General features: G+C 42.9%; 1 protein-coding gene and 1 long non-coding RNA gene across 10 annotated transcripts; one reads left to right on the top strand and one right to left on the bottom strand.

Moving 5' to 3' along the window:
* Positions 1-1,929: 1,929 nt before the first annotated feature.
* On the bottom strand, positions 1,930-44,735 carry Gpr160 (G protein-coupled receptor 160). Of its 9 annotated transcripts, XM_040754572.1 has the most exons (5): positions 44,643-44,701; positions 37,617-37,693; positions 20,675-20,771; positions 13,713-13,816; positions 1,930-3,350 (listed from the first exon to the last, which is right to left on the bottom strand). In XM_040754572.1, the coding sequence occupies exon 5, from the start codon at positions 3,275-3,277 to the stop codon at positions 2,267-2,269; it is 1,011 nt and encodes a 336-aa protein (XP_040610506.1). In that variant the 5' UTR covers positions 3,278-3,350; positions 13,713-13,816; positions 20,675-20,771; positions 37,617-37,693; positions 44,643-44,701; the 3' UTR covers positions 1,930-2,266. The 9 variants fall into 9 exon arrangements, with proteins under 9 accessions (XP_040610506.1, XP_040610505.1, XP_040610512.1 ...); XM_040754571.1 differs by lacking the exon at positions 37,617-37,693 and having other exon boundaries at positions 44,643-44,735; XM_040754578.1 differs by lacking the exon at positions 13,713-13,816 and having other exon boundaries at positions 44,643-44,703.
* Positions 44,689-45,335, top strand: LOC121143225. Its single transcript, XR_005880416.1, has 2 exons — positions 44,689-44,775; positions 44,894-45,335. It is a non-coding gene; the product is annotated as an uncharacterized LOC121143225 (long non-coding RNA).
* Positions 45,336-56,769: the final 11,434 nt, after the last annotated feature.

Below are 56,769 nucleotides of genomic sequence, written 5' to 3'. Positions count from 1 at the left end.
AAAACAAAACAAAAAACCCAAAAGCAAACAAACATGGAGAGGAAAGCATAGATCAATTAAAAAGGCTGTCTTCTGCCTTCTGAACTCAAGCACACAGGGATCACAGGGTTAGGTGTGCTGAGCTTTGCTGTGGGTAGAGTGCTTGCCTAGCACATATGAAACCTGGGTTTAATCCCCAGCACCACACAAATCAGGCTTTAGATGTAATTATGTCTATTTGCATTTTAAAATATAACAATGTAATTTTTTATTCCTACTTTCTCTTATGTGTTAATGCCCAATTTTTAAACATGTAAATACTGTAGTATCCTTGCAGCAACACACAGATGAGTGAATGACTTAAATCTGGCTAGTCATTCACTGAGGCTTTACCTGAAAGTAGGTGCTCTAAATTGGACTGATAAAAGCCCAGGTTATTGGCAGCCAGAACTGCCCTCAGCATTAGCAAATTAAACTTGACATCCCAGAAATGGTCTCTTGGTTTATTTTACTACTTCATTGTTTCAGTGCCCCTTTTCTTAGAATGGCTTAGGCTAGTAAGGAATGTATCATAAAGTGTCATCTGGAATGTTCGATACCTTAAATTTTTCAGACATTATTGAATAACCCTTATCCAAAACCATTTTAGACGTCATAGATACTGTATGTTTTATGTAAAAAAAAATCATAAAAAGCCATTGTTTGAGAAGCCATGAGTGGAACCAATGAATGTTGTAACAGTGGGAAAGAGCATGAGGGAAGGAAGCCAGGGTTTGAGTCTCACCTCCCCCATGGCTGAGTGAGCTTGGGTATGCTTCTTAATGTTGATGCTTTAGTTTCCTTCCCTGTAAGAAGAGGATGTCAACAGTGTTGTCAGAGGGATTAGATCAGTGGCTCCCTACAAGTAAGTGCTTGCCCAGCACCAACACACACAAGCCTGGCGGGTTAGAGCTACTGTACAGCACTGTTTTAGGACAGAATCCATTTGTGGATCATGAACTTAACTCCATAGGTCACTACTACTTTTTAAAACATCTTGGGGAGAGGGAGACTGGATGATCTTATGTAGACCAGGCTGACCTTAAGGTAATCAAGGATGACCTTGAATTTCTCGTCTTCCTGCTTACACCTCCCCAGGTGCAGGATTGCAGGTACACACTACTACACTGCTTTGTGCTGCTAGGACTCTTGGCACTGATAAGCAGTCTACTAAGTGAGCCTTGCCTCAACCTAAAAGCCACTCAACTTTAGAAATGCTAGGAGTGGTTCTTGGAACATATATTAGTATTTGTAAACAGCAGCCAAACATCTATGTAACTTAATTCTTTTATTGGTTTTACGAGACAGGGTTTCTCTGTATTGTTTTGGAGGCTATCGGTCCAGCCTGGCCTCGAACTCACAGAGATCCGCCTGCCTCTGCCTCCCGAGTGCTGGGATTAAAGGCGTGCGCCACCACCGCCCGGCGTAACTTAATTTTTAAAGTGATTTCAGCTTATTCTGATTCACGTTGCTTCCCTCCAAGGGTGGTTTCCATAGGGGAGTGGGGGCGGGGAGTTGTGTCCAGGGGGTTTGGGACTATGTGGAGACATTTTTGATTGCTGCTTCTGGGGAAGTTGTCACTGGCATTTATACAATGTGTGGGGTTACCCCTACAAGACAGATCAAGCCCTAAATGTCAAGAGCCCAAGGCTTTTTGTAGCATATGTTGCTAAATGATTATGATCTGATGTGCACATGTTATAAATGAATACATTTTGCATGTCATGGTAAGAGTGCCCATGGTTCCCAGCTTCATAGGCTAAACAGCTGAAACTTTCCAGGAATATTTGTAATAAAATATTTTAGCTATATTTAAAATGAGCTAATCTTCCCCTTAAAGTTTATTTATACCAAATTACTTTAAGTTTTTTTCTCTAAAGCTGATAAAATATTTAAGTTCAGATCTTAAAGTTAGCAGTACAATCTCAAATTTATTTAACATTTTGCATCCAGTAGTTTTTTGAAGTAAAACAGCAAGCTGGACACACATTAATGTGTTTTTTTACTTTTGGATTAGTACCAAATACTTACACAATGTCTAAATACACAGTGTTGCTGAACGGGAATAAAAGCTTGGTTGTGTTACTGTGTCCTTAGCACTATTTAATATCCACCACACCTTAGAGGCTGTGCTGCAAAAAGAAAAGTTAGGGGGCCAAGAGCTTCAGGTACGTGTCCTGAGTCCCCTCTGTCACGCTTGTAAGACTGATCCTTGGTGCTTCTGGAGTTCTCCAAACACAGCAGCATATCAACAGATGATTATGGATACGGGCCTCTCCACTTGCTTAAGTCTATGGATTGGAACAAAACAGCATTTCCAGTTGACAAAAGGATCCACAGGTAATGTGCTGCCTCTTACATAAAGCTTCTGGGAGTTAAACCAATAAACTGCAGCAAGGAGAAAACTGTTGACAAAGTAGAGCCAGGGGACATTCATTTCTACATATGCTGGGATCTCAACTCCGAGCGACAGGGTGAGTACCTGAAGTGCTACAAAGGGAAACCAGGTCCCAAAAAAGCACACGATGAGCCTGGGTAAGAGTGCTTCTCTAGACCTCACAGGGTAACCCAAGTGGGATGGGAAAGGAAAGTAGAGGATGGTCTTGTTCATATACGATGTTATCCTAATTGCCTGCACCAAGGCAACAACTTCTGGCCATGAAATCAGAAAAGCCACCAGTAAAACCATTAGCATAAACAATGATAGCCAGTAACTCTGAGTGCTGACATAGGAAGGGCATTGGTACATAGAAGCCCTGTGTGTCTTCAGGCTTTGTGAGATAGCTGGCTCTACCAAAACGTAAGCAAAGACTGAAGTCCAAATTAAAATGACTGTCAAGAAATAAAATAACTTTTGCCACTTAGATGAATGCTTGGTAGCTCTACATAGATTTAAACAGTGATCTATACAAGCTAGTAAGCAAACTGGATAATGCAAAAAGCCATAAGTGAAGGAAATGATTTGTGTCAGCAGACAGATGTGGTATTTTGTAAACCTAATACCTAGAACCACAAAGTCCCTAAAGTAGGACAGAATGGAAATGTTTACCAACAGCAGAAGGTCAACAAATGCTAGTGAAAAGCAGAAATACTCCATGAAACTCCAAAAGGTGGCTTTCCTTTTCATTCCTAGGATGAGGATATTTAATAGTATTTTCCCAAGTATGATCAAGAACAACAGACAGTTAGCATCTAGGGGCTGCTTTGACTGGTGTAGCAGGTGCTGAAAAGAGCAGTTCTCTGAAGAAAGAGCTGTCATTTTCAGTTAGATTTCAAGACTTTGATCTGGTGAATACACAGGACAAGAAACAGCTCCACTTTATTTTCTTTCCCTGCAAAAAGAAGAAAAACCTTCTTATCATGGTGCTGTCTCTACTATAAGACTTTACATGCGTCTCCATTTGCACAAATTCATGACTTGTGAGTGGAGTGAAGCAGCATTACTAAATGGATGCACAGACGATGATCTCTCCTAACACTATGAATAGAGACCAGGATCAAACATTTTGAACTGTCTTTAAATTTACATAAAAATGTGATTTCTCTATTACGTGTGGTCTTTATCGACTTGTAAAAGAGATACTTGTATTTACCTCAGCCAAAACATTAGAAGAAACACAGGTTCAGGGAATTATCAATTGCTTGAGACAACCTCCCTTTTTGTGCTTTTGACAATGAAATTTAGAGGTTATGTTTAGGCATTATTCTGAATAGCTATTTTCACATTTTTCTATCAAGCTTTTTCTGAAGCTCAAAAATAGCTGGGTTGAGGCCGGGCGGTGGTGGCGCACACCTTTAATCCCAGCACTCGGGAGGCAGAGGCAGGCGGATCTCTGTGAGTTCGAGGCTGGGCTGGACCGATAGCCTCCAAAACAATACAGAGAAACCCTGTCTCGAAAAACCAAAAAAAAAAAAAAAAAATAGCTGGGTTGAGAATAATAGGAACCCACAACATAGCAGGCTTCCTCTTCGGGACATGCTTGTTTAGATATGGCAACTGGATAGAGAACACAGAAAAGAACAGGATGGAGCATGGGCACCTGAGAACATAAATACAAGAGCAAAGGGCAAGAGCTGAAGCTTGAGTGTCAAATGCATGGGCAAGTGGCAAAGAGGCCAGAGAGGAAGAAGTTGAGAAAGGAAGATTCCAGAAACAGCCTTTGAAGAAAAACACATTGGGGGATAAAGTTCATTGCCTAGAATATGCAAAATCCCTCCTGGGTTTGATCCCTGGCACCCCATCCCCCCTATAAAAACCCTGAACAACAACATATATATCAAATACACACAACAACAACAAGAATAATTAAGTCCTAACAACAATCTGAGGAATGGGTCAAACTAACACACAGTAGGCAAATCATTAAGATGTACTGCATGCAGCCATTAAAAATATCAAGTGGGGTGGGACGTAGCACAGTGGCAGTACATCTGCATTGTGTGCTCAGCCCTAGGGTTGATCCCTTATACAAAGCAACACTTTTGGCTTATTCAACTAGGAAGATTTAGTTTTCTAGTGAAAAGCACTTTTTCTACTTGCTGAAAATTCTCACACACTAAAACAATGATAAATTTCTACAATATTTTAGGTGAAATTCGAGGTATAATATTAAGCAATATATAGGCATAGTGGCATGTATGTTGAGTCCCAGCTCCCAGGAGGCACAGACAAATGGACCTCTTGAGTTCAAGACGATCCAGACCAGCTAGGGCTGCAGATATCTCATATTAATAACAACGATACACTTGAAAGCTTTAGAAAAATAAGAACAAACACCCAAAAAGGGTAGAGAGGAAGAATTAAACTCAGAGGTGAAATTAATGAAATAGAAATAACAAAAATACAAAGAATCAATGAAAAAATGAGTTAGTTCTTTCAAAAAATCAAGTTAGCTAAATTAGCCAAACCTTTAGCCAAATTAACCCAAAGAGAAGGATCCAAATTAATATTAGAGACAAGAGTGACATTACAGCAGACACTGAGGAAATTCACAGAATCATAAGGACATGCTTTCAAAATCTATATTCTACCAAGTTGAAAACAAATGAATTTCTGTATGTGTACAACTTATCAAAGTTAAAAATTGAAATAGTCCCATAATATTTAAAGAGATAAGAGCAGTAATTAAAAAATCTCTCAACTACAAAAAGCCTGGGCCAGATAGAGTTAGTTTTGGAATTTTACCAAACCCTCAAAGAAAAACCTAATATTCCTTAGGTTATTCCATAAAACAGAAACTGAATGGATATATCTGAGCACTTTTTTTTTCATGGAGGTAGAGGAGCTGTAATGTTTCCAATTTGTGTAGCTTCTTTTTTTTTTATTTTCCAGTTTAAATTTAGATAAGAAACAAGGTTGCTTCACAAGTCAGTTCCAGGTCCCTCTCCCTTTCCCTCCCCTCCTCCCGTGCCCTCCCCCCAACCCCCCCCCCATTATCTGCTCATTCCCCCAGGGAGGGTGAGGCCCTCCATGGGGGTGTCCATAGTCTGTCATTTCATATAGGGCAGGGCCTAGACCCTTCCCCAAGAGTTCAGGGTGAGAGTGCACCTCACACTGTTCGATGGGAGTCCAAAGTCCGTGTGTATACTTGGGATGGGTACTGATCTGCTGCCCAAGGCTCAATAGATTACCTAGGCCTCCTCACTGACACTCACATTCAGGGGGTCTTGATCAGTCACATGCTGGATTCCCAGGCTGATGCCTGGGATTCAAGAGTTAACCTTTGTCTGGTCAGCTGTTTCTGGGGGTTAAACTAGCCCAGTCTTAATCCCTTTGATCATCAGTCCTCCCTCTCTGTTACTGGCTTTCTTGAGTTCAGCTCTATCTGAGCACTTTTTATGAAGCCAGGATTTATACCCAAACCAGACAAAGACCAACTAAAGAAAATTAAAGACCACTATTTTCTTAGAAATGTAAAGATTCTCAACAAAATACATGCAAACAGAATCCTAGAACACATCAAAAATATTCACTATAATAAGGTTGGCTTCCTCCCAGCGATGCAAAGGTGGTTCAAAATAGAAGTTAATCAATAAATGTAATCCACCACACAAACAGAATAAAGGACAAAACCACATGGTCATCTTATCAGATGTAGAAAAGGCCTGTGACAAAAACCAACATCCCTTCATGATACATTTTGGAGATGGGAAAAATAGAACAGGAATGATTAAGTGGGGAGGGATTAGGAGGGCATGATAGAGAACAGAATATGGTGAGGGGCAGCTAATACTAAAGGTCTTTTGAGCTAGGCAGTGGTGGTATAGGCCTTTAATTGTGGCATTCAGGAGTCAAGCCAGGAGATTCTGAGTGAGACTAGCCTAGTCTACAAAGTGAGTTTCAGGACATTCAAGGGTTACATAGAGAAACTGTCTTGAAAATCAAAAGCCCCTTTGAAATCACAAGTTTAAATGGAGTTATTCTGGGAATGACAGGCAAAACCCCAACTAGACACCACATACTTCCAAATAAAACCACTATTACCAGGAAGGGTCACCTATTTTTTGAGTTGTTGGTCTATGTATCCATAGATTTGCACTGAAACATTACAGCATATTGGTTGCCCTCTAGAAATTCATGCTAAAAACCCTATTGCTGAAGATACTACATGCTTGAGTCATAGAACATGAAGAAATATATCTGGTATTGGAAGCTTCACCCCTACTGGCTAGCTTTCATACTGTTGGAAGGCACTATGTATATTACCAGAGGAGAAAAAGTAATTGTCTCATCTAGCTATGACCTCTGTGAGCTACAATAACGACCTGCCTGGTAATAGTAGCGCAAATGTTATAGAAGTAACCAATCACATTTTTGTTTGTTTGTTTGTTTTTTGAGACAGGGTTTCTCTGTATTGCTTTGGAGGTTGTCCTGGAACTCCTCTGTAGACCAGGCTGGGCTTGAACTCACAGAGATCTGCCTGCCTCTGCCTCTGCCTCCTGAGTGCTGGCTTAAAGGCGTGCCCCACCAATGCCCAGCCCAATCACTTTTGATTGAAGTTAAATCCTGATCTTCAAGATGGAACCCATATCTCACATCATCAATGAGGTCCAGAACCTGTGGCTAGATGGTCAAGGGCCCTAGTAGGAAACCTACTTAGGGGGAGATCTTACATACCTGTAGTGCTGACCATGCCCGTTTGGGCATGGTCACAGGTACATAGAATGTATGGGAAATAAAAGAGCTGAGGGGAAAGAGACGTGCTCTCTTTGAGTTCTGGTCAAGTCTCGGAGAACAGCAAGTAGACCTTTGATTCTCAGCTTTCTTGGCTTCTCATGTAAGTGACTTCTCCCTCAATAAAGTATCATATGGCATCCAAATCTTGGGTAGCTTAATATTTCCACAATATCTGGTGTCAGGAGTCAGGAAGCAAGTTTACCCAGCCTACATGCGTGGCCTACAGCCCCATGCATCTTGGCAGCCCCGAAGTCCCTCCTAAGTCACCAGGGTTTCCCAACTCAACCCTATTCTCCCACTTGATGCAGTTCTCTTCTGACCCAATGGGGTGCCAGCTCCTTTGTTCTCCAGCTGTGGGATATTCAAGGGATTTGGGGAGGTACACCCAAGCCCCCACACTTGAGCCAAGATAAGACTATTGGTGAGGGTGCTTATGCTGACCCACAAGTTCAGACTGAATATGACAAACACATCTTGTCTTTGTGCCATACAGCAGCTCTGAATGCTTTGGATAAGGTTCATAAACCAGGAGAGAAAATAGAACCCTATTCCAAAGTGGTACAGGGACCGAGAGAAAGGTTCACTGAATTCTTACAAAGATTGTCCAGAGAAGTAGAATTACAGGTAACTGATTCAGAGTCTAGGTGAATACTTACAGAATATCTAGCTCATGAGAATGCAAATCCAGGTACTTTGGCCATTAAAAATCAGATCAGCCCCATTGAAGGAATGGGTCCTCTATACAGCTAACCTTGAATATGAAGATCAAGATACAGGAACTTGGGTAGGAGAGGCACCAAGATGCCAAATGCCTTAACTTGGGTAGGAGAGGCAATCTCCAGAGGTTTAAAAAGACATCAAAATACCAGATGTTTTAACTGTGTTGGAATAGGACATATAAGAAGAAACTGTAGGCAAAGCATTCCTAGAAATAATGCTCCTCCTAGGAATGACTCAAACAGATGGCCTCAACCTTCTGGATTATGGATGAGATGTGGCAAAGGCCGACACTGGACCAATGAATGTAGGTAGACCACAGACAGACAAGGTAACCCTGTAAATCGGGAAACTTATCGGGGGGCCTCTCGAAGGTCCCCATGTCAAAAGTGGTCCAGTCATTCCAGACCACTATGGAGGACAATCTCTCCCAGGATAATTAGAAGATTCACTGTCTATTGTAAAGCATAATACCACTCTGGATGATAGATTAACTACTGAGGATGAATCAAACATAACTGGAGGAAAAAAAATATATTTTGGTAAATTTCCATACAGGATCACAGATCCAAACTAGTAGGTAGGGTAAATAATAAGGTGATTATAGCATTGTAGACACTAGAGATGATGTTACCATCAAAACTCTAAAAACCTGGACTTACAAGAAGTAAATGTTCAATTCTTAGGGATTGGAACCCTATCTCAAGTAAAACAAAGAACAAGATGGGTTGACTGTATAGAGCCAGAAGGACAAAGAGGAAGACTGAGGTCATATGTCACAGATATCACAATAAATCTCTGGGCTCATGATCTATTGCAGTAATGGAATACCCAGATTAACATTCCTCCAGTATCAAATATGAATCATACACAAGCTCTTGGTGGTAGAAAATGTATTGTAGAAAAAAATATTGAAAGGCACTACGGAAAACAGATACTAACCATTCAGGCTGTACATAAACAGAGGAACCAAAAGCCCTACCCTTAAAATGGCTAACAGGGTAGGGCAATGGCCTATGATCTCTGAGAAGCTAGAGGCTTTAGACAAGCTGGTTCAGGAACAGTTAGATGCTGAACATATTGAAGAATCTACCAGTCCATAGAATTCCTCTGTAATTGTTATCAAAAAGAAAAACTGGTAAATAGAGAATGCTCATGGGCCAGACAACCATCAATAAAGTAATTCAGCCTATAGACTCTCTACAGCCTGGGATGCTATTGCCTTCTCTGATACCTAAAGATGGCCTATTATAGTCATTAATTTAAAAAATTGCTTTTTCGCTATACCCTTACAAGAAAGGGAAAATTTTGCCTTCACAGTGCCTACCAATAACAATTCTCAACTAGTTAGAAGATATCAATGGAAGGTTTTGCCACAAGGAATGTTACATAGTCCTACTCTGTGCCAGTATTTTGGGCAAAAACTTTTGGAAGTAATTCACAATTTCCACAATCCATCATTCATATATATATATATATATATATATATCATTAGATCCCATACGGGTCTGCCAGGTCCTCTAGCACTAGGCAATGATGAGATTGATCATTTATTAATAGGAGGCATGCTAGAAGCCTCAGAATTTCATAAGAAACACCATGTGAATAGCAAAGGTTTGAAGAAGAATTTTTGTATTACTTGGCAACAAGCCAAGGAAATAGTAAGAAACTGACTGACCTGATCATTCTATAATCAAACTCCATTACCAGCATGCAGTAATCCCAAAGGTATACATAGAAATGAAATTTAGCAAATTGATGTGTTTCACTTTCCAGAATTTGGCAATTTAAAATAAGTGCACAATATAATAGACACATTTTCGGGGTTTCAATGGGCCACTGCTCTTAGCTCTGAAAAGGCTAATTCTGTTATCACACACCTCTTATAGGTGATGGCCGTTATAGGTATACCTGCATAAATAAAAACTGACAATGCTCCAGCATATGTTTCCAGCAAATTGGAATAGTTTTTCAAATATTATAGCATAAATCATATAACTGGTATACCATACAATCCCACAGGACAAGCAGTGGTTGCAAGATCTAACCACACTTTAAAAGAAATACTCCATAAACAGGTAGGGGAACAAAGACCCCCAAACACAGATTACATAATGCTCTATTAACATTAAACTTTCTTGATGCTAATAAGAAAGGACAAGCAGCTGCTGAAAGACACCGGAGTACAGAAAAAACTTTAGCCAGTGTATTTCAAGAATGTAATGACCTCAGTTTGGAAACCAGGATATGTATTAACGTTGCAGAAGGGGTTTCACCTTTGTTTCTGAAGGAGAAGAAAAGCTTTGGATTCCATCAAAATTGATCAGGAGAAATCTCGGGAGGAGGAAAGATGACAGCTCATCCACAAACTCATATCCCGAGAGGTATATGGAGACCTCACAAAGGAAAGGGAAGTGTTTTGTTCTTGTCTTAACAGGATAACCCATCTCCAAAAGGCAGGACGACACTGAACGTGTAGACACCTAAAGAAGAGAGGATGGCTAGCCAAAAGAACCATGAAACAAAGAAGAATCTGATATTTGGTATCAATGTTTAATTCTCTTAACTTATTATAGTCATATAAAATCTATTTCTCTTTATTTCCTAATACTCTTTTTGTCCCAATTCACTTAAACCAATGCTGACTTTGGAGTTGGATATGACTCTCCTCCTTAAATTCAAGCATGTTGTTAAAATAAAATTTCAGAGTTTCTATATCAAGAAGCCAATTGATGTAAGATAGAAGAAAACAAAAATCTAGGAACTGTCATCTGTTTATACTCGGTTCTTCTCTGAAAGTCTAATTTCCCTCACATACATTTACTGTCTTCCCATTTGTTACATAGAACATACGTGGGATAAAAGAGCTGAGGGGAAGGAGATGTGCTCTCTTTGGTGGAGCCTCAGAGAGCAACGGGTGGACCTTTGGTTCTCAGCTTTCTTGGCTTCTCATGTAAGTGACTTCTCCCTCAATAAAACATCATATGATATGCATACCTTGGGTAGCTTAATATTTCCTCGATACCTACTATTCTGATAAATGGATATATCAATAAAATTACTCCTAATGAATTATTGCTATACTTGTAGAGTAGCACGTCACCCAGCCCTCATCATACAGACCCACAACTGGTCAACATGCAGAGAATGACAGACTGTGAAATTCCTAGCCCTAAATGGACTACCTGTATCTTATCCTTCCTTCCAAGGCTCAGAGAGCCATGTGAAGATGGGACAGAAATATAAGAAGAGCCAGAGGTAGTGAATGAGTTCAAGGAAACGGTTTTCTGGACACAACAGGACAGATGCACATATTAACTCACAGAGCTTGTGATGACATGCACAAGACCTGCACAAACTCAATCCACACTAAATCCTGGGATGGAGGAGGGAATGTCACAAAATCTCATCCCTAGCTGATGAGCTATTGGCATTGTGTTGGTGTCAGGAAAAGGAGAATCCATTTTCTTTCATGATACCTGATATATTGACCAGACTCCAGAGCAAGACCCATGCCCAGAGCTGGTTGGCCAGCATAAACTGGCTTGATATTTTTGTTTGTTTGTTTTTTTGAGGAAGAGTGGGGAGTCCTGGGAGAAAAAGGAAGAATGCAGGAGGGAACAAGTCAGAATATATAAAGTTGGGTGGACAGGGAGATGAAGTAGACAAATGAATGTGATCAAAGCACATTGCATGAGATTCTCAGAGGGAAAAATATCTAAAACATTAATAGCAATATACCAAGTTCATATAAAATTATATATTCGTAAAAGTACTAAAATTATAGACAAAATATAAAAATGGTATGGTAGTTAACACTAGTAGGTGTTTCTGTCTTTTGTAAACTTTACAGAGTAAAGAAAAATGACAGACCTCAGTTGCCTGATGAACAAATAATTTCAAGGGATTAGTGAAGAAACTGAGTGCAAAGAAGCCAGTGTGAGGTGGCTATCAATGTGTTTACAGTGTGGATCATTACTTTCTAGGACTATCACCCTATTGTGCCATAAACTCATGAAGGTATACAGTTTATTTACATAGAATATAAAAACTGTGATAAAATATAGTATTTTATAAATATAGGTATAAAAGAAACTGCAAGTTCTTTTCTTCACTCAAGTTTTTTTTTCCTGTGCTCATTCCAGTTTGACTTGGCCTCTCTGAAAAAGTTCCCTCCCAGAACTAACAAACAAGGACAAAGAAATGTAGCTGTCCACCTGACTGACACTGCATGCTTAATGAGTGGTGGCCCGGATAAGGGAGCCTGGAGGGAAGAACAGACCACACAAAGCCCTCCTTGGACCAAGAGACACTTAACTTAAATCTGAACATGTCAATGTTGGTTTAAAATGGAGGGGAAGGAGGAAAAGGCTGGGGTTCACAAGTATAAAAATCCTGGGCCAGGGTTGGCTCATTGGTAAAGAGCACACTCTCCTGTAGATGAGCTGGCTTGGTTCTCATCCCCCATACTGGGTGACACACAGCTACCTGTTATTCCAGTTTCAGGGGGGAGCCAATGTCTCTGGATTCTATGGGCAGCTGTACTCATGTGCACACAAGCACGCAATTAAAAATAAATCATAAAAATCAGGGCCAATGAGATGGTTCAGCAGATGAAGGCGTCTGCTGCCGAGCTGGGTGACCTGAGCCAAACACAACCCCATGTGACAGAAGGAGAAAAATCAACTCTTTCAAGCTGTCCTCTGCCTCCACACAGGCTGTGGCTCCTCCCAACATACATGAAGATTAACAGTTTCTTTAAAATCCAGCTTTTAAAGTGTATCTTTGGAGAATTCTGTCTTCAGTGATTCTATCGCTTACAACGTCTATCCAGACTGGCTAAGGTCTGGAGTAGCCAGGTTTTCCCAGGGCTCAGAAAGACAAAGAAAGGATTGGCTCTAACAGAGAACTTGTTGGAAGGGTTGGACAGAGAAGAGTCTGAAGCAGAATACATAGGAGAATCACACAACTGGGAGAGAATTCAGGGAATATATGCATCTGGAGGCAGTAAAAGCAATTAACAGGGAGCAGACAAGAAATGAGGGTTTGGGTCCACTTATAGTGCTTCCTGAATATGGCTGTAGAAATCAAAACTTTCAGAGGAGACATTTCTTAGAGAATTTTATATATGTACCCACTTCTCCCATAGTCCACTACAAATATTCACAATTCCAGTATTTTCTCCTTTCAGTAGGTTCCCAGGATGAAGTGAAATCATCTGATACTCTCTGCCTGTCCAAACTTTCCTCTGAGAAGTATCTACAGTGATCCAGAGATATACAGCATAAGTTCCATTCCCACATCTATTCAAGTGCAACCCAGAGAGCACTGCATGGTAGGCCTTTGCCAGATGTCTGTGTCTCTGAGAGCTGCATTGACATCTGGTCCAGCATAGAAGCACTGTCAGACCGGGCTGGCCCCTTCTGTGCTTCCCTATCCACAGCACCTCGTAGTGAGTCCTGTCTGTCCTAGAACTCACTCTATAGACCAGGTTTCACCTGCCTCTGCCTACTAAGAGCCGGGACTAAAGGCACACACATCATCCTGTCTTTAGATTATGGTATACTTAGCATGCTATACTAACATTCCATACTTACTATACTATACTATACTAACATACCATACTTGCTATACTACACTAACACGACATACTTACTATACTGCACTAACATGCTATACTTGCTATACTATACTAACATGCCATATTTGCTATATTATACTAACATACCATACTTACTATACTATACCAACATGCTATACTTGCTATACTTACTATATTGTACTAATATGCTTTACTTACTCTCTTCTTGACTTGAGGTTATTATTTTCATTTTACGTCCTTCAACTGCATTACTGTTGGCTCCTTGTGTGTTGTTTTACTATACCAAAACATGTGAGTAACCTCTGTGAAATGAAACAAAAGTGACCATTAATAGCAGTCATTTTAATAAAGTCTATATGTCCTGTACAAACATTCTGAGACTAGAGGCAGCCCAACTGCATCCCATGTCCGTTTCTTTGAGCAGCAGGGAGGAGGACTGTACTTATATTGACAGTCCACTTGAGATACTGGGTTGGGTACACCTAACACAGCATCTGTTTAAAGAAATTTTGCAGTATAGTGCGGTTTTCCCAGGGTCCACACCAGTAGTTCTTACTATTTGGCTTAAGGATCTCCTATTATTTGTTATAAATATTTTTAAATGAAAAAAAATCACTGTTTTCCCAAACAAACAAACAATTGAGTAAATTTACACTGTTTCACAATTGCTTTAGTGTCTAGCGTAATATCAGCTAAATTCTCATCTGCATTTTACCTGTCTAGATATCACACACACCATATCACTTCTGGAAAATTCTTTGTATATTCTTAAGAATTAGAGAGTAAAAAGGGCTAATAACTTCAAGTATTATCATAATACAACAATTGTACTGCAGAATTTCTCTCTCTCTCTTTTTTTTTTTTTTTTTTTTTTTTTTACAAGACAGAGTTTCTCTGTATTGTTTTGGAGGCTGTCGGTCCAGCCCGGCCTCGAACTCACAGAGATCCTCCTGCCTCTGCCTCCCGAGTGCTGGGATTAAAGGCATGCGCCACCACTGCCTGGCCAGAATCTCATTTCTGATCTCAAGTTTAAAGCACTGACTACAGCACCGGAAGATGGGGCAGTGGTAGCTGCACTGGGTCTGGGGTACAGGAAATGAATCAGTGTTACAACTGTTTGTGTGAGGCTTGAAGAACACTATTCTGAGCCTTATCAGAGGTTCTCTGTACCTTTACTCCTAAAATAAATTCTTAAAATATGGCGCATAATTATGGCCCAAAGCCCAAGTGGAAATGAAGAAAGGGGCCCAATTTTATACAAGAAAGAGCCTTATAAAAACAGGCACCATCCGCCGGGCGGTGGTGGCACACACCTTTAATCCCAGCACTCAGGAGGCAGAGGCAGGAGGATCTCTGTGAGTTCGAGGCCGGGCTGGACTGACAGCCTCCAAAACAATACAGAGAAACCCTGTCTCGTAAAACCAAAAACAACAACAACAACAAAAAACAGGCACCATCCAAATCAAGGGATTCTGTCACTGCTGTTACCCACAGGAGACTGCAATTAGCTGTTGGTTAAGAAAACTTCTAAAATATACACGCAAACTCTTTTTTAAAAGATGATTCTTGCTTGATAGTGGTTTGAAACTTGTTATATATAATTGATAAGGTACAAAACTGAAGTTTCTAAAACATACACAGTGAAGTTACCCATTTTATTCAGTCCTCCAATAGCCCATATTGCCCATCGACACCCAGCCCAGATCATTTCTTCAGATACCCTACACACATACATACCCCACACATGCATGTACACATCCCATATACATAAAATACTGTACATATACATATCCCTCCCCCACATACACGTTCCTAGATTCTTGCTGTTAGGTTGGCCCATGTGGGGTCATCCTTCAGTGTTCCCATCCCTGCCACGTACTAGATAGATGATGGATGGAGGCTCTGTCAATGTGGGTCCCTGAGTGACTGTGGGGCAGAGCCACTGAGGAGTCACAGGTGATGCCTGGTGAGCAAATCTTTGCTGAATTAAGCCACTGAGATTTTGAGATTACCTGTTAAGCCTACCCTGACTGGTGTAATTCCTCAGTATTCTCTGTGTCCTTTGAAAATGTTTTTAACCTCACATGACTTATTTCACAACAGAAAAGCTATAAAGGAAACTAACTTTGAAAAGCAATAATATGAATGTAAGAAAATGGGCTAAAATTGCTATTCAATTTTAGTTTAGGTATTCTAGTAGCTTTTAGGTTTTCTTCTGACTCGCTTTAAGTTCAATGATAGTTTCTCTTACAAACTGAGGACAGAGAGGTAAACACCAATGACAATTAGAAGCTGGAAAATAAAGACATGGCCAGTCTGTGGGACTGGTTTCACTGGTAAATTATAACAAAAGAGAAAAAGGCTTAAGATAAGGCATGGATTCTAATGGGAGGGAAAGTGGGAGGAATCTCTAAAGAGCTGGGAGAGGCGACCCATGATCAGAATATACTGTCTGAAGCATCTACTTTCAATAAAAGAAAAATAAACCCATAAAAAGGGGTTTAAGAGACACAAGTAGGTGCAGTGTGAAGATCTTATTGGATGAGTTAAAGCAAACATGTTCATAGTAAAGTTGGGTGCTAACTAGAAATTTTAGGATACTAAGGAGTTTTAATTTTTAATTTTGTTGTGATCTGTACTCTGTTCCCTTCAAATTCGATGCTGAAGTCTTAAATGACAGTACTCAGGGTGTGACCATATTTCTAGAGTCTTTACAGAGGAAATGGAAATTAAAGAGTTTTAAGTATATATTCTGAATTTTTTTTTTGAGACAGGGTTTCTCTGTATTGCTTTGTAGGTTGTCCTGGGACTCATTCTGTAGACCAGGCTGGCCTCAAACTCAGAGATCTGCCTGCCTCTGCCTCCTAAGTGTTCGGATTAAAAGTGTGAGCCACCAATGCCCAGCAATATCCTAAATATTTAAAAAAGAGTTTACTAGAATTTACCTCAAAATCTGGAGGAATGGGTATGGAGCAGGACTGACCATCTGTGAGGTTATTCTATGTGTCTGTGTCGACTTTAGAATGCTGAGGATATAGCTCAGTAGAGTACTTACCTAGCTTGGGTGAGGCCCTGGGTTTAATACCCATCAACAACCCAGCCCCCTCCCGAAACCCCATCAAAAATAAATAAAAAACTTGTCACCTAAAAACTTTTAAAAGCACTTTGTTCTAAAGCTTGTAAATCTTCTAGGATGACAATCTAGAGGCTGGAAAGCAACTGAATGGCTAGTACATGACAGAGGACCCCAGTGCCCAAAGTGTGGTACGACCTGGTCTAAGGAAACTGTTAGGAACAGACCCTTGGGCTTGGTGACTCGGAGCCGAAAGGTCCCTAGAGCCTTGCCAGTTACAGACTAGCCGGCTTCTGTCTTCTGGTTCTGCTGCTGCCTGCAGTTTCCTTGATGTCACCCAATCCTGACATGTGACTTTACTCACCCTTTAATACACTGCTCTCTCAGCTTCTTCCTGGTGGGACTTGGCACTCGCTGCCTGGCCTCCCAAGATTTCCTTTGGAATCTGGTGGAGCCTGTCCCTGTGGCATCTTACATGTCTGCAGAAGCAGCCTGACATGTATGACAGTGCTGTCTGTCACCAGCCTGACAGCCTTACTGGCATCTGAATGTCTTCACAGTGAGCCAGGCAAGGTACGTACTGGCCAGGACTTTGAGAACCTGGAGCTGTGTGTTTGGCTCACAAGGCTTATAGATAGACACAAGCCTCTGACCCTGACAACTCAGCCTATAAGCCACTAGCACTCAGCAATCAGAGCAGTAAGTCTCTGGCTTTGAGAGTCTAGAGCCATGTCCCAGGTGTCTGACTCCAGGAGCACAGTTCTAAGTGCTGATAAGTTTATGGCTTTGAAGTCCCATCTCGTACACTTCCCCCACTCAGCACCTTAGGCTGCGCTTGTGCTGTTCCCACCAGAGACAGCTCCTCTGCTGATTGACAACTACCTCCATCCAGTCTTTCACACTTAAGCTCCTGTACCATTTTGACAAAATAGCTAAATTTAAATTTTGTCCTGTTCTCTGTCCTGTAGCTTTTACACAGGTTTTTCAACACCTTCTGCATGTATGTGCATGTTGTATATGCTTCTGTGCACCTGGGTGTGGGTATGTTTGCCTGTGGGGGTGCACATGGAGGCCAGAGGTTGATGTCAGGGTGTCTTCCTTAACCATTTTTCCACTTTATTCTTTGAGACAGGGTTTTTCACTGAATCTGGAGCTCACTAGTAAGCCTCATGACCTGAGTTTGATCCTAAGGACCCATGTGGTGGAAGGAGAGAACCAATTCCTCTGTTGTCTGACCTCCTGGATACCATGGTGCATGTGTGTGTGCATACACACATGCATGCACACACACACAGATAAACGTACTTAAAAAATAGTAGCAACATCTGGAAGGTAAGGCTTATTCTGGGGACACTTTACATCAAAACAATAACACTTCTCATGCTCAGGTGCACATAGTGTCTAAAATCATGGTGATCATCATTGCTGAGAAAATGATACAAGTCAACTGTCAGAAAGAGACCTTCCATTGCCACACAATGGGGTAGCATGCCCCATCACTGCTAGTCTAGTTCCCTGGACCTATGTCACCTTGCTCTCCAGCCATAAATATGCACCTTCTTTATTTCCATTCCCTCACGATCCTGGAAGTACATATATCTAAAGTTGACTGTGATAGGTTAACAGAATTTTGGGGGGGATATGCAGAACCCTTGGGCCAAACAATTCTACCTAAATATATATATGGTACTTTTGAGTTTATGGATGTAAAAAATTTTGTGGATGGCATGTGTGCCTTTTTAAAATTGCATTTAGTTATTATGCATACATGAGCAGATGTGTGTATGCCACAGGATATGCAGTGGTCAGAAGACAATGTGTTTGGCTTTCTACTTTACCCTGGAGACCCTGGGGGCTGTCAAGCACCATTCCCCACTGAGCCATCTTGTGCACCTTTTACCATACTTCTTAAGAGAAAATTTCCCACTGAATAGAATTTGCTATCTATGCTAGACTGCTGACTAGAAAGGCTTGCAGCCAAGGTTCCAGAGAAAATCTGTGTGGTTAGGCAATGTGCAAAATTATGACGGTGAAGCAGAGAAGACCCCAGGTCTTAGAAATACCACGACCTTATTGTGTCTGTCAAGGAAAGCTACAGGCAACAGGGCTGTAAGGATAGGCCTGCCCAAGCCCATAGGAAATCATATCACGCCACCATGTGTCCCAGACACTACTCATGGAACTATAGGATTTGCTGTCCTCCCTGCTGGCTATTGGCTTTGGGAAACCTCGCAAAACCCCTGGTTGGAATGGGATTGTTTAATCTGTATCACTATTTAATGGGAACATGTGACTTGCTGTCGTGATTTTTACAGGGCCTTACAGTTAAGAAGACTTAGCCTTGAGTCTCATAAGAGACTTTGGACATGGAGGTTTGAATTGTGTTGGAAGTGTTAAGACTATGGAGGTATAAGACTAGATGCATTGTGTGTTGTGGGATGGCAGTCAATCTTTAGGAGCAAGGGGTCAAAAGGTTGTTTTCTGATCGTGAATGTCTTCTTGTGTTGTTTTCCATCTGGGAAGGTGTCTTAATTGGGGTTTCTATTGCTGTCAACTCTTATAAGGAAAACATTTAATTGGGGTGACTCACTTACAGTTTCAGAGGTTCAGTCCATTATCATCATGATGGGTGAAGAAGTAGCTGAGAGGCCTACATCTTGTAGGCCAACAGGAAGTGGTCTGTGTGTCACGCTGGGCCATATCTTGAGCAAAGCCTGTGCCCAGGGGCACATGTCCTCCATCAAGACCACATCTATTCCAGCAAGGCCACACCTCCTAATAGTGCCACTCCCTTTGGGCGTCATTTTCTTTCAAACCACAGGTCTTATTTTTTCTTCATTCCCACGGGTTAGCTTCGCTGGGTACAGTGGCTTTAGTCTGAAGTGATTTTTCTCTTATCCCTTCCTGGCCTGTAGTTTCTGCTGAGGAATCAGCTATGAATCTACCTGGAACATCCTAGATTGAAACTAGGACTTTCCTATTTTAAAATACATTTTAAAACCTTTTCTTTGACTTGTACTTCAGCATTTATGCTGTATTAGAGATCTTTTCTGGTCAAATTGGGGTTCTAATATACCTCATCTACATATATGTTTGCATTTTACCCAAGATTTGAATTTTTGTCACACTATTTCATTGAAATTGTTTGTATCCTTAACTTTTTCCTTCAACTTTTGAGTGTTCAAAAAAATACACTCTTTGTTCATTTAATGGTGTCCCTGGAGTCCTAAAGACATGTTCTTGCCCTGACTGAACTTTCAAAAGGCCTGTCTTCAAGTTCAAATATTCTTTTTAAAGTTAAAATAAATTGAATTAAAACATAATTACATCATTTACCCCTTCCCTTTCCTCCCTTTAACTCCTCCCAAACCCCTTTACTCCCTCCCAAATTCAGCCTCTTTTTATTGTTGTTATACAGATGCATAAATATATAAATACAACTTGCTGAGTTCACTTAGTGTCGGTTTTATGTTTATGCACTATTCATGCTGATGACAGGCATTTGGGTGTTGTGCACTGGGAACAGGAACTTTGTGGGCCTTCAGTGACAATTCATGCATTGTGTCTGGTCTTGCTCCTGATCGTCAGCCCTTCTCAAAGGGAAAGCATCCTGACCTCCTGATTCTACTGTTCTGTCACAATGCCTGTCCCTCTACAGTACAGGGCACAGTGAATGTCTGTGGAGTCCTGAAGATGGGAATACACAGAGGAGGCCTGCAATGCCAGTTTAAGTTCAGACATCTTTCCCAGCTGGCTTTAGTAACAGCACCAGGGGCATGGGTAGCAGTCAGTGGAATATGTGAGCCCCTTTTCCAAAGGAGATGATACATGCACATTCCAGGTTCCTGACATCAGTGAGCTGCAAGCATGAAGGTTAGGCAAACTTCCAGGAATCAAAATTGCTAGCACACACTGACTGTGTCGTGACCTCTCTGTCACCCTCATGGGGAGGCTCGTCCTACTCTAGCCGTGGATATGGGGTGACAGGTACCAAGACTCTTTTCCTTACTATGCTTTGGTCCTGGGTCTCAGGTTCTCACAGGAGTCTAATCTCTCTACTCTACAGGGTGATCCAATGATCACTCACCTCAGAACACAATTAAGCATCTTTAGTTCTTCTTTGTAGGCGAGCTGAGTGAAGAGCACCTCTCTCTAGCCATCAGCCAGGAGGATATCGTTGCAACCTTTGGAGCAGGTAAAAAGGAAAAAAGATCCTTAAAATGTTTTTAAAAGCACAGAAATTGATTAAAAACTCATCAAAATCAAACTCCAACCATAGAACACTAAAAGCAAATGATATTATTTCTAACACATATATCTAATGAATGACATGTGGCCATGCTATGTACATAGACCATTTGAGACTCAGCAAGACCACCACTGAGAGCAGAATTGACAAAACTGAAAAGACACCTCGAGGAGAAAAGTACATAAACAGCCAGAAATATCTAGAAGCTCTCCACATTAGTCATTAGGAGAAGCTAAAACCACAATGACATGCAACTTCATATTCCCCAGAATAGCTGAGTTAAAAAATCAGTAATACCAAACACCGGAAAAGAGGTCCAACTGGTGCCGTGTCTCAGGGTTTGAGTCAGAAATGTCCCCTGGAGGATTGTGTGTAAAGGCCTCGATGACAGCGGCTGGGATTTTAGGAACTGAGCACATTAGGAGGCTCTGCCCTCATCAGTAGATGAATCCATTGATGATTTACTGTCGTCTAGTGGTGGCAGTGGGAGGTGACAGTGGTTGAGAAAGGGGAGTCCTCAGTCTCCTCCTCTGTGTCTCTTTCTGCTGTCGGGGTGCTGTGAGGTAATGAGCTCTGCTCCCGTGTGCTCTTCCTCCATGATGTACTACTCCTTACCACAGGTCCAAAGACAATGGAGTCACTCTACTCAGAGTAGCTAGGGGATGGGAGAACCCAAATGTCCTTCAATTGATGGGTGGATAATGAAAACCCAGATGTAAAGAAAATGAAATGAAATTTACAAACAATATATCGCTGTTGCCCTTGGTTGTCTCCCACAGGATTCAGAATTGTTGAGCTGGAATGACCTGAAGGCCTCCTCCCTAGGGACTAGTTTTTAAATTTATATAGTGTTATGAAGGCTGCCAAGGCAGGGATGTTGATGAACCACAACAATGGCCAGCCATACCCCTAAAGGTGCAATAGTGGCACTTACATCTTGGCTGTAACAAACAGCCATCTAACTGGGTATTAGGCCTGATCACTAGGAGGAAAATCATGCCTGGTACTGGAAACCTAGACAATGCCCATGGCTAGAGACATCATGGATCTCAGGGGAGAAGCTACTACTGCCACTTTTCTAAACCAGGATCATTCCTAACTGCATTCCAAATACTTATCCTTAAACCCACAGGTAAGGGTATCTCCCACCCCTCCACTCATCAAAAAAGCCTCCTTCTGAGGCAGATGGAGACCTTACAGAATTCTACAACTGGTCAAGGCAGAGAACAACTGACAGTGGGGTGTCCAGTCCTAACCTACGACACAATCCTGCACCTGAGGTCAGGGAATGCCACAGATGATGGTGAAGAAAGATTTTAAGAGTAGAGGACCAGGAAGTATGCTGCAAAACTGTCTTATGTATAGGACATAGGGAGATACACCTATGAAATCACAATATGGTAGCTTAAACAAGTCCTGAACAGTGACAACACCAGCTGACACACTAGTGTGGATGGGGGAAGTCTCATAGAGCTCCATCCTTAGATGAAAAGCTGTAACAACTGTTGAGAGAGGGAGAATTGGTCTTCCCCAGGGATGTATTCCCTAAATGGCTGTCTAATACTAAGTGGTCAGTCCTAAAAAACATACACATGCAAGCAACACTAAATGATTCAGCAAACTGCACACACCCCCTACACTCTGTGTGTGTGTGTGTGTCTGTGTGTCTGTGTGCGTGAAACAGTAATAATTAAAAAGAGGCCATGAATTTGAGAAGGATCTAGGAGGAATGAAAGGGCAGGAGGGAAGAGACAGGGAAAATAATGTATTTTAATTAAAAAATAAAAGGACTGGCAAAAGATTTAGGTAGTCACCATATGAGATTATTAATAATCAGATGAAAAAGTCTTCCACATCATTCATTTTTAAGAAAATGCCAATTAAAGCTAGTATGCTGGAAGAGCCTGACCAACTCAGCAATGTCTGAGGCCTGAGCTACTGCTAGAGGCAATGTTGATAAGCATGGCCTGTACTGCTGCCTGAAGCCATGTTGATGTCTGTGGTCCATGCTGCCACTAGGGACCATGTCTGCCACCAGGGGTCTGTGGTCCTGCTGTAGCTAGGGGTTACACTGACGTCCACAGCCTGTGTTACCACCCAAGGCCATTCTGATGTCTGTGGTTTGTGCTGCCACCTGAGGCCATGTTGGGAAGGCCAGGTAGATGTCTGTGGTCCATGGTATTGCCAGATATTATGTAGAAAAATTCAGCCTAGACAGAAAACCATTGAAGAGAACTCTTAATTTTGATAAGCATGCTGAAACATAGCTCTCCACAATAATGGCTAGTAGTGGGGGTGGAGGTGAGGAAGGATTCAGTTTTAAGGGGCTGTCCACCTGGAGTTTGGCCATGTTCCAGTGACTACAGGGACAACACAAATTGGACTTTTAAAAAAATCTTTTCAGGAGGGTAAGTCCACTGGGACAAGGCAAGACCTAGGACTTCGAAGTAAGGGTGCTTGATGTTTTTCTGTTGGCTTAGTGACTCATGAATCTACTGATATTAATTATCATCTGGGCCCCATGACCCCACAGCCCTACAGGCAGAACCACATCATTCAGGTAGTGTCCTGGAGGACACATGGCTGCTGGGTCTCCAATATGTAGGTTTAAACTAAATCTCTATCATTCTATTTACCAACAAAAACTCAGAAATGAGATGTGAGGGTGCAAATCTGCTAATCAGAGAAGCTGAGAAATCAACTAGATGACCTTGCTTTTTGGCTGGAGACTCATCATGTTTCTTCACCCATCCCCAAACCAAAAGGAAGTGCCAAACTCAAGTCCCTGCCCTTTCCTTCCTGTGTGTCTTCTCTATCCAAATTGCTGGCTTCTCTATGGCCAATTCTAGTCACCTAGTTACTAGCTCCACCCCAAGTCAAGGTAAACTTTAACAGTCTTAAGAGTATCACAATGCAATCAAAATTCCCACAAAAGGTGATCGGGGTACATTATGTAAAATTCCCAAATAATAAAAATTTATGTTAATAAAAAAACTGTAATGCATGAGCAAAGGGGTTAACACTGGGCTGGTTTAACCCCCAGAAACAGCTGACCTGACAAGGGTTAGCTCTTGAATCCCAGACTGATGGCTGGGATTCCAGCATGGGACTGATCAAGAACCCCTGAGCGTGGGTGTCAGTGAGGAGACCTAGGTAATCTATTGGACCTTGGTAGTAGATCAGTATTTATCCCAGGTATACAAATGGACTTTGGGCACCCATCCAACAATGAGAGATGCACTCTCACCCTGGACTCCCAGGGGAGGGTCTAGGCCCTGCCCTGGATGAAATGATAGACTATGGACACGCCCATGGAGGGCCTCACCCTCCCTGGGGAAATGAGGGGATATTGGAGGCGTTGGTGGGAGGGCGTGGGAGGAGGGGAGGGAAAGGGAGAAGGACCTGGAATTGATATGTGAAGCAACCTTGTTTCTAATTTAAATTTAAATAAAAAATTAAAATAAAAAAACTGTAATGCTACATTATCACACTCAAGAGCATGGCTGTGTGGTGGTCTGAATAAGAATAGCCCCCAGGTCAGGCAGTAGTGGCATATGCCTTTAATCCCAACACTCAGGAGGTAGAAGCAGGTGGATCTCTGTGAGTTTCTGGACAGCAGGATGTTACAGAGAGAAACCCTGTCTCAAAAAACAAAACAAACAAAAAAGAATAACCCCCCAGAGGCTCATATATTTGAATGTGTGGTGTCCACGTGGTGGAACTTTTGGAGAGGGGTAGGACATGTGGTCATGTTGGACGAGGTGTGTCACCAGGAGAGAATTTTAATGTTTCAAAAGCCCAAGTCATCCCTAGTTAGCTCTCTTCTGCCTTGTGGTTTTGTCTCAACATGCAAGCTCTCCACTACTACTCTAGTGTCATGCCTGCCTGCCACTGTGCTCCCCATTACAATGCACATGGACTCACCCTCTGAAAGATAAACCCCATTACATGCTTTCTTCTATAAATTGCCTTGGGTATGGAGTCTCAGCACGGCCATAGAAAAGTAATGAAGACAGGCTATAAAAAGATGGCCAGCACTGGATGTTGCTGAGAAAGTGGAGAAATCAAATCCCTCACTCATTGTTGCTTGGAGTCTTGTACTGCATACATACTTGGCAAAATAGTTTATGAGGTTCTTAAAAAGTTAAACATAAAACTTGATTCTACAACTACACTCTTAGAAACTCACCCAACAGACATAAAAATGAAAGCTATACAAACACATATACACAACAACATTATGGTCCCAGAAACATCATTTGTAATAACCAAAACCAAAATAATTGAAACAATTCAAATGTCTATCAGTTCATAAATAGTTAAGAAGTTATCTCATTTATGAGAAGCAAATCTTTTAATAATACAAAGGAATGGCCCTACTACTGATAAATGCTACAACACAAATTAACCTCAAAAATGGATGCCAAGAAGCCAAACCCTGGGGCGATGTCTCCTCTACTAAAGTACTTGCTGCGTAAGCATGAGGGCCAGAGTCCAGGCCCAGCATCTATGTAAAATGCCAGGCCTGGTGATGAAGCATGTTTGCAGTTCACTAGACAGGCGAAGAGAGAGTGATCCCTAGGCCAATGAAAGAACATGTCTCAAAAAACAAGGTGGACAGTCCTGAGAAATACCCAAGGCTGTCTGTCCTCTGGCTCCATGAGCACCCACATCCGTACATACTACCCCATCAAAAGAAGGCAAGTCCTCAAAACCATGTTCTGAGATTCCATTTAGATAAAACTGCTGAGAATGTATGAGACAAAAGATCACTGGGTGTGTGGGGCTAGCAACTGACTGCACTGACATGGTGAAGTTTGGGGATAATAGGAGTTTCTAAAACTGGATTATTGTGACAACTGTTCAAATCTCTGAAAAACAGATTTAAGAACTTACAATGAATGGGTTTTAATAGCATGTAAATTCACATCAGTAAGTCAGTTTTCAAAGATTTATACACGAATGTTACAGCAGCTTTATTCATGATAGTTTAGTGGCTTCTCAGAGGGTCACAAAGGACAAATGGAAAAATTATGATCTATTTAAGGAACAAAATATTAGCTGTCAATAAAAACTACTTAAGAGGGGCTGGAGAGATGGCTCAGAGGTTAAGATAACTGGCTATTCTTCCAGAGGTCCTGAGTTCAATTCCCAGCAACCATAATGAGATCTGGTGCTCTCTTCTTGGTGCAGGCAGAACACTGTAGCCATAATAAATAAACCTTAAAAAAACAACCAACACTTAAGAGCTGGAAAAATTGTTCAGTGGGTAAGAACTAAGAACAACTGCTGACCAATCATTAAGATCTGAGTTCAAATCTTTAGCAACCAGGTAAAAAGCTGGGCATGGCTACTACATTTGTAACTATGGGAGAGCTGCATGAATTTACTGGTTGCTAATCTATCTCCAGGGAATAAGGCAGAAAGTGATAACAGCATTGTTTCTCAACCTTCCTAGTGCTGCAACCCTTTAATACAGTTCCTCATGTTGTGGTGACCCCAACCATAAAATTATTTTTGTTGTTACTTCATAACTGTAATTTTGCTACTGTTATGAATTGTAATATAAAAATATCTGTGTTTTCTGATGGTATTAGGTGACCCCTGTCAAAGGGTCATGACTCATAGGTTGAGAACTACTGTGACAGAGGAACCACATGTATATACCACACTCGCTCTTAAACACACAGCCACGGAGATGAATCTCAAAAACATAACCCCCCCCTTTTCTCTCTGTGTGTGCAATCAAGTTCAAACTCTAATTGAATCACATTTGCAGAGCTGATAGTTTGCTTTTTCTTTATCAAAAAACTCCTAGGACACCTTGCAGAGTAAAGTTTATACACTATGAATACCTGATGTTCTGTAACCTAACAGTCTACAACTCAAGTCTGGGCCTAGTCATGATATACAGACCTGGGGATTATAAAGTAGTCACTTCACACCTGCAATTACTGTAGGTAACTTTTACTCCAGCACCCGAGAACACTGGGAGGAAAATCTAAACTGTGCACACAGCACATACCATGAAAGAGGCCACTTCCTAGTCAGTGGTATCTGTTACTATTCAGGACTCAGCCAGGAAAGAACTTTGCCACCACAGGCAACTGCCCATCCCGCTGTCACTTATGTCCCCTCCTCCATTCCCCTTTGAATGATCTAAGCCAGTCCTGGAGGCAAGATTAAAAAATGAAGACATAAGGCCTGCTCCCCCATTTGTCTGTAGATCACCTCACACAGGCCTTTGCTAGTATGGGGGCATTTTGCACACTCCTGGAGCATATAAAATATTAAAAGCAATCATATCTTTGATCCAATAGCAGCATTCCAAATTTAACTAAAAGGAATGAGTGAGGAGCTGCTGGACCAGCTCATTCTGGTGTATTTCCAACAGACATAAAATACCCTCCCTGCAAAGAATCAAAACAACCCGCTGACAATAGGAGACAGTCAAGTGAATTGTGACACAGTCAGCAGATGACTATTTCCTGAAGCCATGACATACGCGCTCTAGGGAAAAGTGAACAAACAGGAAAACACCATCACATACAGTGTTCAGTGACAGAAAACAAAGCCTTCTACAGCAAGGCCTTTTATAGGCAGGCATGACAACTCTCCTAGACTCCCAGAAAATAAAGAGATTTGTCTAAAACTCTGAGAGGAAAGGTCTGTAGACGGGTAAGGTCACAGCTGTGCATACCTGTAAAAGTCTGAGAGTAAAAGCCTGTAGACGGGTAGGGTCACAGCTGTGCACACCTGTAGTTCTCAGACTTGAATGTGGCATAATTAAGTGAAGGACACTGATTCAACATATGCTGAGGTTGGCCTAAGAGTCTGCACTCTATCAGGTTCCCAGGTAAGGTACCCCTGACACAAACCTATGAAGGTCAACTTCAGGTGAGAACTACACAAGTACATTTACCTTTTATACCATTTTACATATTCCATAAGGTAAAGTATTTTGCAATATGAAGAAAACTTCCTATTCTTCAGAATGTTTAATTTGTAACTTTTTATGGCAACAGTCTTAGTTAGGGTTTCCATTACTGTGAAGTGACACCATGACCATGGCAATTCTTATAAAGGAAAACATTTGATTGGGGCTGGCTTACAGTTTTAGAAGTTTAGTCCATTATCGTCATGGTGGAAAGTAAGGCAGCATGCTGATGGAGAAGTAGCATGATCTGCAGGCAGCAGGAAGTGAACTGTGTGCCACACTGGGAATAGCTTGAGCATGAGACTTCAGCCCACCTCCACAGTGATACACTTCCTCCAACAAGGCTACACCTCTTTTTTTTTGATGATTTTAATATTTATACTTGACACATTTTCCTTCAAGTACCTTTAATTATACATTGAGGCACTTTAAATCACAGTGCCTGATACCTTTTTTTAAAATTTATTTATTTATTTATTTTAATTTTATTTTCCAGTTTAAATTTAGATAAGAATCAAGGTTGCTTCACAAGTCAGTTCCAGGTCCCTCTCCCATTCCCTCCCTTCCTCCCGTGCCCTCCGCCCCCCCGTTATCCCCTCATTTCTCCAGGGAGGGTGAGGCCCTCCATGGGGGTGTCCATAGTGTGTCATTTCATATAGGGCAGGGCCTAGACCCTTTCCCAAGAGTTCAGGGTGAGAGTGCACCTCACATTGTTCTATTGGAGTCCAAAGTCCGTGTGTATACTTGGGATGGGTACTGATCTGCTGCCCAAGGCTCAATAGAATCCCTAGGCCTCTTCACTGACACCCAGATTCAGGGGGTCTTGATCAGTCCCATGCTTGATTCCCAGGCTGATGCCTGGGATTCAAGAGTTAACCTTTGTCTGGTCAGCTGTTTCTGGGGGTTAGACCAGCCCAGTCTTAATCCCTTTGATCATCAGTCCTCCCTCTCTGTTACTGGCTTTCTTGAGTTCAGCTCAGTACTTAACCAAGGGAGTCTGCCTCTTCTTTGATCAGCCACTAAATAAAGTTTCTGTTTCCCAGACTCTCTGGCCATAGGATTGTAGGCTGGCACTCCCCAGATCTATGTCTAAAATCCATATATGAGAGAGTACATGCCATGTTTCTCTTTTTGTGACTGGGTTACCTCACTCAGGATGGTTTCTTCTAGTGTCATCCATTTGCCTGCGAATCTCATGATTCCATTATTTTTTTCTGCTGAATAGTACTCCATTGTGTAGATGTACCACATTTTCTCTATCCACTCTTCAGGTGAGGGACATCTAGGTTGCTTCCACGTTCTGGCAATTACAAATAAAACTGCTATGAACATAGTGGAACAGACATCTTTGTTGTATGAATGGGCATCTTGTGGATATATGCCTAAGAGTGGAGTTGCTGGGTCTTGTGGTAGGTTTATTCCCATTTTTCTGAGGAATCTCCACACTGATTTCCAAAGTGGCTGAACCAGTTGGCACTCCCACCAGCAATGGAGGAGTGTCCCCCTTTCACCACATCCTCTCCAGCATAAATTGTCATTGGTGTTTTTGATTTTAGCCATTCTGACAGGGGTGAGATGGTATCTGAGAGTTGTTTTGATTTGCATTTCCCGGATGGCTAAGGATGTTGAGCACTTTCTCAAGTGCCTCTCAGCCATTTTAGACTCCTCTATTGAAAACTCTCTATTTAGTTCTGCAGCCCACTTTTTAATAGGGTCCTTTGCTGTTTTGGAGACTTGCTTCTTGAGTTCTTTGTAAATTTTGGAGATCAACCCTCTGTCAGATGTGGGATTAGTGAATATTTTTTCCCATTCTGTGGGCTGCCTTTTTGTCTTGCTGACTGTGTCCTTTGCCTTACAGAAGCTTCTCAGTTTCAGTAGGTCCCATTTATTAATTGTTGATCTTACTGCCTGTGCTACTGGTGTTATGTTCAGGAAGCTGTCTCCTGTACCAATTCGTTCAAGGGTACCACCCACTTTCTCTTCTAAGAGGTTCAGTGTGGCTGGATTTATGTTGAGGTCTTTGATCCATTTGGACTTAAGTTTTGTGCATGGCGATAGACATGGATCGATCTGCATTCTTCTACATGCCAGTCTCCAATTATGCCAGCACCATTTGTTGAAGATGCTTTCTTTATTCCATTGTATATTTTTAGCTTCTTTGTCAAAGATCAGATGTTCGTACGTGTGTGGGTTAATACCCGGGTTTTCAATTCGATTCCATTGGTCTACCTGTCTATTTTTGTGCCAATACCAAGCTGTTTTCAGGACTATAGCTCTATAATAGAGCTTGAGGTCAGGGATGGTGATGCCTCCGGACGTTGCCTTGTTGAACAGGGTTGTTTTGGCTATCCTGGGTCTTTTGTTTTTCCATACAAAATTGATTATTGTTCTTTCAAGGTCTGTGAAGAACTGTGCTGGGATTTTAATGGGGATTGCATTGAATCTGTAGATTGCTTTTGGCAGGATTGCCATTTTTACTACATTGATCCTACCTATCCAAGAGCATGGGAGATCTTTCCATTTTCTGAGGGCTTCTTTAATTTCTTTCTTTAAAGATTCAAAGTTCTTAGGATACAGGTCTTTCACTTGTTTGGTTAGCGTTACCCCAAGGTATTTTATGTTGTTTGTGGCAATTGTAAAGGGTGATGTTTCTCTGATTTCTCTTTCAGCCCTTTTATCATCTGTATATAGTAGGGCTACTGATTTTCTTGAGTTGATCTTGTAGCCTGCCACTTTGCTGAAGGTGTTAATCAGCTGTAAGAGTTCCCTGGTAGAGTTCTTTGGGTCATTGATGTAAACTATCATATCGTCTGCAAACAGTGAAAGTTTGACCTCTTCCTTCCCAATTTGTATCCCCTTGATCCCCCTTTGTTGTCGTATGGCAATAGCTAGAACTTCAAGTACCATGTTGAAAAGGTATGGAGAGAGTGGACAGCCTTGTTTTGTTCCTGATTTTAGAGGAATTGCGTTGAGTTTCTGTCCATTTAGTTTGATGTTGGCCGTTGGTTTACTGTATATAGCTTTTATTATGTTTAAGTATGTCCCTGTTATCCCAGATCTCTCCAAGACCTTTATCATGAAGGGGTGTTGGATTTTGTCAAAGGCTTTTTCAGCATCTAGTGAGATGATCATGTGATTTTTGTTTTTCAGCTTGTTTATATGGTGGATTACGTTGATGGATTTTCGTATGTTGAACCATCCCTGTATTCCTGGGATGAAACCTACTTGATCGTGGTGAATGATTGTTTTCATGTGTTCTTGGATCCGATTTGCCAGTATTTTATTGAGTATTTTTGCATCAATGTTCATGAGGGATATTGGTCTGAAGTTCTCTTTCTTAGTTGTATCTTTGTGTGGCTTGGGGATCAAGGTTATTGAAGCCTCATAGAAAGAGTTTGGCAAAGACCCTTCTGCTTCTATTGTGTGGAACACTTTGAGAAGAATTGGTATAAGCTGTTCTTTGAAATTCTGGTAGAATTCTGCACTGAGGCCATCTGGACCTGGGCTTTTTTTGGTTGGGAGACTTTTGATGACAGCTTCTATTTCCATAGGGGTTATAGGTCTATTTAAATTGCTTATCTGTTCTTGATTTAGTTTTGGCAATTGATAGCTGTCCAGGAAGTCATCCATTTCCTTTAAATTTTCGAATTTTGTGGAGTACAGGTTTTCAAAGTATGACCTAATGATTCTCTGGATTTCCTCAGAGTCTGTTTTTATGTCCCCCTTTTCATTTCTAATTTTGTTAATTTGCGTGTTCACTCTCTGCTGTTTGGTAAGTTTGGACAAAGGTTTGTCTATCTTGTTGATTTTCTCAAAGAACCAACTCTTCGTTGCGTTGATTCTTTGTATTGTTTTCCTGGTTTCTACTTTATTAATTTCAGCCCTCAATTTGATTATTTCCTGGCGTCTACTCCTCCTGGGGGAGTGTGCTTCTTTGTGTTCTAGAGCTTTCAGCTGTGATGTTAATTCTCTGGTATAACTGTTCTCCTGTTTCTTCATGTGAGCATTTAGCGCTATGAACTTCCCCCGTAGCACTGCTTTCAAAGTGTCCCATAGGTTTGGGTATGTTGTGTCTTCATTCTCATTGAATTCGAGGAAGTCTTTAATTTCTTTTTTTATTTCCTCTTTGACCCAGGGATGGTGCAGTTGAGCATTATTCAATTTCCATGAGTTTGTAGGTTTTCTGCAATTTGTGTTGTTGTTGAATTCTAATTTTAAGGCTACACCTCTTAATAGTGCCACTCTCTATAGGCCAAGAAGTCAAACAAATGAGTGTTTAGGAGTCATTCCTATTCAAAGCACCACCAATAACCATCTTGAATACTGTGAAATGGGATCAAAGGTTTATCACATTCAATAAAGAATAATTTACAATAAAAATAAGCAATGGCATAGTTAACTTTTATTATTTTAGTTCTGGGGTTCAAACTCAAGGCCTTGCACACGCTAAGTGCTCTGCTATTATGCTATAGCTGCAGCTCTCTAGTGTTTAAGAGAATGGCTGGAACTGTTGTAAGAGCATGACGCTATTAATAGTTACAAAGGCATGGAAAAACAAAATGGCAAACTTTAGTCACAACATGGCAACTAAGTTAAAATGCTAACATTGTTTATAAAATGTTAAACATATTAAGTTTGGGGGAAAGCTGGATTACATCTGCAATCCTTGAAATCAGGAGAGGCTGATGCAGAAACATCACCTTAAGCATGAGGCCCACAAGGGCTACAGAATGAATCTGTCTCAAAAGAGAAATGAAGAAGGAAATATACCAAAATGTTAGTATCTTTGGATCCTTGGAAGGGGGTAAAGTATATGCATTAGTCGTTTTGCTGCTGTGACAAAAAAAGCAGGAAAAATCATCATCTTGAGCTGGTGAGATGGCTCAGTGTGTAAAGGTACTTGCTGTACAAATCTGATGACCTGAGTTCAATCCCTAGAACGAACTCTCTAAAGCATTTCTCTATACTCTACACATGCTCCGTGACACATGTATGCTGACATTCATATATTCACACACCACACACACCAAGAATAGTATCTTTTTAAAAAACCATTTTACTGGAGGAAGCATTTATTTGGCTCATGGTTTGGGCTTAGTCTATGGTCAGCTGGCTCCACCACTCCTATGGCAAGCAGAAACCTCTTGGTGGAAGAGAATATCAGAGGGAGACTGCTCAGTTTATGACAGACATAAGTAAACAGAGAACAGCTAGCAGGCCAGTAGCCATGGGCTTTTCTGTTCTTCACTTTTGTTCCACCTGGGCCAAGCCCACCCTCTGTTGCTACCCCCCTCTGGACACACTATCACAGTCACTCCAGAGACAAGCTTTAATCTCCTAGGCATCTCTTAAGCTGTCAGTGGAGATGGTTACTCATCACATGGTGTTTAGAGATCCATTTCAGCAGCATGTGTGTATACTGAAGCTGGAAAGACAGAGTGTACCATGGTCCCTGGACAAGGATGACACGCAAATTTGTGAAGCATTCTGCCTTTTAAACTTTGTAGACTAGAACAGAATTGAAGAAGGGCAGGGTTAGGATTAGGAGGCAAAGATGTCTCTGGAAAGTGGCAGAGTCAGAGGAGAGAAGGGAAGCCATTCAGGGTTTGAGAAGGCAGGACCAGGCTTGGTTCCCTTAACTGGAGAGTAGGGTTTTCCTGGAAACCCTAGCTGGATGCAGAAGCAGCTCAAGGCTTCCGGAGACATGCTGTACTGCTGTCTGAACCTTGGGGCACAGCTGGGGACTTTCAGAACTGCCACTTTGCCCCACTTGATGGCTGTGAACAGGGAAGGGCGCTCTGCTGCCTGGAGGAAGCCCGCTGTTCCCTAGTCATACGATGCGGGATTGTAGCCTCCTAGAAAGACCTGACCTAGCAATCCCTACCTTTCACTCCCCAGAAGCAGGCACTCCTGCTGGACTCCTTACACAAGGAACGGACACACATGCGACCACCTCTGATAAAGAAGATGATGCCCAGTTGGTGTGCCCGTTTCTAGAACCTCACTTCACTTTCCTCTCTCCTCACAGGCAGCAAACAGCAGCAGTGACAGATGCTGACAAAGTCACATTGCTGGTTGAAGGTGAAACCAGACAGTCCTTTAAGAGGATAGAAACTGTTTAATACTTAAGTGTGGCTATTAGTTAATAATATACTACTTTCCCAAGTTAAAAAGTAAACTGTACATCTGCTCCAGAGGTTCCCATTACAGACTGTATAGGAACTTATGAAAACAAACTGTCCACAAAGCCTGCTTGACTAATTTCAGTGTTGGGGGGGCGGGGGTGGAATGTTGCAAGTCCACAACGTAATTACAATTGCTTTAGTCCCCTAAACAGCCATTCCTTGTCTACTTCTGTGTCTGCCCTAACATCCTGTGACTAACATAAGACGACCATGGAAAGTGTGTACAGACCTGTTGGTTTTCAGCAACCAAAGGGCTGAGAATGGTGGTAGTATCTGAGGCCTGTGGCAGTTTCCTCCACTTTGCTATAGCCCACCTATCTGATGTAGCCACCAATGTATTTGAAACGAATCTTGATTTATGACTGTCTTTGTGATGTTACCATTAAAAGCTACTTCCTTACTGAAACAGAATTTGAAAAGAATCTTGATTTGTGGTTTTCTTTGTTCTATTACTATAAAAACTTCACAAGGCTGCTTTCACACTGAAACACAGAATGTGTTCCCAGACCACGGTCACTCATAGCTGACTGCAGGTAAACTGTCTCAGTCCCCTTCAGGTGGGAGTTGTTCATTCCTTGTCAGAGGCAACTGGATGGGGCTCCTCCCTGTGCCCACTTCAGAATTCCATCAAATGTTCTTGGCCCGCATGTTATCTGTGAGGTACGCATATTGCCAGTTGGTACAAGAGCCAGCAGAAATTCAGAAGACTTGCCTCCCGAGGCCCTGTCAGGCTCTCACTCTATACTGAAGGTTAGCCTGCTCTTCACAGTGGGGGTTCTGGAACATGTATGTTCTCAGGATTCCGTTATGTTCACGGTCAGAGAGGATCTTCATTCCCAAAGTCAAGGACACACATGCAGTTCTTACCCATTTCAAAGCTGTTGATGCAAGAAGCACACACACTTGTCAGGGACAAGTAGTCATGGGGCAGCCAGAGAGAGGGGTTAGAGCTGGAAAGCATTTGTAATGTCTGTCTTCCTTCTAGCATTACGGGGTGGAAAAAGTGCCCACAAACTAAATAAGCCACGCAGACTCAGCCATCAACAACAGGGAAACCCCCACTGGCAACAATGGGGGTGGCTTCACCCCCACGAACCTTAGACCATGCAGGCACTGACAGAGGCTCACCTCCAAGGACAGCATTGCTGCTACCTCTGTTCTATCCAAGGAATGATGTGGAGAGGCTGAACACAGTAATCGAGGCTGCACACTGAGGTGATGGAAACACCGGAACTCAGTCTCCCACACAACGGAGTCCTTGTTCTGGACTGTTTTGTCTTGCTTTTGTCCTCAAGCCAACACTCAGCCAACCCTCTTTTACTTGGCCAAGGAGAACAGGAGGGAGCACACAGTCAAACCTGAATCCCTGAGCACCTGAAAGGTCCGCCACCAGATCGATGGCCTGCTGTTTACACAGCACCTGTGTCTGTAAGATGGGCTTACGTATGCGGGCCTAGGCAGGTCTTCCATCTGCAGCCCTTCCACGATGTTTTCTTATCCACGAGGACATGCCTACAGTGACAGTCTATCGACAAAGACCTCAAAACAGTACCTGTTCCCGCCCCCAACCATTCCATGGGCTCATTTCTGTTGGTGCCCAGGCCTGTGGAACCCAAGGACTCTGGGTAAAGAAACCATATTCTGAAAAGAACTTCTACAGTGATGAAACTGCAGACACAGCAGAGATGAGAACACCAATACCATGACCCTTCACCGAAAGTTTCAAATTGAGGAAATCAAGCCACCTTAGACTTGATTTGCGGAAGCATCTGGGAGGCTGGGCTGTGGGCAAGTGCTTCAGTTCCTCATCCAAGCTGAGCTTTCTGAGAAGTCATGCCTAAGCAACAGACAGAAGCAGACTGGCAGTTAAGGAGTCAGGTGGGCAGAGCAGAGGTGGGGAGTGGCAAATCCTGGCAGTCCTTTGGCATGCCGGGAACCAGCTCAGGGAGCCAACCTCAGGATCCACTCTGCTCCCAGAATAAGGCTGGAGTCCCAAGGTGCACAAGCCCTACCTTCTGACTTATGAGGAGGAGCATCTGACGTGCTATCATGGGCACTCCTTTCCTACCCTGAGGCCTCCAACGCCAACTCCACCTCTGCCAAGCAAAGGTATCATGTAAACCGGAAAAACAAAAGAGTGAGGAAATGACGACTGTTCTAGTCACAGGGCTCTGGATGAGATAAACACCATGATCCAAGCAACGTGGAGGAAAGGGATTCCGTCGTCCACAGAAGTCAGACAGGAACTGATGCAGAGGCCATGGGGGAGTGCTGCTTCCTGGCTTGCTCCCCATAGCTGGCTTTCTTAGATACCTCAGGGCCACCAGTCCAGAGTTGGCACCACCCACAGCAAGCAGGGCCTTCCCACATCAATCTATAGTTTAAGGAGTGCACCGTAGGCTTGCCCACATGCCAATCTTGTGGGGTATTTCCTCAGTTAAGGTTTCCTCTTCCCAAATGACTTGAGCTTCTGACAAGTTGACATGAAGCCAGCCAGCATGGCAACCAAACCTGTGTCCTCTCGAGACAGGCCCATGCAGTATAAAACGCAAGCCTGCCCACACTGTCCGAGGACCGAGTCTCTGCACTTATTTACCTCCAGTTGGCCCTGTGGGCTGTTTTCTGTCCTGGCGGACTGGGGAGGTGATTCTGTGGCTAAAGTACTTGCTGCCTGAAAATCAGGGCTGGGGTTTGAGTCTCCAGAACCCAAGTGAGTAACGGGTGGCCTGGCAGCCAGCCTGCAATTCCAGCTTTAGGAGGTAGAGACAGGATCCCCAGAACAAAGCAGCTAGTGACACTATCCACACTGGGAGTTCTGGGTTTGACTAAGAGACCCTGACTAATAAACTAAGTGCAAGAGTGATTGAGAATCAACCCTGGCATCAGCCTAAGCCACCCCCCATGCATGCAAACATATGTGCCAATATGTCATTCCACATGTGTGCCTCTCACATGTAAACATGAATACACATGCACATATACACCACAAAGACATTCATGCAAACAGAAAAATAAAAACACTGTCTCATATCGGGACCCAGAGCCTAGAGAGAGGCTGCTAGCAAGTGCTCTACCATTGGCGTACAGCCTCGACCCGTTTATTTCTTTGAGGAAGGGTTTGTTATGGCTCAGGCTGGCCTTGAATTTGCTTATTCGTCTGCCTCAGCCTCCAGGGCTGCTGGTATTACAGGCAGGCACGTGCCCACTATACCCAACTAGTTTTGCCTGTCCTGATAGTATACTGGAGGACACCAATTTTGATAGTCTGGCAACAAACAAGTTACTAGGTTCTAGTGTTATACGCCTCCCCACCAGGTCACCATTCTCAAATCTACACAACTGCTCCCTGCCCAGATGTCTGGTATACTTACTGTAAGAGAAACAAACACTTTAGGGAACAGTGGAGACCTGAGGGAACAAGAAGCCAGCAGCTTTCCCTAAAGAGGGGGCTGCTTCAGTACTCCCTGGTACATTTCTTAGAACAATCCATGTAAAATTTTTTCTTTTTTTTAAACATCTATTTCATGTGTACATGTGCACACTTAAGCATGTGTCACTGCATGTGTGTGGAGGTCATTAGACAACATGCAAAAGCAAGCTCTCTCCTGATGTGTAACTTCAAGGGACTAAAGTCAGGTTGTTGGGCTTGGCAACTTACCGTAGTCTGAGCCATCTCTTGGGTCCAAATCTGATGTTCATTGCAGGTTCAGTTTTCTTTCTTAGCTCTGTGATGACCTAATAAAACATTTGGCTGGCTGTGACATGTCTCCAGTGTGTCACCAAGGAGGTGTGGTGGACACGTTTGTCTGCACTACTGAGCTGGTGCCTGGATGTACACAGCTGGTGCACAATGGAGACTCTGGAATACTTCGTGGCACTGAGAGAGCCTGGGAAGGGTGCAGCACTCACTTCTCACAGAGAGAAGTCTCAGTCTGGGTGCTACGGCAACAGGCGGTTAGACTACTTTTGGTAAACGCACTGGGACCAGCAGAGTTTCTGACGGAAAGCCCGGTGCTGCGCCTGCTTCCTTCCCTCGCTTCGGCGCATTCAACTCTCCACATGGATGTTATCCAGCGGTAGCTGTTTACCTAAGCTAGCGCATGCCCTCCTAGACAGACGACATCAGGGACTAGGAAGCCTCATATGACAGACTACCCTCAAGATGAAGGCAACATCTCTGTTGGGGGAGGCTCTCCTGGGATCAGAGTAATCACCCTGTAGGAACTGGACTCTTCCTAAAGTGACGAGAGGTAACAACGTCTTTGGACCACTTGCAGAACCAGAATTGAGACACTAGCCAAGCAAACCACACCTTGATCAGAACTGCTTAATTGTGCATGCTATCTCTTGCCCCTGCCCCAATTCCTTCTCTGATGGGGGAAGTCCTGTACATTTGTCAATACAGTACTGTTGAGCCAATAGGAATCTAGATAGGTGGGACTAGGAGTCCAGGAGGATTCTGGGAAGGAGAAACACAGAGAGTTCAACATGTAACCGCCACGGGATAGGAAGCCCGGAACTATTCTCCGGTAAGAGAAATACTTAGATTAACAATTATGGGGTAATTACTTAAGTCAGAGCTAGCCAGTAAGAAACAAGCAAGGCCAACAGCTTCATAATTAATACAGCATCTTATATGTTATTTGGGGACTACAATGTGGCAGAGCCCAGGCGACTGGCGGGTGATATACCAAAGCGGCTAGCAAGGAAAAGCTTCTCGTAACACTTCTCCACTTAAAACTAAAGTCAATGTTTCCCTGAAGATGAGCTTGGGGCTATTAGACCCCTTTGTTCCAGAAAACCTGTGGAAAGCCCGAAGTGGTGGGGTGTCTACAGCCACAGAACTGGGGTTGGGGCAGAGATGTGTGGACCTGGGGGCTTGCAGCCTTGCTAGACTGCGTGAAATGGTGAGCTCCAAGTTCAACAGGAGCTTCTCTCGTGGTGGAGAATGACAGCAGAAGATGCCTGATATCAACGTCTGGTGGCCAAAGACACATGAACAGGTAAGCACACCGGTGTACATTCACATACCTTCACCCCTGCCCTAACAACGACAAACAGGAGGCCAGGCAAGATGACTCATGCCTGTGACCCTAGCACTCAAAGAAGGCTGAGGAAGGAGGGTCACCCACAAGCTCAAGGCTAGCTTGGGATATATAGTGAGTTCCTGAATTACAGGGTAAAACCCTGTCTCAAAAATTAAAGTGATAATTAATAGAAAGACTAACATGGGCTCTTACTTTTCTTCTTCTATACTTTAAAAAACAACGAGAGTGTTCTTGCCTACCACACAGTAAACTATGGGTTTAATCCCCAGAACTACAGAAAGCCAAGAGTAAGGTCAGAGCAGGTGGAGGCTGGTGTGGTAGACGTTCAAGGTAAAATCAGGTACGTGCAGAGTTTGAGGCTAGCCTGGGCTACATGGGTCCTGTATCAGAAAACACAACCACCACTAAGCAGGCTGGAGCGGTGGCTCAGAGGCTAAAAGTGCTTGCTGCTCTCCCAGAGGACCCACGTTTGGTTCCCAGCACCCTTGCTATGCAGCTCACAACTGTAACTCCAGGTCCAGGAGATCTGACACCCTCTTCTGGCCACTTCAGGCACCCACACATGCATGGTAAATACACAGAATACAGATATATGCATAAAGAAAAATAAATTTTTTAGCAAGAAAAAGAAAAAATGACTTGAAGCCAACTTGGCTCCCTTACACCTCAATGTCACTCTTTGTGAAAATCAAAACACCCCTCCATCACAATCCCAGGAGAGACAGGGTGAAGCAGATGATAGTCACGTGTACAAACATGGCTGCTGACTTGACGGCCATTCCTCCCCTCTCACAGTGAGCCTTTCTAACGTGTTTAGTCCCTTTATCCACACAAATCAGGACAAAGATGGTGTCATTTGTGTATAATGGCTTTTAACACTATCAGACAAGAGGAAGCACTGGGCCATCACCTTGTCACCAAGGAACCCAGCAACTTCCTCTCTCTATGACATCTTATTTTAGAGGACTAGGGATAAAACAATGTTGGAATAGTTATGTAATTGGGATCTCATGCTAATACTCTGGGAGAAACTTTAATGAGACACTGTGTCATTCACTTTGGCTATCAGACTGCAGTTATCTTTTTCTTTTAAAACATTACTCTGTTTTGCTGGGCAGTGGTGGTGCATGTCTTTAGTCCTAGTACTCAGGAGGCAGAAGCAGGCGATCTCTGAGAGAGTTCAAGGCCAGTCTGGTCTACAGAGTAAATTCCAGGATAACTAGACTACACAGAAAAAAACCTGTCTCAAAAACAAAACAAAAATTAGTGTGTTTAATAGGCTTTAAGGATCCTAAGTTTGATGACCTCCAAAGAAAAGACTACTGTATATTGGCCAATTGAGCTCCATAGATCCCCAACCAGTACTATTGCCAATGCTCCAGGTTACCCTTCAGAAGTGGGTAGAAGTCCCTGTTGCTGAAAACACTACATACCTGAGTCATAGAACATGGGGAAGTCTAGCTGTTACTCAACTGGAAGCTTCACCCCAACTGGCTAGCTTTCACACTACCAGAGGCTCAAGCTCACCAAATTGTGGACCCTGAAAAGCAGTCATAAATGGTCTGACAAGATGTACCCACTGATAACAACAGGGGCACAAATGCTATGGGAGTGACCAACCACTTTCTGATTGTATCTAAGGCCACTCCATGAGATGGACCGCATACCTGGCACTGTTGACTGGGCCCAGAACCTATAGCTAGATAGGTCCCAGGGGAGAACCTGGTACTATTATTCTGCCAAAGAGATACAGCATTAAAACAACTCCTAATTACTTAGGACTATACCTATCAATAAGTGCCTCTCTCAACCACCTTCAGAGCAGCTTCCTGCAGCAGATGGCAGTTAACATAGATCCTCAACTGGTCAGCATGCAGAGAATGAGAGATGGGAGTGCTCAGCTATAATGGGAGATTTACTTCAATCTCCCTCCCCCAAGACCAGGATCTTCAAGGATGAAGGGCAGAGAGTGTAAATACCAAGGTGGCTGATAACATCAAAGACACAGTGTTCTCAAGATACACCAGGATGATAGCACATGAACTCACAGCATTTGTGACAACAGTAACAAAATCACACAAGCTCAAGCCAGAAAAAATTCCTGCATTGGGGGGAGGGGGGAGCATCCTACCACTAGCCAAAGGGCCACTGGCAGTTTACAGCTGCTGTCGAGGAGAGTCAGTTTTCTTTGTGTGGCCACTGGTAGGTCAGCCACATTCCAGGGCAGGCTCACACCCTGGAGTAGTTGGGCAACATAGATTGGACTGGGTGGGCTTTAAAAAAAATAAAGAAAAATCAGAAGTTAGTGGGAAGGGAGGTGAACGAAATATACTCTATAAAATTCTCAAAGAATAAAGTAGTTTTTTAAATAAAGATTTTGTTTATTTGTTATGTACACAGCCTTCTGTCTGTATGCCAGCAGAGGGCACCAGATCTCATGCAAGGTGGTTGTGAGCCACCATGTGGTTGCTGGGAATTGAACTCAAGGCCTCTGGAAGAGCAGTCAGTGTTCTTAACTGATGAGACATCTCTCACACCCCCAATAAAGTATTTTTAAATGTAGATGTTTGTGTATGAATGAATTCACACAGCATAATAATTTTGAGGCCTACATTATACAAATTATTTAGTATTATGTAGTATATTGATATTTTCCTTTGTATAAATACAATTTGTTAATCCATTCACCTGTTGATGGAGAACTGTGATCTTTCTAGTTAGTGGGCAGTTTTATTAAAAAAAGGGGGGGATTATTAAAAAAAAGGCTATTCTCTATCTATTAAAGAAGCAATTGTGACAGGCCTGAAATGGTGTTACCTCACCAGAGCCCAAACTACTAAAACTCTTTTCTTTAAATAATGGGGCTCCTTCTCCCAAGGAGGGCCTCACCCTCCCTGAGGAATGATGTGGGGGACTGGTGGAAGGGCAAGGGAGGAGGGGTGGGAGAGGGAGCGGGGATTGACATGTGAAACATTCATGTTTCTAATTTAAATAAAAACATATATTGAGGAAAAAAATAATGGGGCTCCTTTAAGGGTTCCTTTTCAAACGGTAACAGAGGGCAGAGGCAGTGAGGTAACCTGTGGTCTAGGCCTCCTTCCCTACAGGAAAGATTAGTTAACAGTGTGTGGTCTAATGTTCATACGCTATAGCCTTAATGTCCAACCCATCCATCAACTGTGAGATTGCCACAGCAGTGGGGTATAAAATCACACAGACCCCCACCTCATTCTGACAAAACTGGAAATCAATCTATCAATTTTGGTTTCCTACTTTCTTGAAAACTAAGGTAGAGGGTTTATGGAGCTAAGTGCCTGACAACCATTTCGTATTTGTTTTAGTCATACAATGAAAACTGAACCATTTATCAAAGGATTTTACTGAGGTACTGTGAGCCAAGTTCCCAGAAGGGGGGAAACCCTCCCCCACTAAAACCCCTCTACCTGTGTACAGTTTAACTGATTAGAACTCTGCGACTGTAGAGACAGAGCTAGGATGCTGGAGATCTAGAGTCACTCTGTGTTATCTCTGGTCCCCTTAGCAACCACTCGTTGCCTAATTCTGTCCAACCTAACATCCTTGTGACTCTCAAGTAAAATCCTTTGCAATGTATTAGCAGACTACTAACTTCCAAAGGAATATTAAATACAGTTGTAGTGAAGTTAATTAAATGTAGCTCCCTCTTTCTGGAGTCTGTATTCCCTTTCTTGACTTCCTGCACTTCAACAGCTCCTTCTGGGAACCTACACAATTTGCCTATCAAGAATGACAGAGCACAATAAGAATTACAGGCTAAAATCTGAGGGAAAATAATTAGATGAATATAACTAATATAACTATAACTCTCCACACAAATAAAAAGAAAAGAATGCATGGACCATGAAACACTGTGGGTGTCAGTTCTTGCTGGATGATCCTGAAAGCAAGGTGGAATAAATATGGAAAAAAATACAGATTTTTTTCAAGGATTAAGTACATCCCCACTCATCTTGTGCTGTCTTCATCATACAAAAACTACTGACATACAGAATGTTCCAGAAGCACATATGATCCTAAGTGACCACATGTAGTTCACTACTCTGTCACTTTTAGGGAGCTGAAGGGTACCGGAGACCCAACCCAGGTCCTGGAGCATGCCAGACACGTGGCCTGCTGCTGAGTTGTACCCAAAGCCCCGGCCTGTTTTCCTGCTGAGTATAACTTCGAAGGGATTTGAGCCATTGGGAAAATGCTAACACATTTGATAGGCCTGACTGGAGGCAGCCTAACCTCCGGGTCTGCTAATGGTGTGTGTTCAGAAAAGCTGAGCCAGCGTCCACCTGCATCAACTTGATCCACTTAACAAACACCTGTGCCTTCTTCTGTGCAAGACAGACTATGACCTTTTCGGATCCGTCTGAATGAGGCAGTATTCACATCCAATTTATGAAAAAGGTATGTGACAGGTTTTGAAACTAGAGTCATCTGTATAATGCTGAACTTCTTTCTAAAAAAGAAAGAAAGAAAAGTAGTGTTGCATCTTTAGAAGGGAAATACTCAATAGACACAGTAAAGACCTGCATGCCTAACACCCATTTTTGGCTGTAACTTTTCATGACCCAGTGTACTCCTGCGCCCCCAAACTTCGAAGCAAATCGTCAATTTGTATTTCAACTAAAGTAAGTAATCCTAAAGGACCAGTTTGTAAATAATGTAATTATGGAGCCAGAACGCTTGAGTTCCAACCAGGAACACATGTGAAGAGACTGTTCCTGAAACTTGTCCTCTCGCCTGCACACACACATATGCAATGTTTAAAAAAATTAAATGCCATTATGGTACCCTTTCTAAAACTGAAAACATGTCCTCAAATTCCAGAACGTTCCAAAACCAGGACACAGTCAAGGTCCACAGGTTGTTTTGCTCCTTTAGGCTAACTTTGGTCGTACAGGTTTGCAATCCCTGCAATTCTCACAGGAGTCAACCCCAGGAACTTTTAAAACTTGATTCACGAAGAAACGCTAGGCACAGGCCCTGTCAGTGTGCTCGTGTACATTCATAAACACAAAGCACACGCGGAACCACCCTTTCGGGCGTCCTCTGCGACCGTGGTTGTTATTTACCTCTGGGGTTTGAGCAACAACGCCCTTTATCGGATCATTTGCAGAAGTTGGGGGCGAAGCGGGCGTGTTTCCTTCTCCTTGCAGCCAGGTGTACGCGGTGGCCTCCGCCGTGGGGACGGGAGGGGTGCCACTGCTCGCCCACCTCCGCAGGAGAGAAGTGGCTTCGCCCCGCGCTGCCCAGTGCGGTCCCCGAGCCAGTCGCCGCGCCCCGGCACCGCCCGCCCGCCGGGCAAGAGCCCAAGGTTCGGTCGCCGTGACCCGGTGCGCCCGGGCGTGTGCCGGGAAGCCAGCGAGGAAGGAGACACGCCCGACACACCCACCTCACCCCTGTGCCCGCTGCAGGAGGCTGGGAAGCGCGGCGTGGGGACCGGGCGCCCGTGGGACTCTGCCCCTCGCCGGTCCCCGACGTCCGTAGAGCTTCGCGTTCCGCTCCGCGGAAGCCCACCGCCGCGCGGCGTCCACCCGGGTCCCAGGAAGGGAAGGCTCCTCGGGACGCGACAGTCCAGTGACCCCCGCCCCCAGGCGCGTGCTCACCTCAGCTCGCGCTGCTCAGCACCGGCGCGGCGCAACCAGCTGGCAGCCGCCAAGCCCCGTGACTGGCCGAGGGGCGGGGCGGCGCGGCGCTCACCTCCGCTCGCCCCGCCCACCTCCGCTCCACTTGCTCCAGGTGAGCCCCTCCCAGGGGCGGAGCCGCGCGCTGCTCACCTCCGCTCGCCCCGCCCACCCCGCCCCTTCCAGTCCTAGGTTGTTCCCGGAGTAAACTGGTCGCTCCCCTTTTCTTTCAGCCCGGCCAGGCCCGGAGCGCTCCGGGTAAACTGCCCGAAGCCTCCCCGAGATCGCCCATCTGGCTCACACTGGGAAAAGCAGGCTCTGGTCTCCAATGGCTTCGCGAGCAAGCACTCCCTAGACAGTGTGTAGCACGCCCCCTGCCGGTGAGGTGACGAGAGGCGACCAAGGCTGCCACCCCGGGAAGGCTGCGGGCAGGGGTTGGGGTGCCGGAGACCCCCTCCTGGTGCCAGACCTTGAGGACACAAGCCCAACCTGAGGTGCTCCCAACATGCTGTTTGTGTCATCACCTCTTGCTCTATGGCCAGTTTCTCAAGGTCACCCTTGGCAGGTGTCTGCAGATGAGAATGTTCGCAAGGCGATATGACTTGAGACGCTTGTGCCAATATGCCTTAGTGCACTATAAATTCCGATTTTTTAAAAATAAAAAGTCTGCAGTGACATGCCTTGTGTTTTTTTCTTTGCTGGCCAGTGTTAATTCAGTATTTACTGAGAACTTACGACTTGCTACTCATTTAAACATTTAAATTATGACACAGTTTTCTCCCATTCCTCTCCAAACAGATCAGGACTGTAGTCTAGGCCTTTTCCCCTCCCGGCGGGACTGAACTGACTTTGCCAGCAACTCAGAAATGGCCTGACAGGGTAGAAAAGGCTCCTCGGGTGTTAAATGTGGGCTGAAGGGGAACTGGGTTGTGCCTGCCTCCCAGCTCGGAGGAGTCGTCGTGGAAGGAGCGATGAATGAAATCAAGTGAAGCTGTGTGTGTGTCCCATCCAGTGTCTGCCCCGCCAGCCCGTGAGAGCGCAGGGAAGAAGGTGGAGCACCAGAAATGGCTGGGGAATCCTTTTGCAGAGAGAGAGAGGGCGGGCAGGGGGTGTGCAGTCAGATCATAGCCCTAAGAAAAACAACAGCCATCACCTGGGGAGTGAGAACTTAAACAGGGCTGGTCACACAGCTCCCTAGACTAGGTGTACACCAACCTTACCTGCTGGCCTTGCCGGATCCGGCAGCACGATCCTGGGGGAGATGTAGAGTCACCATGGAAACACCTCTGGATGTGTCTGGGAGGCCATTTTCTGAGACCCTTCCCTGAGGTGGGAAGACCCACCCTGAATGTAGGTGACATGATCCATGTGGTCTTGGACTGAATGAAAGGGGGAAGTAGCTGAACCTTTATCTCTGTTTCCTGACTGCAGCTGACCCAACTCCTGCCTTTGACACCCTGATGTGCTGTAGCCTGGAAACGTGAACCAAAACAAGACCTACCTGCTTATATCTTCACAGGTATTTTGTCAGGAATTTTGTTACAAGAACAGAGGAATGAGCTAAAGCAGGTGTCCAGAGTTCCTAGAAACCCAGATCTGAGCTTCTGAGACCTCTGAATTGTCAGATGTCTGTCTACAAGAGACAGACTCTGTCTTGGTAATTCCTCACCTCAACTTGTTGGAAGCGATTTACCATGCTAACGGGCAGAAGATGCCATTGCTGGGGAGAGCATAGTCACATGATTCTGCCCCTGGAGATGCAGAACAAAGTCCAGGGAAGGCTTGCTTCCTTGAGGAAGACCTCACCTCTCCTCGGGTTTCCTTCTTGCTGTGAGCAGGGGGTGGAACAGAAATCTTAGACTAGGAACAACACTCATCAGAAAAGGGGGCTGCACCCATCCTGAACTGCTATGCTCAGGCTTCTTATTACAGGAAAAAAAATAAACTCTTTCCTTGTTTAGCTCATGGACGAGAGAGTTTCATGAAGTTGAACACCATAGCAGTGGATACACTGTTCTTTCAGAAGACAAGCCTAAAAGTCACTCTAGGCAGGCTACCTAAAAGGGTGTCATTGCAGAAAAGGGGTGTTCCGGCATCAGAAAGACCAGGCTGTAGCTTCGGCTCTTCTGATTATGCTAGCTAATGACTGTGCCTAACTTTGTGAAATTAGATTTTGTATTGTAAAATCAAGAGCTATCTTTAAAAAATAAAGACCCATGATACATAGTGCTTAGCATATAAAAATGATTTATCAGTAATCATTGATATCTACCAGTTTCCAACCTCTACCAGATTTTTCTCTAGCAGAATTCAACATCACCGTTTTGTATAAACTGAAAACATGACCCTCCAAAGTATGGTTGAGGAGAAGGTTTTTATTGTAGATACGAGGGAGAGTATAGCCAGAAGCACCTGGAAGAATCCAGAGCAGGGAGAGGACATAGACTGAACATGACCAGCAGACTGGGCGTGGCCAGGAGAGGGGAGGGGAGTGGCAGATGAGGACAAAGAGATGATCAAGAGAGGAAGACAGGAGAGAGAGAGAGAGAGAGAGAGAGAGAGAGAGAGAGAGAGAGAGAGAGAGAGAGAGAGAGAGAGAGAGAGAGGCTCCAAAGAGACTGAGGATAGCTGAAATAGCAGGGTTATAAGGAGAAATGGGGGCAGGGAAAGCTCCTGTGATGGAGAAGCTCATGTTAAGGGAGGAGACAAGCAGAGCTAGTTAGGCACTTGTGGTACCCAGGGAGCCTGGAGACCAGCATGCACTGTGATATGCTAGTAAGCACCATGGATATACATTTGTTCCTCCTGCCAGCGATAAGGGAACTGGCTCCTTTGTTAAAGGGGAACAGGCTTCACAAGTTCTTGAGGAATGTTAGTTTTTGCCTAACCAACGGAATTTGGGGGAATGGAGTTTCCTTTAGACATGCCAATATTCATTCCCAAGGCAATTGCTTATTCAGATCTTAGATGTTTCTGCAACAAGTTTCATTACACAGCATCAACAGTCTCGTATCATTTATTTATGTGTGTGTGTGTCTGTCTGTGTGTGCCTCATGTGTGGGTGAGGTCTGAAGAAGGCATCAGATCTCCTGGGGCATTTTACAGGCCATTGTGAGCTGCCTGACATGGGTGCTGGATCTCCTGGAAGAGCAACAAGTGCTCTTAACCACTGAGTCACTCTTCTAGCCCTTGCCTAGCATCCTGCCCTAGCGGGGGTTTCTGTTACTGTGATGCAACGCAATGACCACAAGCAAGTTGGGGAGGAAAGAGTTTATTTGGTTTAAGCTTCCATCATGGTCCATCACCAAAGGAAGACAGGACAGAAACTCCAGCAGAACTGGAACCTGGAGGTAGGAGGTGATGCAGAGGTCATGGAGGAGCTCTGCTTACTGATCTGCTCAGCCTGCTTCTCTTATAGAACCCAGAACCACCAGCCCAGGGATAGCACCATCCATAATGGACTGGGCTCTCCCCAATCGATCACTAATTAAGAAAATGTCCCACAGGCATGTGTGCACCCTGATCTTTTATAAAGGCATTTTCTTAACTGAAGTTCCTACCTCTCTGATGATTCAAGCTTCTGTCAAGTTGACATAAAACTAACCAGGATACATCATATTTCTTCATATCCAAGACTGCCCTACCAAAAGCATGCTGTATTTTGGTCACTCATGAGATATTCCTGGTTTTACAGGTAAACTGCAAATTACTCTTTGACTCCTGGTTCTTTTTTTTTTTAAGTGTGCGTAGGCGTGTGTGTGTGTGTGTGTGTGTGTGTGTGTGTGTATGTGTGTGTATGAGTTCTGCCACTCATACATGCACGTCTGGTGGCCAGAGGTGAATGGTGGGAGACCTACTCTGTGTGTGTGTGTGTGTGTGTGCGTGCGCGCGTATGAGTTCTGCCACTCATGCATGCATGTCTGGTGGCCAGAGGTGAATGGTGGGAGACCTACTCTGTCACTCTCTGCCCTACCCTGGGTGCTGCTTGTTTTCCTGCTGATCTAATGTCCAGTGAGCTCCAGTGCTGGGGTTTTGGAGTAAGCAACCTCGCCCGGCTTTTTATGCAAGTGCCAGGATCTGAACTCAGTTCCTGACGATTGTGCAGCAAGCTCCCCTTACTCCCTGAGCCATCTCCCAAGCTTGCTAGATCTTTCTTTGTTGCTGTTGTTACTGTGTTTTTGTTTGTTTGTTTTTTGAGACTGCATCTTTGGCTGTCCTGAAACTCACTCTGTAGATCAGGCTGACCTTAAACTCACAAAGATTCACCTGCCTCTACTTCTGGTGTGCTGGGATTAAAGGCATGTGTCACCACTGCCCAGCTTGTTTTTTTGTTTTTTTCAAGACAAGTCCTGGATGTCTTGGAACTTACTCAGTAAACCAGGTTGGCCTCCAAGTCAGAGATCCACCTGCCCCTTGAGTGCTGAGATTAAAGTCAAGGCATGTACTACCACACCAGACTGTAGCTCTTTCTTAAGCTTGACACTCTAACATCAGTTATCATAAGTCTGTATTTTTAATTACGAAAGGTATGTTGGTGGCTCAGAAACAGTATTTAATTGATGCTAAATAGCATTAAAAATTGATGAGAGTCACTTTGCTTTTTTGTTGCTGTTGGCTGCTATTGGCATGGGTGCAGGAGAACTGGCTCTGCCCAGCCTGACCAACTCTGTTACCACCCAGACCCACATGTAGGGCTTTGAGTTGGAACTCCCCACCATCTACCCCATCTACGATGAAATCCGAAATCAGCATCTAAACCTATAAAAACTCAAAACCCAGATGACTAGAGGCCGGTATAAGAACACAATCAACAACAGCAGGGGCAATATGGTACCACCAGAGCCCAGCTATCCTACTACAGCAAGCTCCGAATATTGCAACACAGCTAACACATGAGAAAATGACCTTATATCCAATCTTAAGAAGATGAGACCCTTAAAGAGGAAATTTAAAAATCCCTTAAAGAAATCTAGGGAAACTAGCCAAAAACAGGTAAAATAAATGAATAAAACTGTTCAAGACAACACAAACTAAGGGAATTCTGGAAATGGAAAATCTAGGTAAGTGAACACGAACTACAGACTCAAGCATCACCAACAGAATACAAGAGATGGGAGAGAGAATTTCAGGTGATGAAGGTATGATAGAAGAAATGGATACATTAGTCAAAGAAAAATTTGAATCTAACAAGTTCCTAACATAAAACATCCAGGAAATGGGACACTATGAATACACCAAACCTAAGAAGAATAGGAATAGAAAAAGAAGAAGATTCCCACCTTAAAGACCCAGAAAATACTTTCAACAAAATCATAGAAGAAAATTTCCCTAACCTAAAGGAAAAGACACCTATAAAGGTACAAGACACTTACAGAACACCAAATAGATTGGACCAGAAAAGAAAGTACCCCCACCACATATAATCAAAACACTAGATGTACAGAACAAAGAATGAATACTAAAAGCTGCAAGGGAAAAGGGACAAGCAGCCCATAAAACCTTCCTATTAGAATTATACCTGACTTCTCAATGGAGACACTAAAAACCAGAAGGGCCTAGACTCTAAAAGACCCCAGATACCAGCCCAGACTACTATACCCAGAAACTTTCAAACAACATAGATGGAAAAAACAAGATATTCCATGACAAAACCAAATTTAAACAATATATATCCACAAGTACAGACCTACAGATGATACTAGAAGGAAAACTTCAACCCAATGAGGTTAACTACACCCAAGAAAACACAGGAAATAAATAATTTTATACAAGAAAAGCACACATACTACCACCACCACCATCATCAAAATGACATTAGCCAGTAATATCTCTCAATATCAACGGACTCAATTCCCCAACAAAAAGACACAGGCTAACAGGATGGATGCAAAAACAGGACCCATCATTTTGCTGCATACAAGAAACACACTCAACATCAAAGATGTTGGAAAAATATTTTCCAAGCAAATGGCTCTAAGAAGCAAGCTGTTGTAGTCATTTTAATATCTAACAAAATAGATTTCCAATCAGAATTAATTAAAGGAGATGGGAAAGGATACTTCATATACATCAAAGGAAAAATCCATGATGACATCTTAATTCTGAACATCTATGTCCCAAATCCAAGGATACTCCAAACTGTAAAAGAAAAATGACTAAAGTTCAAATCACACATTGAACTACACACATTAATAATGGGGGATTTAACATCATACTCTCACTGATGGACAGGTCATCTAGATAGAAACTAAAAAGATAAATAATGGAACTAACAGATATTATGACTCTAATGGACCTAACAGATATCTACAGAACATTTCACCAAACACAAAAGAATTTACCTTCTTTTCAGCACCTCATGGAACCTTCTCCAAAATTGAACGCATACTCAGCCACAAAGCAAGTCTCAACAGATACAACAAGAAAATTGAAATAACCTCCTGTACCTTATCAGATACCTGCTGTGGAATAATTCTCTTATACATTGTAAATATTTGTCACTCGAATTGGTTTAATAAAACACTGATTGTCCAGTAGCCAGGCAGGAAAGATAGGTGTTGTTACCAAACTAAGGATGATGGGAAGGAGAAGGGCAGAGTTCGGAGTCACCAGCCAGAAACAGAGGGAGGGTGACATGAACACGCCATGCTAATAAAGGTACCACCATGTGGCAGAGAATAAATAAGGAATATGGGTTAAAATAAAAGAGCTAGCTAGTAACAAGCCTGAGCTATCAGTGGATCATTTCTAATTAATATTAAGTCCCCAAGTCAATTATTTGGGAAGTGGCTGCCAGGTGTGTCTCTTTACAGATACCACCATGGATTAAAGGGGGATCTCAACAACAACAGAAACAATGTAAAACCTACAAACTCATGGAAACTGAACAACTCTCTACTGAATGACCATTGGGTCAAAAAAACCAAAAAACAAATTAAAGAATTCCTAGAATTCCATGAAAATGAATGCACAACATACCCAAACTTATGGGACACAATGAAAGCAATGCTAAGAGGAAAGTTCATAGCACTAAGTGCCTTCATATAGAAATTAGAGAGATCTCACACTAGTGACTTAGCACACCTGAAAGGTCTAGAACGAAAATAAGTAAACACACCCAAGAGGGGTAGATGGCAGGAAATAGTCAAACTCAGGGATGAAATCAATAAAAATAGAAACAAGGAAGAATAAAAAGGATCAATGAAACAGAATTAGTTCTTTGAGAACAAACCCTTATCCAAACTAACTAAAAGGCAGAGAAAGAATATCCAAATTAACAAAATCATAAATGAAAAGGGAGGCATAACAACAGACACTGAGGAAGTCCAGAGAACCATTAGGTCATACTTCAAAAACCTGTACAACACAAAACTGAAAACCCTTTAAAAAAAAAAGACAATTTCCTAAATATATACCACTTACCAAAGTTAGATCCCAAACAAAAAAAGCCCAGGGCCATATGGTTTTTAGCACAAAATTCTACCACACTTTCAAAGAAGGACTAACACCAAATTAATCCACAAAATAGAAACAGAAGGAAAATTGCCAAATTCATTTTATGAGGCCAAACCACATAAAGGCCTGATGGGAGATGTCCTTCTGTATATATGTTTCCCTTATTGGTTGATGAATAAAACACTGTTTGCCAATAAGGCAGGAAGACAGGTGGGACAAGGAGATGAGGAGAATTCTGGGAAAGGTAGGCAGAGGGAGCCCACCAGAACAGTCGCCATGCAGGCCTCCAAAGGAGTAACAGATCTGGACCCTTCTCTGATAAGATATGACCACATGGAAATACTTAGATTTATAGAAATGGATTAATAATTAAGACAGAGCTAACTAATAAGTAGTCCTAACCATCAGCCATAGCTTTATAATTAATATAGCACTGTGTGATTATTTGGGGCTGAGAAGGATGGCAAGACGTGGTGGGACAAAGAAAAGTCTGAAACAAAGGCCCAACAAAGAGAATTAAAGACCAATTTCCCTCATGAGCACTGATGCAAAAATACTCAATAAAATACCAGCAAAGGAATCTAAGAACACATCAAAATCATTATCCATCAAGATCAAGTAGAATTCATCCTAGAGATGCAGGGATGGTTCAATATATGAACATATGTCAGTGTAATCTACCATATAAACAAACTGAAAAAAAAACACATAATCATCTCATTAGATGTTGTAAAAGCCTTTGACAAAATCCAACACACCTCCATGATAAAAGTCTTGGGGATAGCAAAGAAACAAGGGACATACCTAAATAATAAAGATAATCTATAACAAGCCAATAGCCAATCAAATTAAAAGGAGAGAAAATTAAAGCCATTCCACTAATATCAGGGACAAGACAAGGCTGTCCATGCTCTCCATATCTATTCAATATTGTACTTGAAGTGTTAGACAACTAAAGGAGATCAAGGGGGTACAAGTTGGAAAATAAGAAGTCAAAGAATCACTATTTGAAGATGATATGTGGCCCCAGAAATTTTTATCAGAGAACTCCTGCAGCTAATAAACACATTCAGCAAAGTGTTTGGATACAAAATGAAAAAAAAATAGTCCTCCTATATGCAAACAATAAAGGGTCTGAAAAAGAAATCAGGGAACAAAACAGTTCACAATTGCCACAAATAACATAAAATCCAGGTGTAATTCTCATCAAGCAAGTGAAAGACCTGTATGACAAAAAATTCAAGTCTTTGAAGAAAGAAAGGGAGGAGATATCCGAAGATGCAAAGATCTCCCATGCTCATGGATTGGTAGGATTAACATGGTAAAAATGGCCATCTTACCATCAAAATTTCAACACAAGTCTTTACAGACCTTGAAAGAAAAATATTCAACTTCATATGGAAAAACAAAAAAAAATCCAGGGTAGTTTGAGCAATCTTGAATAATAAGAGATTTTCTGGAGGTATCACCATCCTTGATTTTAAGGTGTATTATACAGAGCAATAGCAAAAAACAAAAAACAAAAAACAAAAAACCCCATGGTATTGGCATAAGACAGATAAGTTGATCAATGGAATCTAATAGAAGACCCAGAAGTAAATCCACACACCCATGTGCACTTGATTTTTGACAAAGAAATAAAAATTACACAATGAATAAAAGAAAGCATCTTCAACAAATGGTGCTGGTCTAAATGGATGTTGACATGTAGAAGAATGTCAATAGATCCATATCTCCCACACGTCACAAAACCCAAGTCCAAGTGTATGAAAGGTCTTAACATAAATTTAGATACACTGAACCTGATAGAAGAGAAAGTGGGGAACAGCCTTGAATGCACTGTCACAGGAGAAACTTCCTTAATATAACATCTGTAGTACAGATACTGAGATCAACAATTAATAAATGGGACCCCATGAAACAGAGAAGTTTCTGTAAGGCAACCGACACTGTCAAAAGGACATAATGGCAGCCTATACAATGGAAAAGGATCTTTACCAACCTCACATCTCACAGAGGGCTGATATCCAAAATACATAAAGAACTCAAAAAAGTAGACATCAAAATACCAAATAATCAAATTAAAAAATAGGTCACAGTTCTAAATAGAGAATTCTCAACAGAGGAAACAAATATGGCTGAGAAAAACCTAAAGAAACGTTCAACATCCTTAGCCATCAGGGAGATACAAATCAACTCTGAGATTCTATCTCACACCTGTCAGAATGGCTAACATCAAAACCACAAGAGACAGTTCATGCTGGAGAGGATATGGAGCAAGTGGAACACTCCTCCATTACTGGTGGGAATGCAAACTTGTACAGCTACTATGAAAATCAATATGGTGGTTTCTCAGAAAATTGGGAGTTGATATACCTCAAGACCCAGGTATACCACTCTTTGACATATACCCAAAGGATTCTCTATCACACCACAAAGGCACTTGTTTTATATATGATCATAGCAAATTTATTCATAATATTCAGAACCTGGAAACAACCTAGATGTCCCTCAACAAAAGAATGGATAAAGAAAACATGGGACATGTGCACAATGGAGTATTATTCAGCTGTTAAAAGCTATGGCATCATGAAATTTGCTGGCAAATGAATGCAACTAGAAAAGATAATGCTGACTGAGGTAATCCAGACCAAGAAAGACAGTTATGGTATACAGTTACTTAAAAATGGATATTAGTTTTAAAGGATAACTATAGCACAAATTCTAACTTGTCTTAATAATCAAAATTCAGAGTCAGATATTGGGGTAAATGCTGAAAGATCAGAGATGTAAAGGAGCCAGATACTAGAGAGACTTCTTACATCTACCGTCTACCGAACCCTTAGACCCAAGGAGCACGATCCTGTCCCTGAATCCTCAGACTGAATGGCCGGGCTCTGATCTCCTCTGGCCTTACACCCCCTCCCAGCCTGTCTCTGCCTTCCTAGTGCTAGGAGTAACAGTATATGCCTCCTAAGTACTGGGATCAAAGGCATGAAATCTCAAGTGCTGAATCAAAGGTGTGTGCCACCACTGCCTGGCCTCTATGGTCAACTAGTGGGCTAGCTCTGCCCTCTGATCTTTAGGCAAGCTTTATTTGTTAGGGCACAAACAAAATATCACCCCCAGATAACCATGCTACCATCCACAGACCCAGAGAAGCTAAGTAGCAAGAAGAGCTCAAGAGGGGTCACGTGAATCTCACTGTGAAGGGGAAATAGAATAGACATCATGAGTGGATGGAGAGGGATCTAGATGGGGGAAGAGAACAGGAGGGATCAGGTGTGGGGAGAATGGAGGGAGAGAGTACTGAAAAGGACAACTGGAATGGAGGAGCGTCTCTGCAATGGGCTAGAAACCTAGTGCAATGGAAACTCTCAGTAGTCTATGAGGGTGGCTCTAGCTAAGACTCCTAACAATGGAGGATATGGAGTCTGAACTAGCCATCTCCTGTAACTAGGGGAGACTTCCAGTGGAGAGACTAGGACACCAATGACCCTGCCTGGGGCACCAGGACACAGAGGTTAGATAGCCCAGAGACCTAGGATAGAACCAAACATGACTGTCAAAAAACCCAGAGGTCAATGAAATGACTTCTAATGATATTCTGCTATACTCATAGGTTTGTACCTACCTGAATTGCCACTAAAGAGACATCATCCAGCAACTGATGGAAACAAATGAAGAGACCCACAGCCAAACAGTAGGTGAAACTGGGGAAGTCAGGAGGGGGAAGGATTGTAGGAGCAGAGGGATCTAGGACACCATAAGAAAACCCACAGAATCAACTAACCTGGCATCATAGGGGCTCACAGAGACTGAACTGACAACCAGGGAGCCTGCATGGGACTGACGTAGGCCCTCTGCACATAAGTTATAATTTTGTAGCTTAGTCTTCTAAAAGAGGGGACAGGGGCTATCTCCAACTCTGTTGCCTGTTTTTTTGGACCCTTTCCTCCCACTAGGTTGCCTTGTCCAGCCTCAATAGGAGAGGAGGTGTATAGTCTTACTGCAACTTGATATGCCATGACTGGTTGATATCCATAGGAGGCCTGCTCTTGTCTGAAGAGAAACATTGAAGGAGTGAATGGGGGGCACTCCAGTTAGGATGTAAAATAAATTAAATAAACACATGCTTTTATCAGTTCAGAAGTTAAGTAAACAATTAAAAAGTGGATAAATCATAATTTAACAAAGATTTATAATGAAAAGGAGCAAGCTGAGCAAGGTAAATTACAAAATGTACAATTTGAGGAGAAAGGAGCATCAGGAAGTGGAATGGAGCTAAGTCCTGTATTCAAGGAGATGAACAGATTAATAAATGGAATAAAGGGAGTGGTGACAGCAGACCAAGATCCCACCCAGCTAAGTTTCCAAGGAATTAAAGAAAAGCTTAGGTAGGGTGGTAGTATTGCATGCCTTTAATTCTCACACTCAGGAGGCAGAGATAGGCAGGTCTTGCCCAGCTAAGACCTTGTGAAAAGGAATTAAAGAAAAGCATAGAACCAAGTGTGGTGGTGCAGGCCTTTAATCTCAGCATGTGGAAATCAAAGACTGGCAGATCTTTGAGTTTGAGGCCAGACTGGTCTACAGTGCAAATTCCAGGACAGCCAAGCTAATGCTATGAAGGGAACCATAGAAAACAGAAAGCTGG

Source organism: Mesocricetus auratus, unplaced genomic scaffold (genome assembly GCF_017639785.1).
Source record: "Mesocricetus auratus isolate SY011 unplaced genomic scaffold, BCM_Maur_2.0 Super-Scaffold_100011, whole genome shotgun sequence".
NCBI lineage: Eukaryota > Metazoa > Chordata > Mammalia > Rodentia > Cricetidae > Mesocricetus > Mesocricetus auratus.
This window is presented reverse-complemented; position numbering and strand designations above follow the sequence as displayed.

What these genes read in the sequence shown, in the direction of transcription:
- Gpr160 (XM_040754571.1), bottom strand. Translation starts at nt 3,277, where the DNA reads ATGACAGCTCTTTCTTCAGAGAACTGCTCTTTTCAGCACCTGCTACAC.